The sequence below is a fragment of the Gallinula chloropus genome, assembly GCF_964237585.1.
Source record: "Gallinula chloropus genome assembly, chromosome: 1".
Lineage (NCBI taxonomy): Eukaryota > Metazoa > Chordata > Aves > Gruiformes > Rallidae > Gallinula > Gallinula chloropus.
Window position 1 is genome coordinate 118,300,723 of NC_140085.1, and position 63,074 is coordinate 118,363,796.

General features: G+C 45.9%; 1 protein-coding gene and 1 pseudogene across 2 annotated transcripts; both read right to left on the reverse strand.

Annotated features, from left to right (window-relative positions):
• Positions 1-6,221: 6,221 nt before the first annotated feature.
• Positions 6,222-29,249, reverse strand: RIPK4 (receptor interacting serine/threonine kinase 4). The gene is made up of 8 exons (XM_084264843.1): positions 29,053-29,249; positions 21,159-21,450; positions 13,125-13,273; positions 12,283-12,332; positions 11,022-11,180; positions 9,988-10,094; positions 9,233-9,485; positions 6,222-8,418 (listed from the first exon to the last, which is right to left on the reverse strand). The coding sequence occupies exons 1-8, from the start codon at positions 29,232-29,234 to the stop codon at positions 7,241-7,243; spliced, it is 2,370 nt and encodes a 789-aa protein (XP_084120969.1). The 5' UTR covers positions 29,235-29,249; the 3' UTR covers positions 6,222-7,240.
• A 3,908-nt stretch (positions 29,250-33,157) lies between these two features.
• On the reverse strand, positions 33,158-53,259 carry LOC311205050 (histone H4 transcription factor-like; annotated as a pseudogene). Its single transcript has 8 exons — positions 53,109-53,259; positions 43,521-43,673; positions 42,541-42,618; positions 39,731-39,839; positions 38,657-38,793; positions 37,752-37,909; positions 37,029-37,122; positions 33,158-33,331 (listed from the first exon to the last, which is right to left on the reverse strand). The product of its transcript is annotated as a histone H4 transcription factor-like (transcript).
• Positions 53,260-63,074: the final 9,815 nt, after the last annotated feature.

Consider the following 63,074-nt stretch of genomic DNA (forward strand, 5'->3'; position numbering starts at 1 on the left):
GCTAGCCGTGCCACTGTTGGGGACCTGCACCCTCTGCCCAAGCCAGATCTGCTTCACCCTTGCCTTTCAGCTGCCAGCATGCACCCCGGCAGGGGCGAAATGGGATGCCTTCCCTTCAGGCCCCCATCTCCACTGGCGGGGAGTGTGTTCTTTTAGTTTATTTTTCCTTATAATTTCTGTAGGAAGGAGTCAACTAATTGACAGTTGAGGGACACTCAGAGGGAGGAAGGAGAGGATTAGGGAGGCCTCCACTTCCCCGCTGGCATAGGCTGGTCCTGAGCTGTGATGACTACCCAGCCATTTTGCTTCACCTGGGTGTGCTGCCAGCACAGCTAATTACCACTGCCTTCACTGTCGGGCTTTACTCTGGCTTAAGGCTGGAGCAGCTGCTTTGGTTACTGATGGGGAGAAACAAATGGAGAAAGTCCAGCGGCGCCTGCAATGCCGCCTCCCTGCCAAAAAGCCAGCTAGAAAACCTCAGCCAGCCTCATCGGGGCAGGAGCCTCCTGCAATGGAAAGGCAGGCGGCGGTGAGCCGGAGCCACCTGTAGCATGGTGCGTGCCGGCACACGCTGCGCGGGTACGCTCGCCACCCAGGGCAAGAGGCTGCTGCAGAGCTGCCTGGGCCTGGCGGGCCTACAAGGAGGAAGGAGAAAGGGTGCTCTGCCGAAAGCGTGTCTGGGGCTGTGTCCTTGGCACTGCTGTGGCCGTGAGAAGGGGATGCCAGGAGCGGTTCTGCACCTCTTATTTTTTTGTTTTCTTTTCTTTTTTTTCCCTTAAAGCTGGTAGAGCCAAGGATGGGAAGTGAGCCCCTCAGCTTCCAACTCTGTAAAGCTTTTTATTTTGGAAATGCCCCAGAGCTGGTACCTTTCCAGCAGGGAAATGCTGCCCCAGTGAAAGGGAGGGTGATACATGCTGCAGGTTGTAGCTGTGTGGCAAAGGAACCCTGCTTGGATCTGTGCTGGTTTGCTGTACTAAAGTGAACTTCTTCCCTGGGAACTCGTGCAGTGAGAAACCTGTCAGGAGCCCACAGGAGCACAAGATGGTTCTGAGAGCTGTTTCACCTGGAGAACAGTGGAGCAGTGCTGCTCTTCCTTAATAATCCACCATCTGAATCCAGATTTGGGTTGTCCTGGCGGGTTGTCCCCATGGTCAGTGGCACTTTCCTACTCAGCTCCCCCCAGGCCAGTTACCTCTTCAGCGCCACCTCTGCAGTGCAGCTTCCTCCTCCTCTTCCTCCCTAGGCCTTCCTCAGGAGGAGCTCAGCTGGAGCTTGGCCATCCTTGTCTGGGAAAACAAGGAGCATCAACATGGGGAGAAAGCCTGGTGACTACTGCCAGTCCTTGAAGGCACTTTTGCAGTTGGTGGAAGAGAGCGATGATGAAGGACTGTGCTGGTGAGAGGGATGTGCTGCTGTGCTCAGGAATTGGGATCGAGCGGGAAGATACTAAGGGAATAGAAGCTTTTCTGCTTTGAGATGTTGGTGGTCAGGTTAAATTAATTTCAAAGCATCTAGCAGCATCTTCAAGCTGGAATGGATGAGTCTGTTGATGAGATTTTAAAGTATGTTCTTTTTTTTAAAGGAAGATGGAGATTTTTGTGAGCAACTGAAGGGGGACTTCCAGTTAAGCTGAAGTCAGCCTTTATATTCACAGCATACAAAATTCTAGACTTTGGTTTTACAAGCATCCAAAACCCGTAGCACGTGTGCTTTTGGATATAGCTGCTGTGATAAGTATTCCCCACGTCCGTTATAATTGTGGCCTGCTTAAGCTCCCAGCCAAGCATCTCTGCAAAGAGTAGGATGATGCTGGGGCAAAGCCAGCCTCACCAGGGGTTTTAAAACACGTGGCAGACATCAGTGACGGCAGCACAGGACAGGGCATGCTTTGCCTGTCAGTGGACTAAGAAAAGCAGTCCTATTCCAGTAGATAAAAAGGAAAGGTATTGGCCCTGGTCCCTGTTGAGACAGGGTTAGGGCATGAACTCAGGTGAAAACTGGCTCTGCTGGGATTTATTTCCTCTGATCCGATCAGGTGATAGAGACTGGGGGGGTAACGACTTGCCGGGCAAATTTTCTTGTGTGTGCTGTGAGTTTACAGCCCGTGGGCCCTTATCCCTGCTGTGGTCAAGGATTACTCTCTGCCTTTGGGGCAAAGCCTGCCCCAGGGAGCAGCACCTGCAAATGAGCATTTCTCTCCCTTCCAGGGAAGTGTGTAGAGTCTTTCCCCTTGCCATTGCCACCACCATTTGCTTCTGCCATGTTCCTCCTCAAGCCTCTAACAGACAGGTGTTTCTGTGCAGATCAAGTGTTGCTCTTTATTACCTCTTAAATGGTCTTTGCTCTATATAATTGCAGAGAAAATCCTGAAAGCCTCTCCCACGGCATTTCAAAAACACAAGGCAAATAAATAAGGTGGTGGCAGCAGTGGTGATTTTAAATCCTGCTTCTTCTCAAGTGCCTGTCGCACGGTTCCCTGCCAGCTCAGGCCTTCCCTGGTGCAGCAGTGAGGGCTTACCAGCTGGATCCGGGTGTCGTGCCTGCCTCCCCACCAGCACAGCCTCCCTGCGCCGCTCCCAGCCACAACGCGCTGCCCCCGGCCCTGCGTCTTGCTGCCGGCAGCCTGTGACGCTCAGCCAGTGAGCGACCGCAGCGGCCCAGCGTGTTGGGATCTGCCTTCTGCCTCTCCCCTGTTGAAAGGGCTTCCTGTGCTGTTACGCACTGTTTAATCAGCACTCGGTTCGGGTTGTGAATCTCTCCCCTGGCTCTGATCCTCGATAGGGGCATCTGTGTTCAGCACTTTGCCGCAGCCCTCAGGTTAAAAAGTGTTCCAAAAGCAGGGAGAGGGGAGGGAGCTGACCAGTGCCAGTGGCCATCCGTCCACAATACCCAACCGGTGTTGCAAAAGCAGTTGAATGCTTGGTGCAGAGGCCTGGGCACACGTACAGGTGGTTTTGGCCGAAGTACAGGACTAAGCTGCCCTGTGTGAGAGGGGAAGGGAAGGGGGAAGGCAGCAGGGGTAACCCGGGACAGGCTCCCCCTCCTCACAGTGCAGGGATGTCAGGATCTATCTGATCAGCCACTGGGTCCAGGGGCAGCTGGGGAGATAAGGCAGGTCTGCACCCCAGCAGCAGAGCACTGTGGCACCCCAAGTCTTTCCCTGGGTTTTCAGGGTGGCCTGTCAGCTGGCCTGCACCTTACACCACCCAGCCTGGGGTTAAAAGAGCATGGAGAAGAACAGCCTCCCTCCACTACCCTCCCTGCCCCCATCCCTCTGTGCTGAAGGAGACCTTGCAGGGCAGCTCCCCCATGCCTTGTTTTTCTTACAGTGCTGTTGTGCAGAGCCAAGGTGGTGCAAGAGAGGAGGCAGGAATGAAAGGGCTGAGGTTTGCCTCCAGGACTCTTTGCAATCACCCAGCAACTCTTCCCAGCCGCCAGCCACCCCCGAGCATGTTCAAACCACAGGCTTGTTGAGTCCTCTCAAGGCCTGTAGAAACACGGCGCTGCAGAGCCTTGTGCTAAGTAACAGGTAGATAAAGCTCCCCGGTGCTGGGAACAAACTGTTGTGAAGACAGGTAATGCAGCAGGGGCTGTGCTACCCCCCCCCGCCCCCCCCCCCCCCCGGAGGTGGAGTCTGGGATGGAGGAGTGAGGAATGGGGATGGTGTGAGGCACTTTCCCCACTGCTGAGGCTCCTGTGCTGGCACTGGTAGGTGCTGGCAGAAACCCAGGCTACCCTGCCGCAGGTATGCAGGCAGAGACCAGGTTGAAAAAAATCACATCTCAAGATGGAAAGGTGGAGTTTATGACCACTAACACCATCTCACTGTGTTGTTTTTTTCCTCCTTGAGCTGAAATAGGTGAGCACAGTGTGTGCAGACACCCTGCAAGCCACCTCCACCTGATTATGGAGGCGAGCAAGCGGAGCTTATTTTCTACCTCGCAGCCCTTTCTGCTGCCAGGGAGCAGTGAGGCAGGACCTGGAGCAAGGCTCGGCTCAACAGAGCCCTCTGTGCTTTCACACCACCTTCTCAAACCCACTTCCCAAGCATGCGGGGTTTTGTGCACGTTTTAGGGGTTCGCACGAGGGCTGGAGCCGGAGGGGTGAGTGGGCAGAGCCCACAGGTGGGGAGCTGGTTCACACTGATGCTGTGGCTTGCTTCAGGGCGTGAGCTGAAGTCAGGGGAGGTAAACTGATGGAAAGTGGTGTGGGGAGCAGGTTTCCTTCTCAGACTCGGGGCAGCTGAGTTCAACCTGCCAACTCAACTAGGGAAAAGACGTCCAGTGATACCAAGTGTGCACTGATGGTAGGGTATGGGGATTTCTTTTGTCCTTTGGTAGAGGTTTTTGGGGGGTGGGGGGGTGTCTTTTGTAGGTAGCAGCTAAACTTGATATTGCCATTGGGTCATTCGGTGTATTTTTTTTTTGCTTTATTTATTTATTTTTATTTAAAGAAAGTGGCTAATATTGGAATAAGGCAAAGAAATGCCTGTAAGCTTTAGAGTAGCATTCCCACTGGGACTTCAGCAAGTCAGAGCACAGCATACAGCCAAACAGGAAAGCCACCCGAGGGAGACCTTCACAAACCAGTAATTCTTAAGTGCTGCCTTAGCACTAAGTTAGCACCCCTGCTTACCTTTCCTGCCCCTGCTCACAAGGACAAATACCCACTCCAAGACTGGCAGCATGTCAGCATGTCCCTCAGTTGTTTGGGTTTTTTTTTTGGGGGTGGGGGTGGTATTTTTGGGTTCGCCCCCCCTCCTTCCAGCTGTGTTGCCTTCTATGTAATGCATAGCTACTGCCTGTTATTGTGAAAGACTGCGTGGAAAATAGAGACTCATGAGTGTGGCCTCATGTTTAATTAGAAGCTAATGTGCTATTATTATTAGGCACCGAAGGAATTTACTGGCGAAGCAGTGCTTAAGCTGTTTCTAAAGCATTTTATAAGTGTACTTTCCCCTTGCCTACTTGGTATGCAACACCTTTATCAGGAGGCACAAGACGGCTGGTACCTGGTCTTACAGCTCTCTTGCAGTTGGGGCAAGTACTGCTGGAATTGCAGTATCTCAAAGCTCACAGTTCGGAGGACTTTGAAATAAAAGGGTACAGTGTGTGCTTGGCTCACCCAAATGTTTAATCACAGTGGCACAGGACCTGAGAGGCTAAGTGGTCTGTGGTTGAATTTGCTATGAAGAGAGGCTGATTAAGCACAGCTTAATGAAACCTGACAACTTTATTGGTCTCAAAAGAAGTTGAAGGAAGCAGTAAGAAAATTACAGTTTTGTTTGTTTAACAAGAAGTTTCACTGTCAGCACCTTTAGGTGGCTTGCTGTGACTGCCCTGCTCCGGTAAGAGGTATATTGCCTTGTAACCCCTGTGAATTGGCACGAGCGTGGCTTCACCATCTGCTTTGCTAGGCAGGCAGTGAACTCTCCTTAAATTCAAGAAATTGAACTAGGGGAGTTGCACGCAGGTACCTAGAGGTACCTCCTTGGAGCTGGGAGCAGTATCAAAGTGTACCAGGACCTGGCACCCCTCCGCAAGCACCCATCCTCCTTTGGTTATTGCCCTCAGCTACTACTCTCTCCCCTGACAGGAGGAAAGTCTTGACTTTCATGGGTCTAGATTTGCACAGGAACACCTAAAGTCAGATACTGAGATAGCACTGGTGTTTGTATCACTGCTGTTCAGTGTATCATGCACCCACTACCACCAGGTGTGTGCAACAACAGTCTTGAGCAGAAGCACCTTTGCTGTCAGGGGAGGTGAGAGCAAAGCATGATGCTGCTTCTTGCTCTGCGGCATGTGCAGTGGGACCACAGCACCAAGGAGAGGGGAGGTCCCTGTCTGGCCAGGACCCCACCAGTCAATGGGGAAGATGCAAAAGCATTTGACTTGGCTTCAAGGTGGGGAAGAAAAGAAAACTAAACTCCCTGGACAGTCAGAGCATAAGAGGAAAGCATCCCTGTTGTACGCCAACACGATACAGACATCAAGGCTAGGTTATGTGGGGTTTTAGTGTGTAAATTTATTCTGTAAACACCACCTCCGATTCAGTCAAAGCTCCTTACCTTCCACATAAAAGCTAAGGGGAATTTAAAACTGCAGACATCCTTACATGTCAACAGTTTGGGCTTCAACATCATTAAACACAGCGCAGTTGTATGGTGCTCCTGGTCAAGGAGCTTCCAGTTGCTTTAACAACTACAAAATACAGGCAGATACAGAACACAATCTTTTATTAATAACAGATCACATTTGAACTTTGAAAAGAGTGAAAATAAAAGGCGTATTAAAACATACCCACTCTAAGCAATCTATTTTCTTCAGTAGAAAAAAAAAGCATACAACAGGTAGAAATACTATATACACAGTATATCAGTCTAGTAGTTATCAGCCCCTCCAAACATTGTTTCGCGAGTTGGTATAACGGTGTGTTAGAATATACCATCCAGTTACAGTCCAGTATGAATTTTAGCTTTTAACTTTTTCATTTAAGACAAACCATTAAGCACCAAGCTCAGCTTTCTGATCGTTGAACTGGTGGTACTGTATATGAAGGTACCAGTGTAAGTCTTTCACTTCTGCTTATGTATTTTTTGGGGGCCCTGCCTTGTTAATAAGCCTGCCTCATTGATTCTGAGTACATGGAAATCTGTAATCAATTTCTCCATTAAACAGAGCACCTTCTGACACTGAAACATGATTAACTGTATCTTAATCAGCCCTTTCACATTGATTTCAAGCCGATTGTGGTGTTTATTTTACGCTGGAGGCTTTCAGCCTAAAATACATTGCAATAAACCAGGAATCTATGTCTTTTTGCTTTTTTTATTTTAGGAAAATAAAAAAAAAAAAGGAGAATGTTAGTTCTTAAATTAGTTTGGCACATTTAAAAAAAAAAAAAAAAAGCAAGGGGACAACCCACAAGCTGCATCCCTCTCCCATAACATCTGTGGGAGGGGAACGTCAATATACAGGCAGGGCAGGCACACGCAGCGTGCCTGACGTGGACCGCAGCACGCCAGACTCCAGCTCTTCGCCTTCCGCCTGGCCTTAGTCCACGCGTGCTCTGACCCGCCAAACACAAGTAGCTTCTGCTGGTTGCACCTCGGTCCGTCAGTCAGCTGACGCCGCTGAGGAGCGGGGTCACTGCGTGGCTGCAGAAAGCCCCCGCTGAGTCAAGCCCCCGGCAGCCTTCTCACACCAGGTAGAAAAGTAGCCAGTTCTGCCCCTCCTGCTTAGGTCTCACTTAACACCATGGTAACCGAGGCGCTGCTGCTCTGCCGAGCCAGCTGCCGCAGGGTCTGACGCGCAGGTCTCTGCATGTCAGCGTGCGCCCCGTGCTTCAGAAGAACCTCAACTGTTTTTGTGTGCCCTCCTCGTGCAGCCAGGTGAAGAGCTGTCAACCCTTCACTGTCAGAAATGTTGATACTTTCTGAACTGACAAGTTCTTCTACTACTTCAGAGTGCCCATTTTCTGCAGCGAGATGTAACGCGGTCCTGTTTAAAGGGCCTCTGGCTAGAACACTGGCCCTTTCATCTATCAGCAACTTTGTTGTTGCTAGGTGGCCGCTGCGGGATGCCAAGTGCAGAGCGGTGTATCCTTCTGCCGTGGCTGCCTCAATGTCTGCACCGTGTTTAAGGAGCAGCCTGGACGTGCTTGTATGGCCGGTCTCAGCAGCTATGTGGAGAGCAGTCTGCAGGAGCGCGTTCTTTACGTTGACATCAGACTCCAGGTCTATGAGAAGGCGAGCGACGCGGTAGTGTCCTCGTTGAGCAGCCAAGTGTAGCGAGGTCCTTCCATCCACGGTCTGCACGTTCACGTTTGCACCCTGCTGTTTGGCCAGAAGCTTCACGATGGGCAGATGACCTTGCCAGGCAGCATAGTGCAGTGGCACCCAGTCATCCTTTCCTCTGATGTTCACATTAACGCCTCTTCTCAGCAGGATCCGCACAATATTCTCTTGGCCATACTGGCAGGCTATGTGGATGGGGGCTCTGCCTTCAAAATCTACCTCATTTAAGGACGCATTCTTATCAAGCAGCATTTTGGTGCTGAAATCATCCCCGTTTTGGGCAGCAAAGTGAAGAGCAGTCCACTGATCCTCATCTTTGGCATTAACGTTGATTTTCCTAGCCATAATCAGCTCCACAATGCTTTTAACTTTCTTCTCAATGGCTATGTGAAGAGGGGTGGATCCTTTCTTGTTGGTGAGGTTGGGGTTAGCGTTGTACAGGAGGAGCCATTTCACACATTCCTCTTGCCCAGATTCAACGGCCAAGTGCAAAAGACTGGAGTTCCCATCTAAAACAATGTCAACATCTTGAGGCTGGAGGATCTTCATCAGCTTGCTGGTATCTCCAGATAAAATGGCCTCTGTGAGCTTCCTCTTCTGTATGTCGGTAGTACCAATATCTAGATGGAAAAAAGACACCATCACAATTCTGATACCTGTTAAAAGTTATTTGTCCATAGCTACCATAGCAGGTGGTTTCAGCAGGGACTTGACTGCAAGGAAATCTCTCCCCACCCCCTTCCAGCAGTTTCAGAATAATTTAAGGTCAGACTTGGAGCCCCAGTTGCTCTTACTGCATGTCTTGTGAAATGAAGAACAAAGGATGCCGTGGTTGATCTCCCTGCACTAATCATTGTTTGCCTAACTGGAAAACAGATGTATGTTGAGGGGTTTTTTAAGCACTGGCTTGAAAATGGAGGGGGATGGACACAGCAGAGGTGGGGATCTTTACTACAGTGTTCATGGTAGTTGCTCAAAAAATGGCTTGAGTCTTAAAAATTGTTTTTTAAATTTAAAAAAATTTAAAAAAGAAAGGGTGCTCAGACTTGGGCTTCGTATAACTGAAAAGGCTATGGATGCAGCTGAGCTCACTGGACACTGGCTTTAGTCCTGCTTTGAGCAGGACACTGGACTAGGTGACCTCCCTTCCAACCAACCTTTATGTGACTGCATGACTGATTCAGTAGCTGTTTTGATGGGAATCCAGGTTGCTTCTTTTCAAAGGTAAATGAAATTTATTATTTCTTATTAGATTGTGTTTGGGAAATGCCTAATTTTTATTTTTATTTATATATATAATTTTATTGTTCCAAATAACTACATTCAGGAAACAAATTTGTAGTGCTACTCTGTGCTTGATTCCATTGACTCCCATACCCTAGGCCAAACAACTACCAAAAAAGCCCCAGTAACAAAGAAAAACTTGGCCATTACCTGAACTCTCCCTTTCAAAGGAAAGGGAAAGGGAGCCTCTGGATGAAAAAGCTGAATCTACGGATGAAACTCCTGAAAGCCGCTTGTCACTGGAGGCCAGTTTGGACTCAGAAGAGCTGCGGCTGAGATCCTCAGGGCCTTCCATAGTCTGTGAAATTCCCGAATCCAGCTGGGACAACAACTCTGAAAGACTGTAATCCTTAACCGATGGTAGAGCAGGCTCCTGTTTTGGCTGGGGTAATGCAGACATCCCCTTCAAGAGAAGCACACAAGTGGTTTAGAAAGATCAGTAAAGAAAACTGGGCATGAGGCCCTATGGGAAGAAGCTGAAGTGTGTTAGTTTGCAGGGAACCTTTAAGCACTGCTCTTGCTAAATGAAACCTACGACAAAGCTCACCGAAAATCTTCAGGTGCAGGAGAGCAGCTTTCATCAGTACTCACACAGCGACTCCCGCCACGCGGCTCTTCTGTCTACAGCGTTTTTTAAGATCAGTCACATCCACATAGTCCCAGCATTTATTTCCTAACTGTCCTGCTCTTCCTCGACACTTGGACTTGGTCCTGCTCTGAGGTTTTCCTGAGCTGGTACATGCAACTGCTGTCACTTTTGCATTCCAGTCCTTCACCAAGACCCACTTCTACCAGGCAAGAAGGTGATCAAAAGCAGGAGAAAAAGTGGGAAGTTACAGGTCAGAGAGGAACCCATTCCTTGGAAAACCTAGTGCACTTGAACAAGAGGTAGAAAGCAAAAATACCTCAGACTGCTGTTCTGGGGAACTCTTGGTGTCCAGGTCCTGAGTTATCATCTCTTTTGTTTCATCTTCTGGTTTTTCGCAAAGGGCTTCTGTTTCTGAGGTGATTTCTTTAAAGAAAGCAAGAGGGTGGTTTGTTTTGGGTTAAATTTTTTTATTAAAAAAAGGAGACTTTCCTGAGATGCCCCGCTGACTTTCTTCATCATTAGAGCTTAACAGCTTTGAGATGGTGTGGGAGAAAGACTCCCATTTCAGTTGCACCCCATCAGCAGGTGCAAGTGGGCAGCCAAGAAAAGAGAGCACAGGGTAGACTGAACAAATTTTCACATTCAGATCACACTGATCTCATGTGGTGGCTACACGGCGGGACTGTGAAATGAGAACCAGCCTACTGCTGGCAGAATTAGATATGTTTAAAAAAGGATGGGACCCTTCTCTTCCCTTCAGAACCCACGCCTTGTTTGGGCAGGAAGAGAGGAAAGAGGCAAACTTCCCCTGTTAATGCTTTAATGAAGCTACCTGGGGATAGCACTTGCTACATTAGAATTCATACCAGGTGCTTTGGATGAGTTCAAGCCTCTCACCAGAGTTGCCTTTTATTGGCAGAAAAATTGTGGTACAAATTGTCTTGTTATAAGAAAACAACTCAATTTCTCAGCATGCAACAGTAAATTTTAAGAGCCAGGGCCTTCAACGCTGTGGTATGGTGAAAACCCCTCCAACCACAGCTTGGCATGTGCCCAGATAACACACAATCAGAAATGGACACAATTTCTGGCTAAACAGATTCACTGGTGCAGTACAGGTCTTATTTCCGACGTGGTTACGTAACGCTGTCATGGTCAGACTTGTCCCCAGATAATCCCTTCCTCCCCAAATGAATAAGTGGCCTGTATCATTGTCTCCGCCATACAATGTGCTCCATTTATTCTGTCACAGAGGTTCACAGCACTTACCCCAGGGATTAGCAAGAGGCCTGAGCAATAACGTGACTCATAGAAGAATAAATGGGCAGCCAAGTTACGAGGAAATCTTACCTTGAAATGTTGGCCGTTCACCAGGATCATCTTGCCAACATTTTTGCATCAGTTTGATCAAGTTATTACATGAATGAGGTCTGGATTTGGAAACAGCAGGTAGCTCTGGGCGGTGGCCTTTAACTACTTTTACCATAATATGTAAAATGTTGTTTTCCTCTGTAAAGCAAAAGCACACAAGTTAAGATCTCCCAGCAAAAGGAAAGATTTCTCTTTAGTCTAAGAGCATTAACAGCATATTAACAGTGTCTTCATGCATTTTTCTTCTAGAGCACTTTCTTTTATCAACAAGGATCTTAGAATTGATCTTATTCTCCCACAATATATCTGTGCGGGGTCACCTACTTCCCATGTATCAGCAAAAGGCAACTGTCAGTGACTGTGCTCTTTTTCCACATGTAAAAGATACAGAACCACAGGGGAAAAAACCCCCAACAAACGCCAAGCCAACAACAAATCCTCGAACTGTTCGTTGCCACCTCTCTTCAGTTTCCCCCCTCTGCTCTAAGAAAGCCAAACCACAGCTCTTATTTAGCTGGGGTCCCTGAACTTTTCATAAAGGTGAGGGAAGAACACGAATCAAGCAGCACAGCAACTGACTCAGCCGTTGGGCAAAATGGGATCTCTCACTTGGAGAAAATTTAAGAGCAGACTGGAACCTGTTCAAACATGTTCACTATACATAGGCTAGTCATACACACAGGAAAAGTCATAAAGCATAAATAGCTGCCTGTTGATCGGTACATTTACTGTGGGGTGGAGCGAGGCTTATTCTCACAGACAGCTGCATTTTCCTTAAAGGAAAAAAAACAAAACAAAACAAAAAAAAAAAACAAAAGAACAAATCTGCACTGACAATCTACAAATAAACTGCAGAGCCTCTCTGTGCAGAGAAGCTGTTTCTGAAAGCAGCACAGCTGCGGCCCAGTTGGCTTTGCTCTGCGCCCTTCCTCATGGGCCGCAAGCGCGTCAGAAATCTGCGCAGGCCACACGCTGATCTGGATCCAGACAGCAAACCCCAGCAGATGCAAAAAGGTGCGGACAAGGGCCCCCTGCAGCAATACGGGTTCTGCTTCCACAATGTGGGACAAAGGAGGATTTACCATTCATGATCAGAGTTTGAAAGCTTAGAAGCATCTATCATGAAAGGCCATAAGAATTTGGAGGACATGTGTGTAATCTGGGCCTGGCAGCATGCTTGTCAATGGGAGAAAGGAAAAAAAAAACCCCTTCAACGCAACCCACAGTACATCAAACTTACCTGCAAAGGGTTTTTTCTGTGTAAGAACTCCCCAAACCACGATGGAAAAGCTACAAAGAAATTAAAAAAAAATTTAAATTCTAGAAAAGCTTAAAAAAAAAGGCAAAAAAACCCCTTGAAGAATAAATTATTTTCTTAAGTTCTCTTTCCTTGTCCTTCATATTTGCATCTAATTCAGCTGATGAACACAGACACACAGCAAGATACAGCCAAAACAATGGTGTGCAAGTTGAGTGTTTGCAGGGAGGACCCTGAGGCAGCCAGCGTAAAGACTTCCCGGAGGCAAGCATGTTCTTGCTAACATTCACCAGCTACCCCACACCAACACTGACAAAAATCAGAGAGCAGCAAAGCATTACTGTGGATTTTATTTAATTCTTCTACCCTGCAAGATGACTTAAAAGAGATAAAATCCATTTAGAGTATGATGTGTCTTTTAATCTACAGTTATGATTTCCTTTTCCTAATAATCTTACCATGAAGGAACAGCCTAGTGATGAAATCCACTGAAGATGGCTAAGAATTTTGTCACAGACCTGTAAAGTAGGTCAGGATGTACCTTTTGATGGGGAAATTAAAAGTGGGCAGAGTGCCTCCCATGCCAACTGTTAATGAATAATGTTACTTGTAATGATAACACTCGAGACCCAGGATCAGCTGTGAGTTTGTTAAAAGGCCTATAAAGACTTTGCAAAAAGCAAAGCATACGTGACTCCATGCAAGATGATGCTCAAAATAGATTTAGGGGTTTTGTGCTCAATAAGGTTTTATCACCAGGAAAAGGAGAGTCATTTTATAGTGTTACTTGAAACACTTTTAAAGTATTTTCATAGTTAACTGACCTGTACACGTCATGTTTGGTGTCAAAACACCTGTTTTTCTCTTTGATGCGCTCTGGAGGAAGGTATGCAATTGTGCCACACAAGCCATCCATGCTGATGTCATGGGAATGGGACAAGCCATTGCACTTTGCAAGTCCAAAATCAGAAATCTGCAAAAAAAAAAGGAGGAGGAAGAGGGAGAGAGAAGTGCATGCTACCATTAGACTTTGCGGGCATTGACAAAAGATTTTCTGTAAAGAATAATAGATGTAACAGGATGACCCAACAAAATACAGAAATACCAAGCTAAAAAAATCACCTCTGGAAGCATTATGCTGTGGTTGGCTTTTCTTTATGGTTAAGCAAAAAAAAACCCAGCCCAACCCCTCTAAAAAACACCAAAAACTAAGCAGCTTCTTTGCAAGCAGCAGCATGCCAGCCCATTACACAGCAAACACGAGTCAGACAATTTATTGTAATTTAGAACTGGTCAAATTTAGCTAGCGACACCTTAATGTAATTATTGGTCCTACGTAACCTCACATTGTATGTTATATTTAGGTGCTCTGAGCACCTGTTTCCAGACTGTGAGCTCTGCAGTGAGCGCCAAAGAATTGCTTCTTCACGTATCGCTGTTACGCTAGCCATGCCAACAAGGGCTGGACCCAACACCAGAGGCACACAGCATTTAAATAAATAAATAAATAAATAAATAAAAATACTACTACATAAAGAAAAAATTATTAATAGTAATTTTAAAAAAACCTTCAAAAAAACCCAAACCAGCACACACATCTAAATCCCACACAGGGAATTCTTTCTAGCAGCTAGGAGATACGGCAAGTAGGCACAGTGACGCAGTGAGCACAGCTGAAATGGACAAGTGACAGCAAGTTTATAGAAAGGAAAACACACCTCCACTTTAATTTGAAGTGTCAAGCAAATACGTGTTCATTTGCTCTCAAAGGCATACCAATCATCGAGCAAACAGATAGGCAAGGAATTTCCTTTGTTTTACTTATTTCCCACTGGTCAAAAATGTCTGTTACGCTGAGTAGAAATGTGAAGAGAAGTCAAGGCTTTTTGGACCACTCTGCTGACTGATTCTCATCTACATGTAGATAAGATTTCCTCCTCACACACAACCACCACCCCCTACAATAGACTTATACATTCTTTTTATCTAATAAATACTCGGGGTATTAAGTGACTCATTCCCCCAGCACCCTTTTGATCTTCACAGCTTCTCCTTTGAGAAAGTTCTTCCTCAAAACAACAAGCATAATTAAAAAAAAAGCTTTTCTTTTTTTTTTTTTAAAGTAGGCTCCAACTTTACACTTTCAGAAGCTTCTCCCTAAAGATACCACAAAGCTAGTAGTAACACGCATCCATTACTGGAAAGGGAGAAAACTGCTGCCAGCTTCAGCCTCCTGGGCTATGCAGCCATCACTCGTCAAATGCTAGGAATCTCCCTTTGCCATAAAACGTACAGAGCAACCCACAGAGCTTGAGGAGGAACTTCTCCCAGGGACAAGGAGATCAATAGAGGCATTCTTGGGACCTGTAGAAGCACTGTATCCTTGCACACAGATATATCTAACCTGGTGTCCATCTTAAATCTGTAATGTGGGAATCACAGAGTGGTTTGTGTTGGAAGGGATCTCAAAGCCCATCTAGTTCCAATCCCCTGCCATGGGCAGGGACACTCTTCACCAGACCAGCCTGCCCAGCCTTGAACAATGCCGGGGAGTTCAAGAATGTTTGAGTTCATTTGGAAATGACTTGAGAAGAAAAGAAGGGGGTAAAAGAAAAAAAAAAAGCAAAGTCATCTGGAGGAACAGTATCTCATGCCTGTAAGGCTACAGCTACACTTCAAGGGGGATTGCTAGCCTCCTCAGCAAGACAAGGGCTGGAGTCCAGGAAAGCAACAAGGAGTCAAGAAATCTGGGTTCACAAGCCATCTAGCCCAGGAAAGAGCTGAATCGACCGCCCCAGGAAGTGCTGCAGGAGTTTGGGGTGCTTAGTGTTCCACGGGAGAACAAAAGCACAACCCCAACATCACACAAGCCCGTGGTGTCACGTTAATAAACGAACCGACTGTTGCAAGCCTGAACAGATCCGACTTGGCGGAGCCCTGCTCTCCTTTGATTAACGTGATGCAGAGGCTTGTATACACCTCAAGAAACCCATACGGCATGCAGGCGTAATTAAAAGTCATACACCTTCCTCTTTGTCTAAACAATACCGGGTTTCCTACATTGTAAGTTAAGAAAAAAGATGAAATACAAAGAGCAGAGTGACACACCTGCACTAAGAGCCACCAGCGATGTTGCGTGAATCTCAGGCTAGGGGCTAGGAGGGGAGGCAAAGCACACTAGATAGGAAAGGTCCCAGTCCCAATCCGAGCCTACAAACAAAGAAGGAACCACAGTACGTGCTATAGCCCCGCTCCCCCTAGGCCAGCAAGGCCTCTGCCTTGTGAACCTGTCCTAACCTACTGTGAAGGACTAGGCTTTGTACCGACTAATAGGAACTTCATCCAGGGAGCAGAGCTTCAATCGTATCAAATTCCACAGAAAGCACTGGAAAGTGAAGGACTCTTATCTTCCAGGCCGGGACAAGAGAGTAAGACTCTGCAGACAGCTTTTGTGGCTTTTACTAGTTCCTTTAGGGTAAATTTTCCACACTGCGCGGGGTACTTAGTCATGCAGCGCCTTTTAACATCAGTGGGAACTGTGCAGTGGGTGGAAGACACAGCCATTTAACTTGCCTACTTTGCCTTTAAATTGCTTGCCAGGCACCTAGTGCTGCAACACAAGGCACCCTTGCTGGTGAAGGCAGCGAAAGTGGAGCACCCCTCCCACCCCACTTCTTCCTCCGCACCCCCGCTAGCCCTTGCAGCCCACCCGGGGATCTGCCCTGCCCCACAATCCGACAGAACCCGTAATCTCCCTCCTCGCATCAGTGATTTCAGGTGGATCCCATCACGCTTCAAAAGCACACCTAACATCAGCGGAGTTAAGAGGAGACACGGAGGCGACAGGCTGCTTTATGCAAAACGCGCGGTGAAGAGGTAGGAAGAAGAGGAAAAAAAAAACCCAAACAAAACCCCACATCGGGCCAAGCCCACGCAGACGGTGGGGTTGTTCATGTTCAGGCAGCTCTGCTCGGCCTCTGCTCTCTACAGCTCTGCGTGAGAAGGAACACGTGAGCAGCAAGCGGGGAAGGGAGCTGTGCGTGTTTCCCTGCCCACTTCCCAGCAACACTGGCTTTACTGGGAGAGTGGATGCGTTTTAGATTGAGCATGCTACGTGCACAGGCCCTTCTCCACCCCTGGCATCTGCGGGTGCTTCCATTCTAGTCTGTAAAAACAACAAACCACTCACAGAGTTTTAGCTGCTGGAGCAAAGTTATTTTTCTTGAGAGCTTTTGGTGGGGTTTTTTGGGATGTTTTTTTCTTTGGGGGGTGTGGTGGGCTTGCTTTTTGGGTTTTGTTTGCTTGAAAAACGGTAGATGAGCTCTCAGAACTCACTGGTTGCTAAGTCAGCTGTTCCCAAACACGCCAGGGATCTACCTCCCAGGAACAAAACCAGTGCTTGGGAAGGGCTTTCACTTGTGGCTCCTGAGCGGCCAACCTGAAGGGCGCACAGAGCTTCTGATGCTACAGGTCCTTTTTCTGCAAGTAAGACCCAAGAACCCACTGCAATGGACTCAGGGACAGAGTTCACCTAAAAGGTATTCTTCATGGAATGGGTAACAAAGTCATCAGATTAATTTTTAATCGCTGCTGGCATATCCAATATTTGTCTCTGTCCAAAGTCTCTGTGCTTGGATATTGAGTATGCCACCACATTTGTCTACAGTTTTTTCGGTGTTTGGGGTGGTTTTTCTGGGAGTAGGAGGGGCGGGGGAGAGGCTGGTTGTTTCAGTTTTGCTCTTTAAGAAATGCCAGAAGTTTTTAAGAGGCTTACATGGGTCACATATTTGGACTACTAAAAATTAGGAATAAAAATTAATTCCAAGCATAAACATAGCCAGCATCTGCACTTCAACCACATGTCTTTACTTCAATGTTTATGAAGACACTACAGTTAGCTGATAGGCAAAGTCTCTCTGAAACAGGCTGTATTTCCATCCTTTTCTAACCTGCCCTGAAATTTTACCTCCTCAAAACCTCTTGCAAGTGTGACATTTGTAACGCCCTTTTCAGAAGCCTCAGAAACCAAAGCCATGGTCAGACATTCATTTTAATCCATCACAAATCTGCATTACCATAACAGGGAGGGTCTTGTTCCCTCCCCTGTGCCACCACAATTAGATCAATTAGAGAATTGATCAAGGTGGAAACCAGCTTTGATGGTTGGGGATTAAAGAGCCAAGAAACAAGAGCCCTACATGGAAACCTTGATCATGAGGGGTGGGAAACAGGGAGAAAGGACACACAAACCAACAAAGCCTCTTTGCATTTCTAATAACAGAAGAGTATTTGCAGCTGATAAAACAAAAAAACACCCCAACAAACCTAAACCCACAAAACCAAAAAAACAACCACCAAAACTGGCTTCATTAACTAATCAGCCTGGCTAATGAAGAGAGAATTCCTTGCCAGCCTGGCCTCTGGGTATTACTTTGACCTACAGTTAACGACCATTAAGAAGGTACTGTTAACGACGTTAAGAAGCTTTCTGATAAATCTACTGCCCGACCAGGTTTCTCCCACGTCCGTGCTCAGAAATTTTGCAGCCCTTCCTTCAGCTGAAGCAAATAAAGGTGCAGACCACAGAAGCAACATGCATCTGCAGTTCGCAGGACCATCAGCCCAGCAGCAAGCTTCACTCTTCACACTGGTTTAAATTGGAGCACTTGGGAGGCGGAGAAGAAAAGCAGCTACAGCGAGTGTCAAGCAACGCACAGCTGAGACCAGCTCACCCTGCTTCAAGTTCTTTAAAAGCAAAATCTGGGTGATGACAACTAGCTGGTGGGATTTGTGTGCCCACACCCACGTATGTGTGTGGATAGACATACATGTGACAAGATGAGGAGCTGCAAAAAAACCCCAGGCTGAATAGTAAGAGAAACAAGAATTTACAAATAATCCTTCTGCCCAAAAGTATCAAGTTGCAAGTTGGCTTCATTTTAAATACCTGAACAAAAAGTAACACTCTTAACCATGAGATACTGAAGATAAAAAACCCTGGGAAGCAGGGAGTGGAGAGCACGCGGGCGCAGTAGCTGGCAAGGAGTTAGGGTATGAGATTACTGCACTGGGGGGAACAGGAGGGGGCAGACGGGACACGAGATGACTGTGTTGTCCTACCCAGGGCCCCAGAGATCATATCAGAGCAGGGAAGAAGGAAAGTAGCAGCCTGTGAGGGCAGCGCTGGAACGTGGCATTGCTTCCCCAGGGAGCTCAGAGGAGACATCCAGAATGTGTACAGAGGGCAGAAGAGCCTAAGAATGAGCTCCTAACAAGTGGTCCACTTAAGCAAAAACTTGGTGTTTGACAGCCTGTACATACATGGAAGACTGGAGCAGGGAGGGTCTTGCTGGTACAAATAGAAGTGGATGACATTTGGGAGGAGGGAAGGCAGGCTGATCCCTGCTCGCAAAGCCTGTCAGGGTATGGAATTATCTTTCCAAGGAAACCATAGTGCTTAAGGCAACCAAGATGGAACGGGACGTATTGGGGAAGGGAGCTCCCAGGCTGAGGCTCCTGTCAGGACCGATCTCCACTGCCACTCACAGGGGAGGAGGCAGGCACACATCCATCCATTCTCCAAAAAACAGCAAAGCCTCGCTTCACGTTGTACGTTTTATAGACCTGTATTTTAAATCACCAAGGAATCCCTTGGAAAAAGTTACTATCTGTCTGTCTGCATCCCTGCTCAGTGCTCAGGCTTGTCCCATCCTCCTAATTATCCTCCCGAGAGCAGAATTCAGCACACACTTATGTAACGCGCTGGAGACGGCTTTATGCTCTGGAAGCACCCACTTGATGATAAGTTCTGTACAGCAGCACTGTGTTAGTCATCATCCTCTCTTGGGGCTTTTACAGTAAGTGTTGTGCTCGTAAAAGGAGAAGGGTGTGTTTCCATTTAACTAGCAATACGGCACAGATGCATTTCTAACGTGCTCGGCTGGAAGACCGTCTGTTTCCTGGCTCAAGGGCAAGCAGTTTATAGAAGTCCTCCCTACCTCCAAACTCTTCTTTTGCAGTCTGCAACTTCTCTTCATTCACCCTACGAATCTTATTAGGGACAGGTCACCTACTAAATGAATGCCAACATTTAAAAAGGAAAGACACTTTGATCGTCAGCTCCATTAGCCTCCCAGCAAGAAAATGCACATTAAATCAAGCTGCAGGGTCTGAAATTTAATTATAAGTTTCACATCTCACAAAAAGAAGGTTTGGGGCCACATCTTTAGAGCGAAGGCGCCTCACAGAATACGCACATCTCTTGCTTTGCATATAGGTGCGTATGTCTACTTTGCTGCTTGGAAGGGTTTCCAAGATGCCTGCAGATGTAGGAGACTGCTGGCTGGAAAAAGGTTTGCAGTAGAGCATTCGTTTCTGAACGGAATGGAAAGGGTCTGAAACCCTTCCTGCGTTTCATACACTGAGCAAGTGGCAACAGCTCAGGGATGCCAACAATGACCTCATCAGAGGCTTTTTTCGCACTTTGCCCCCTTGTATTACATCACTGCCCAATATAGGCTACAGTAGGCAGAATATCAGACAGCATTTCAACCTCGGGAAACGGTGAGAAAAATACAGCCTTCGTACCTTGGCTCATGGGTGAGTCAAGAACTAGGAATTTAAGGAGTTATGCAAGCAAGCACAAACTTCAGGTAAATAAACACTTCGCAAAGGCCTCTCGGCACCAGCGCGTGAGAAAATGCTTTCAGCAGTTCAGATACTGACGTTCGGGTCATAACACCACGGACCACCTCTCCTTTCTTAGAAAGAAAGAAAGAAAGAAAAATGTCCCTCCAAGAAGCAGGCCACCAGGAGGCCTAGTAAAAAAAGCTGAGGCTCTCACAGGTGTGACTGTGAGGCTCACGCTTCTGATGGCTCCAACCCTTTTGTGACATCAGGAGGGATGCTTTCATTTCATGAAAATAGCGTTTTTAGAATAGCACAGGCCAAAGCCATTTGGCCACTTTGAGTGGCACAGGAAAACGGAGAGCAGGTAGATGACAGCCCTGATTAAAACCTATGCTTACTTGCACTCAGTTATATCAGCCAACCGGCATGATTAATCCTCCACTCCTAAGGTGAAGAGTTTGGCCACTGATTTGGGAACAGTCAGGAAAAAGGATATGTATTTCAGCCTCTTTATTCTCCGCAGCAAAGGGTCAGAGAGCAAGCACAACCTCCTTAGTCCAGCTGTCAAAACAGAACCTCCAACAGAGAAGGCCAACAAGTTTTGCTAGCTGACTCTGGAAACGGATAATGAAAAGAATTTCATGCTGATACAGCCACACAAATTTCCTTAAGTGATCTCTGGTATGCATAAGCAGTCAGGACAGAGATTCTTCTTCACTGTATGTGCTCTGAGCAAATGAAAGAAGAAAACGAGTTGCCTCCAGGAAGGCTTCTCTGGACTCCAGCTGTAAATGAGATTTGGGTAGTTGGTGGAGTGTGAAGAGCCAGAAGGACCTAGCCAGAACAAGGTTCCCTCTTGGGAGCCGTGGAATCGGCAATTTAGAGGTTCACACTGCTTTTCTCTCCCTGTTCTCATCTGCTACGTGACTTTACTGCAAAGAGATTTATAGCAGGACCCTTGAGGTCTCAAAACAAGTGTTCACTACACTAGCACCCTCCTAAAATCTTGGGTGAATTTGCATGAGCTCTCTAACTCTACTTCTAGTTATGTACCAAAATGATGCACAAATCAGGTAGCCAAGTCTGAGGACCAGAGTGGCTGGGTTGCTGAGCATTTTTTTTTAACTCAAAAGGAATGCTGCTGGTTTCTCTCAGGCCTTTGAGTTTGGCAGGAGCCATGCAGGAATATCCAACAGTGAGTCTCTGGCACAGTGTGCCCAGTTGCATACCTTGACATGGTAATGGGCATCCAGCAGGATGTTTGCAGGCTTGAGGTCCAGGTGGAGCAGCGGAGGGGACATGCAGTGCAGGAAGTTCATCCCCACAGCTGTCTCGTGAATGATGCGGAAGCGCAATTCCCAGGGCAGAGGTTCTGAAGCCAGGAGCTTTTCCAGAGACCCCGTTTCCATGTATTCCATGACCAAGCCAACAGGCTCTTTACAGATGCCGTAAACAGGAAGGATGTAGCGAAACTTTGCCATTTCCATCTTCCTGGCTTCTTCCAGTAACTCCATGCGCTCCCTGCGTAGAAGAGAGCAGATGGTGAAGGATGGAGTAGCCGTTTCTCCCCCTCTGCCCCCCAAAAACATGCACAAATCATTTCTTATGAAGCCGAACACCGCATTTCGCGATCATCGCTTGGCCGAGCGGCGCTGCATGGCATCAGTCGGCACCCCAGGCATACATCCACATTTACTAACTTTGCTTTATGCTTCCAATGGTAGGCAGCTCCCAGCTGCTGAACCGCGGGCGAGTCGTGCGCTTCCAGCAGCGCGAACATCCCGAGCGCAGAGCCCGGCTTTGATGTTTATGCTGCGCTGTTCAGAACGAGGACGACACATGTAGCGCCCAGATTTACTGCCGCTGTAACTCCTTGGGCTAAAGTCATTAACTTTTTTGTGAGTCATACGGCTGCATTAATCAGGAGAGAGCACGGACAGCATTGCCTCAGCAGCTCTGCCGGCACACAGACCCAGGTCTTGCGAAGGGGATCCCTGGAACCCACCATTTAGGGGAGAAAACAGGCTGCTGGAGGTAGGGGGATGCAGCAAGAGCCTCCTTGTCCTCAAACCCCGGATTTGGGAACTCCAGTGCTACTCTCACTCATCTCCAGCGGATGCTGAAAACTCCCGGCACACCATTTTCGGTGATGTAACAGGCCCAGTGCTGGCACATGTAATGAGCACCCCTGGGTTGTTTACGGGTCACTTTAGCCTGACCCCGCGGAGCACAAAGCGTTACTCAGTCCAAACTGCAGCCTCCCAGGTCAAGACCCTTAATTGCCATGCCCTCCTTCTGCACCTCACACACTGCCAGCCTGCCCGGAGTCAAGTTCAAAAGAGGAAACAAGGGTCTTCTCCCCAGGCTGACTGCATCTCCAAAAGAGGAGCCACAGCTGATGGGTGAAAAACAGACCTTTGGCCTGTCAAAAGCTACATTATTAGTGATGACAGGCAGCTCTGGGACACGAGTACTGATGCATCACCGCTGCTGCCAATCACTGGTTCCCGAAAGAGGACACTGGGAGGTCAGCTAGGTAATATTTCCTGAGAGGACCCTCTCCTATTACATGACAGCTTGTGTAATGTACCCAAGGCGTGCACAGTATTTGATGGAGAATAGTACCTGAAGCAATAGGACAAAGTTTTAACACACACCCCTGGCAAACAGAGCCCTACTGTAAAATAAAAATTAAAAAACCCCATTGTGTGGACACGGGCAGACATTGGGGTTTATACATAAAGTGCAGCGTGCACGTTCACGGCAGCCACAACAACTGATGGAAGACGGTGGTACCCTCTGCAAGGCTGAAAGTTCTGTCTCCCGGCTCCTCCACCAGTCCCCAACAGCTCTGGAAAACACCCCGGGACTGATCCTGACCCAGTCACAGTTTGTGCCCCATGTCATGCGCAAACACTGCCAGCTCCCATCACTATCAAGTCAAACAATTATTTATATTTTAGTATTTTAAAACCCAACACCAGCTAGAAGCAGCCTCCATCTCTAAGTGCTCCTACACGGGAACGAACTCAAGAGCCATCACCCAGCCCTTAGTCCCCACGTCTGGACGCTCCGGTGACCCCATCCCCTTCCCCTCTGCCTCCCCTACTGTGGGAAGCGCAGCGGTGATGCTCCCCAGATGCAGCTGGGAAGGAAGGCGGTCTGCTGCCTGCTCGGCACCAGCTGCGGCAGCCTGCGGTAACCCGACGCAGACGCAGTTAGCCTCTCACGCAAGGGGCAAGCCTGGCCTGGCAAGAAGCAGCAGGCTTATTTCAGAGGCAAGATGAGGCTGAAAAGCTGTCTGAGAGGGATGCACACACTGGGAGGGGAAAAAAAAAAAGAAAAGAAAAAAGATAAGGGGAATCTTTTCTCTCTATTAACCACGCTGGCTCCTGCTGCTCCCTACAGCAACTTTCTTGTGAAATAATTGCCTTTGTAGACAAGTACCCAGTTTGCTCTTTGGCACGCTGGAAGGGAGCGCCTATGAATAACACAACCAACTCCTTGCCCCCAAGCCACATGCATAGCCAGCATAATTCACCAGGCTTCGGCGGGCTGAGCGCTGGAGTCAGGGATGTAAAATACCTGTCTGAGCCCTCCAAGGCAAGGCAAGAACACAGCAACAGCCAAAGCCTAAGAAGAACCACTAGACTCCCGGGGATGAAGTTCCTGAGCTAACAGCCGTCTGAGAGAGCATCAGGAAAATCACAGGCATCAGCTTCTCGAAATGGGGCGTTTTCCCCAAGGAAGAGTTTCCAGTTTCCACAAAATGGAAAAAAGCTCCCTTGCTGCTTGGACCAGACCCGGTGAGTTGAGTGAAATAACTGACTAATTAACAGGCAAGGGCCCTTTATCTAATTTGTCTGTTGAAATAAAACCCCCATACAATAATTGCCACATTTAGCATCTTCCCGTACCCAGATTGGTTCAAAACCAAATCATCCGGTGATCTGGTACAGGCAGGGATAACATGCTAGCTTTCAAATACAGTCACCCATCACCTTCAGAGAACAGGAGAAGAAAAAAGACAAAAGAAAGAGAGAGCACCTAAAACACAACTCTGTCATTAGAGTGCACTTGCATTAATCCTATTAACACAAGCGGCTCATTAAAGCAAGATGCCCTCCCCGTCAGGCAAAGATGAAAGGTCTTTCCCTTTCCTTTTCCCTCAGCCAAGGCGCTGCTGGCACTCGGCACCATCGCCGCAACACACCACTGCTGCCACAAAGGATGGTCCCCTTCAAGTCCACATTTAACAGATGAAAGAATGGGGTGGAGGGGTGGGGGTTCTTGCTGCTCGGTTACTGGGAGCTCTTAGAAATTATTCCAAGAAACACTTCCCTCCAGAGCGGAGGAGAAAGAAAAGCTCCTCATGAGGTTCCTTAGTCAGGAGGCATGGGACCAGCCTCAGCTATAACAGAGTTTCTCACTGAACACCTACACCGTTGGAGAGTGGGAGTTCTCTTCCCTAAGCACCCCGTCTCCATTCTCCTCCCGCTCTGGTACTATATCCTAACACTCTGGTAGTAAAAATTTGAAGAAAGAAAAAGCTTGCACACAGGACAGCTGAAGCTACATAAATCCCGGGGCGCTACATGCTCCCCTGTGACAGCATTAGTGGCCAGGGGAACACCCATCAGGAGGTCTCGCACTGGGGTCAGGGCCAAGCCCCGTCTCTGTCAGAGAAGCAGTCCACGACGGATCAGCCATTTTCAAAGCAATCAGAAGTATCACATGAAGGGGGGGACCTCTGGCAGCCCCAGAACTCCTGTCTGCTTCTGCTCAGAGCCAGACCCCAACAGAGGGAGCTGCATTCCTGGGATTCGACACGGGATTTACTCCTGCCCACTCCCCAAGGCCCAACCCTTGTACCACAAACCCGGCCACAAGAACAGCCAGAATTACGACTCTGTCTGCATTTGCATGCGTGTCCAATCTTTATGCCCTAAAGATAACGCAGTGCTGTAAAAGCACAGCTTTAAACTCCCCAGACAGTCTGTCCTTGCAGTTTTATATTCCCTCACCACTACCAGCACATTTCCCAAATGAAGTTGGAGGCAGTGCAGTTAAAATTGCTCCCGAGGAGCTCAAAAAGCCCTGAAAACCTGTAATGGGGTCGTTTGTGAGAACCATCTCCAGACACAGGGCAGCCAGGCTTCTCCAGGCCCAGAGGAGACAGAGATCCAGCCCCTCACAGCCACGCTGGTCTGTGGTGGGCAGTACAGGTTACCTCTTGGCAAGCTGCTGGTGGTAAGTACGGGGCCCATGAGATCACACCCCCCCTGATTAATTTATTATTTTTTTTCCTCAGGTACTCTTTAATCTGCATCGTGGTAGATGTTTAAGAGAGTACAGTGACCTCTGCTCTGCAGATCTTTAATGATCTTCTCACTGCCAATCCTCAGAGAAGAATGTGAACTAGAGAAGAAAAATCACTGCATAGTCAGGGCAGAACATGTTTAGGGGAAAAAAAGAGGAAGAGGAAGAAAATAATCCCTTCTTCTGGGATAACACAGATTTTAGCCCTGCTAACAGATTTCTTTATAGCCCTGGCACTCAAGGATAAATGGTTCACCCAGACAGCTGGGCTAAGCCCTACTCTTTAAGGAGCACAAGGTGAGTATTAAGTTCTACCTACACATCTAGAGACCACCAGAACAGAAATTCATTCACCTTCATTGCCTGAACAGATGCAGCATCTGCTAGCAGCAAGCTATTTCTAAAACCTCCTAAATTTGTAAGCCCTACATGTAGGGCTTTGCTCATCATTTCCCCCTCCCCAGCTCCACCCCCAGTGAAGAAGGCAGACCTGTCCACCCTGTAGCCAACCGCACCGGCTAACACCTCCAGTGAGGAACCCTCTCTGGGAACCGTTACGCTGTTCATACTCATTACAGTCTGCATGTTTACGTTGGGCAGCTATAGGAAATCCATAAAGCTCTCTGAGCTCACCACCCCCTTCCTCCAGACTGTCCTTCCATTCCGGCCAACACAGGTAAAGAGAAGACAGTTGGTATGCTCTCCCCTGCAAGTCCTGGGGGAGAGGACCGTCCTCCAGCCTTTCTGGGTCTCACACACACACCCTCCTTTCTTCAGGCTTACGCTGGACCTCCCCATGCTGAGAGCATCTTGAGTCGCAGGCAGGAAACGCGATCTCAGGAGACAGCAAGCGGGAGCAAATCAGGTGTTAGGAATGGAATTTGGCTTGGTCACCTGTGAGGGCTTGGGCTTACAGGTAAAAACCACTTCTGGCTGTACATTCAGTTTTTTGCCTGCTTGAGGCCGCTCGGCTTCACGCTGTGATAATTGCCAAGGGAATTACTCCAGATCTCTCTCTGTCTGCAGAAGCACAGCAAGCGAGACTACAGAGCACCGCCGCCACCCAGCCCTTACAACCCGGGTTTTAATGTGGTACCAAACAAATAAATAAGAAAAAGCCTCTGTGCTTTTCCGTTAATATCTCCAACACCACCAGCAACTCTTCCAACTCTGCCGCTTCACAGGGTTCCAAGAAATGGCTAGTGAAGTTCATCTCCTGGATTAACAATCTAATTGCACAGGCTTGTATCAACCTGCGAACTAAAGAGGTAGTGGTTTATTTTGTCTGGGCCCCCCACCCCACGCTGCCATTTGAATGGGCACAGCTTGCTTAGAAAAGTTTCAGGGGAAAAGTCTTTTTGGGAGGGGGAAGGTGGCATTACCAGCTCCTGAAAGGGCTTCCGTAGAGCAGCCTAGGAACCAAAGGAGAAGCATACACAAATCGAGCTTAGTTTTGCTTTGCAGAAAGGAGCAGCTGATTCCAAGACCAGGGACACACCAATTCTTCATTAGTGCTCCCCTTAAGCGTCTGAAGCACAAACTCTGCTGTAGAACAAACACAGCAGCACTGCAGGGACTGGTTTGTTAAAATTAAGTAGAAGCTACAGGAGCCCCACACCCTTAAATTTCCCAAACTCTTGAGGCATTTCTGTTTACTGCACTGCACACCCAGAGGGTCTCTAGTCTCTGCACGCCTTGGAACCACAGCAGGACAGGTGGCTCTGCTGCACATGGACCATATTCACATAGAGGTTCAGTAGCAACTCTCAGATTTAATTGTGCCTGTTAAAATCAGCGACAGCATGTTTTGTCTCAGGCTGAAAATTAGCTTTTGAGTAAATTTCTAGATGCATTCAACAAACGAAACACTATAACAGATGCTCTAGTGTTGCTTTAAGTGATGTTTAATCATCAAATCTGAAATCTACTTGGAAGTTTTAAGGGTAGGAAGGTTTGCAGGTTAACCCAATGGAACACCCCTGCAACTCTGAGGTCTTTCCCGTTTCAGTCACAGGCAGCACAGTTACCCTACGCGCGAATTAAACTCTCCCCTAGTTAAAAAAAGGCCATGATATCTCCCGTACAGTACTCTAAAAGCCGTGCCTACAGCAATCCAGATAACAGGCGAGGTGCCCCACTACCCCAGTAATCTTGTAGAAGACGGGCTTAGAGATCTTTTCAATCTCGGGCCAGCTTTTCATCCCTCCTCCTGTAGGATCCACAATGAGGGAAGCCTTTATTGCCCAAACCAACCCACATCTCAAAAAATGAACTGTAAAATCAGCTCATGTGTTGGCAGAGATCCCAGAGACCAAGACGGAGCCAGAAAATCTCCATGAACAGAAGTGGGCCATATACTTGCATATTCTTGTCCGCTGCACAGATGTTGTGCTGCCAGGAAATCACTACCATTCCTCAAAACATATGGATGTTCCTAAAGATGCGTCTGGCAGCCTTCCCCTCCTAGGAGGGGAGAGGACAGCCCCACTCGATAGGTCCTCATCACACACAGACTGTGTGAGCAGGGGGTAGCTGACTGTCCTCCACCATGGGCCACAACCAGCCACAGAGGGCAAGTGAGCTGGAGGGGTTCTCACCGTGTGGTATCTTTACCCGCAATACAATACAGCTCCACGCCGGCGTACCCAGTGAGGACTGAACCTGAGCAAACACAGGGAGAGGCGCTGGCCCTGAACTGAAGCTGGAGAATGCATTTCCCAGCACGTCCCCTTTCAGCACCCACTCCTGCCAGACAGCACACCCGCAGGTCCAGCACGCACTCCCCAATTGCTGTCCACACCGAGCCCACCGCTCATCCCACCAGGAAGTCACAACTAACGCATCAGCACATGCACGCTAAGGGGCTGGCTTTTTGCAAGGTAGGGAGATGACCGGAGTGAGACACTGTCGGCCTGAGAAACCCCCAGACCCCACTCAGTATTCCCACTCCTGCATTTCCCATTTGGGGCTGCCTTCGGTGACCCTGGGAGCTGCAGCAGGCACTTTAGGCACAAGCCACTACATGCACGACCGGGGCAGGGCAAAATGCTTTCCGAATGGCTCCGAGGGAATACGCAAGACCGACACTGCAGCCGCGCGGCGGCTCTTTCCAAGCCCGCTGCGTGTGGCCGAGCGACACGGCTTGTCCTTTGAGGGAGGCCAGCCCCATTATGTACGGTAGAACTAAAGGTGTTGGTCCAGACTTTGCTTAAGTGTGACAAAGGCCACGCTTGCCTGGGGAATATTTAATTGCACGGGTGTCCTTGCTGCGGGTAGTCAGATCTTCGTACCCGTTGCTGTTGGTAAACAGGGCTGCAGCTGCGGCGTGGCCGCTGGGTTGGCGTGAGGCTGGCTTGGGTTGGTTTGCTTTTTATTAAATACGCTCCCAAGATGTGTTAGCTCCGGGCTCTGTCACTTGGTTTGCTTCTCAAAAGGAAGGCACAGCAGTGGCAGGGCAAGCAATATTATCATCATGTTAGTTCTCCAGAGCTTTTGAGTCGCTGCCAAGTGCGGTTACCTACACTCGTGTGCCTCTGTGCAGGGTGAGCCAAGAAGAAAGAAGGGACAAAACCCCACCAAACCCGACAAAACAATCCCTAAGCTCCCAGGAGCTGGGCAGGGTGGCGGAGTGGGAGCCCTGGGTGGCTCCATGCCTACCCGCCTGCGTGGATGCAGAACAGCCGCGGGGCCACCGCGGGCTCTGAGGCGCCCGGCGAGGGTCGGTGCTGGGGGAAGAGACTCTTCCCGCACCCCCCCGTCTCCCCCCCCCTTCCCCGCTCCCTCCCGTCCCCCCCGAGCCCTTACTTCTCATCCACATGCAGGCTGGGCGAACACTTGATGGCGAGCCAGGTCTTCCAGTGGAGGTGACGCACCTTATACACCTGCCCGAACCCCCCTGAGCCGATTTTTTCCCAGCTCCCGAACTCGTTCTCCTCGAAAGTCTTCAGCAGCCCCATGGACCACGGGGAGCCGCTCTCCCGCGCCATGCTCGCTTCTCGGACGCAGCCCGCCCGGCACCGCGGTGCCCAGCGCCGCCACCGCTGCCGTCACCGCCCGCCCAGGTGAGTCAGGTGTGCCGAGGTGGCGTCATTTCCTGGGCCGGGCCCGCTTCGCCTCCCCTCCTTCCCCGCCCAGACCGTGGCCCCGGGGAGCCGAGCGCTACGAGTGCTGGCGGGAGGAGGTTGTGCCCCGGCCCCGCCGCCGGTACCCGGGTGCCGCTTCCAGCTGGGGTCCGCAGCGCCTTCCTCGGCCCCTCCGAGGCGTCCGGGATGTCCCCGCAGCCGGGCCAGCGCTCGGGGCCAAGGCCCGGGCTTCCCCCGACGCCCGTGAAGGGCGGTGTCCGTCCCGCCCCGGGTGGGCTCCCTCCCGCAGCCCGGCCGCGGGGTGCAGCACTCGTGCCCAAAGCTCCCGGGCAAAAGCAAAGGGGCAGGACGGGAGCGCTGCGCTCGCTGTTGAGCAGTGACAGTTCAGCTAATAAGTAAAGGGGACGGAATCAGCAGGCACTACCCTGCTCTGGGAACCCGATGGGGGCTGCGTCCCTCAGGCAAAGCAGGGCAAAGCCTTTGTCTATATGCCCTGCTCGGGTCCGAGGGGCTCGGGACAGCCTCTCCGGGTGATGGAGACCAGAGTCTGCCCAAGCATGCTCTGAAACAACACTTATTTTAGGCTCTGGGAAACTGTACTGCCGAGGACTGATGCGTCTCTGGCTTTCTGTTGCACCTGGGAGTAGGAGCTTTGCTGATTCCAGCAGCCGATTTCCGTGCCTGAACCCTTTTTGTGGATCCAGTGTCAGGTACCAGAGGACTCGGATCAATGGATAATGAGTCTTGCTCTGTTACTGGAATGCTGTAGGTGGAAGGAAGGAGCCTTCAACCTTCGGTATGTAACGTGACAGTGAAGGGGCTATTCTGGTCTACATCCTGACCCTCACACCTATCACATGGCTAAAGGTTAATGAACCCCCTCTTTGTTACAATGACTATCAGACTCGAGTCGATTGTTTTAGGCAGTTAGTGCACGACCATTTAATCTGGCGGGTTAGGCAACAGATAGGACGGTGTGCTTTAAAGTTAGGGGTGGCAGGAGTCAGCCTTGTCTCCGCAAAGCTCCATTGAAAAGGAATCTGTAGAGGCATTTAATTACTTTCAAAAGGCACGGGACATCAAGTCTGGTCTCAGGGCTTTATTCCACATGGATTTGTTCATGCTTATTTAGATTAAACTGAAGAATTGCACACTCTGAATGAGAACATGTAGTAAAATCAGGAATAAGAAACAACTGTGTGTAGAGACAAGGCCGTGGGTCTCCGGGGTGACCCAGCAATGCTCCTTTATCTGATTCCTTTTCCTGGCTATTATCCTAACTTGTTCCTTGCTTGGATTTGGGACTTGAACTGTAACCCGAGAGGCTGCGGTGAAGCCATTTGGAGAACCAGGGCCCTAAACACTATCTCCTGGAGGCATGCAGGGCTTAGTTCCAAATAGCATACCAGCTCCTTTATTCCCCTAATGACCTATTGTCACTCAAACTACTGTTTCATTGGGAAGTCGGTGAAAGCTGTAAAACTGAATGAACGAGAGGAAACTCAACTTGGGGTTTGCTATCAGTTGAGTTTAACCAAGAACCTTCTGCCTGCACTGTGAGGCGAGAATTAATTCGACAGACGACAGAAACAAAGGAGCAAGAGCTCGTGATAGAAGATGAAAAGACCTGGTCCGAGAGAATTTCAATTACCTAAGTCTTTTGAAAGGGCTAGGCTAAATAGAATTCACATTTAAGTTGCTTAGAGAATTGAATGCCCGGCCTCTAAGCTTTCCTTTGGGGAAGGGTAGGACGGCTGGAAGTGGGCACCAGAAAAGCTTGTCCTCAAGACGCAGAAATAGAAGGTGACAAGGGAATTCCAGAGCAGGCAGGTCCCTGACTAAAAGTATGTAAGTAAATAAATTAAATTATGCTGATAGCTAGCCAGTCTGAAAACCAACAGCAAGTACTAGGTTTATTGAGCACAAATCACGTGAAACCAACCTAATGTGTCTTTGTGGCAAGGTAACCAGCCTCGTGTAACTCCTATCCCACAAATGTACATTCGCAGGGGCATCACAAAGAAAACTCACTTCTCACTGTTTTGCTGTCTTGCAGTATGTCTCAGTCCTTTCAGAGAATAGGATTTAATCCGGTGCTTTAGCCTTTTCAGTTTTGTTTGCCGCTTATGAAGTCAACCAACCTGAAGAGTTAACAGGTTGTAGGGCACCTTGCTCCTGTATGTTGGAGCTGAAATGTTTTACTTCTGTGAACAGATAGCAGATGGCATCCGAGTGACAGCTTTAAAGCTGACACAGAAAGGCACTGATTTGCAGCGTTTCAACAGATAAAACAAAACTCTGCCTATTTGCCCACTCCGCAAACATTTAAGCTGTGCTTAGGTTTTTATACACAACCAGCACAATAGGGCAGTTGGCTTAAGCTGATGTAAAGCTGCAGGGTCTCTGAGGGAGGCTGGGCTGCTCTTTTGTCAGTGCTAGCATTCCCATGGTTGCACTCGCATTCACGCGGCTGAACGGTAATTGAATCAGCTCAATGATCTCACCTAAAAAAAGCCGCCCTTGGTCCCTTTTCAGACAGACCAGAAAGTTGGCCTGACTTACCCGACGTTCCTTAATGTCAACATAAGGGGAGGCGAGTAGGCTGGAAGGAAACTACCTCCGGAGAAGGTGATGAAAGGGACATAGTTACACGTTGTAGCAGATGCTGGAGTCCCTTGCTGATCTCATTTAAAGCACACCCTCGCAAACAACAGTGAAGCACAGTGTGGAGGTGGAGATGGGTGGTAGGAAGAGGGTAGGAATTCTTAACCCAACTTTTCTACTGAAGGAAATTTTTAAAAAAAACCCAAAAATGACCATTGGTAATCCTTCTGAAATCAACTACTCAGCGCAGCTGGGCTGCTCCTAATGCCCAGAGTCAGGCATGCGTAGGAATTTTTGTTAGGTCAGATGTTAAGTTAATGGCAGCTCTGCCTGCTCAGCACCCCACAAGTCAGTTCCTTTATAAACTGGTCTGAACATACAAAAACCAGCCATGGATTAAAAGGCAGGTTGGGGACCATGCTCAGGCCTTCACCAGCATGTTGAAGTGCTCATGACTGTAAAATAAAACTGAGGAGCCGCACAAATAAAAATCTTGTGGCTTCCTTGTAAAGCTGATTGCTTTTCTTTGGAGGTAGAAAACAGAGGGACATGATAATTTGCTTGAGATCACATAAGCTCCTTGCTGTAGAGAGTAACAGAATGTAATCTGCATTTGATGTGATCTAGTAAGAAAATTACCGTTTCAGGGCTTTAGGTAGGCTTTGCACATCGCTTTTAATATGTTTTATACTTCATGGGATTACATGCTGAAAAACAGATCAGGGCAATCACTCCTCTCCCAGATGCTGAAATTTAAAGGCTGTGCAAAATAATAATGCTTCTTAATGATCCAGTTTAGAGAATTTTTTTTCCAAGAGACAATTCCTGTGCTTTTTCTGCTTTCTTAGAAACTACTGAGCTATTTTCGCTGACATTCTTCCTCTGTAAGGATAAGAAAAAGCCCTGCATTCACGAGCTTAGCTGAGAAGTATTAACCCCAATTTTACATATATCTCATTGTCAGCTCTGTTTATGATGGTAGAGAGCCTGTACAAAGTGAAAAATACAAATTAAAAGAAAAAAAAAGATTAGTCGCCTTTGTGTAAGCAGTGAATGACTAACACGGTTGTTTCTGTGGTATTAATGAAGAGAATGCCTGCTTTTAAATGTCTGCTCTCAAACCCCTGAGAACAAAAAAGGTGTTCTGCATGAGTTCCTCAAGCTCCGTCTTGCTCTGCTTCCTGGCAGGCACCATCATCTTCTAGGTACATTTTTGCCTGCTGTTAGCCGTGCTGCAGGGCACCATCTCCAAGGTCATTATCAAAGGGTTTCTTTGTCAGCCTGGCAAGCTCCTGCCTCCCCAAAGCCAAGGGCTTGTCCGGTCCCACCGAAATCCGCAAGGGTCCCGTGCCAGAGCCGCAGTCAGACGTTGCGCTGGTTTTGCAGACTCGGTGGACCTGCGCCAGTTGACCTTATCTGATGATCCGGCTCCATGAGAACGAGAACAAGTCCCTCATGACTCACGTCCACCTCATACTTGGTGTGCACGGGGAGAAGTTGTTTTTCAAGCTGGATCCCCACAAAACCCCAGCAAATACCGTCTTGTTTCTCCTAGAGCTTTTCTCTTCTAGGAGGCGCTGGAAAACGCCTGTATTCAAGGACGGTACCTGCTTGACGGTAGCCCCAGTGTCACACGGGCGGGTGGGAGAAGGTGGCAGGGCGAGTCAGAGGGTGCAGCCCGCAGGCACCCTCTGTAGGCACTGCTCTGGGAGAGCACACGGCTGAGGAGACAGAGGCTTCAGAGCCAGTTGGAAGTTAAACAGAAAAACAGATGTGTTTTTCAAAACTAAATAGATTTACATCCAGTACTTTAGTGTAAATAATGAGCATCAAAATGTACAACCTGGTAGCAAAATCTGGGGGAAAAAAAGTGCCTCTTTTTACTGCCATGCTTGCATTTGGATGGAGAGCTAGCTTATTTTGCTTTGTACATGCCAAGCAGCCTCTTGGAATACTACATAACACCAAAATCTTAACATAAAATTTGAAAAAAAATCTGAAAAAAACCAAGTTGGAAATGCACTGTTGCTAACTACTGTTGCCTAGTAAATGCACGAGTGTTAACAAAGCCTCTGGATACGGACTAATGTATGACTGTAAATTCTACACTAGATGACTGACAAGAAATCAGACATCACTTTTGAGCTTTGCAAGGCCCTTGTGTGAATGCAAACACCGTGAAGAGTAATAAAGTGGAAGAGGTACCTAAGCAATAGCAGAATAAAACTCCAGAGTGTCATTAAGCAGCATAAGTGAGGGAAACTATATTTTAAAATAAGACCTTAAAAAAAAGTTTTATATTAGTAAATTCTCATCTTGTTGCATTCTGTCCCCACAGGTGATTTTTGCCTTTCAAAATGTATTTACCAGGCTCACACAAAGTTGTGGCAGTTTGGCACTTGTGGGTCACAGCTGTGCCCTGCAAACATGATCCCACAGCCTGAGTACAAATCTGTAATGCCTTGTTTGAATCGGTCATGTGAAGCCCTTGCTGGGCTTTGTGCAAACCAGCCTCGGTACCTGCAACAGCCGCTTGCACTGAAGGCAGCAACCTCCCCGTCAGGCAGGCATGGGGATCTGCCCAAAGGAGTAAATTGTTGGATATTAGGTCTGGAAAAGACTCCTCTGTGTTCTGCTTGACTAATACTTTCCATCATAAAAGACTCTTTCTCTGGGAAGTACTAACACCTCTGTTCTTTGTTGCAGGGCTTTGATAATTAGCAGGGGAAATCCCAGAGGCTGTAGTGGTACCTGTTCATTGCCCAGAGAAACATGAGTCAGTTTTACCCCTATCATAAAGTATCAAAATTGCCATGTCTCCGATTCATGCACAAAGGCAGGTTAAAATCGGGCTGCTACCCCCATCTGTCCAGCCTGCCCCTGCCACACAGGTGGTGTGACTCCTCTTGAGACAGCGGCTGAATTGCCACAAGTCACAGCCCAGCGTATCGAACAAGGCGAAAACCTGAGCACAGCGCTCAGGAGATTTTTAATGCTGTCACTTTTCATCTGCTTGTCTTTGTGACAGGGGTCTTCAGTTCCTTTTCTCTCTCTGGCAGGGTTTGCTAAACATGGCAGACAGCCTGGCCTGGGCACAGGTGCAGGGGCAGAGAATTCAGGCAGGGCTCCCTCCAGCGAACCCCACTCCCATTCGTAACGCTACTGCAGCAAAATGGCACAGACCCTGCGGCTGGGCTGCCCTCCCAGGCCTCTTTGTGACAGCAAACATAGGAAGCTGAAAGAATGCTCATGTGAGCATGTAGTTGGCTCTTCTAGCTGTGGGGTGAGAGGGAAGGAGTCCTTCCTTCCCCCAACCCAGCACGCAGACGTAGCACGGTCTTGGAAGTCCTCACAGGCAGCAGCAGTGGGCAGTTCGATGGTGAGGGACCAGTTCAGGGGAGACTTTCTACAGAAGATGCCTCCCAAACAGGAGTGCCCCAGAATCCTTGGAGTTACCAGCTCACTGCCATTTCAGGTGGCCTAGTTTTTGTTCCCTATTCACAGTGTTTCCCATATTCCGTTCTGGCTGGCTGGGGACTCACCCCCGTGCAGGCCGATGGCTTGTCCTGGGCTGTCCGTATCAGTTTGTCTCCAGAAAGGAATGAATGGTCAGTCAGCAGTGGTGATGTAATAGGGCTCTGTGCATGTGCTGAGAGCTGCTTGCAAGAGGCACAGCGAGCCCTTCCCAGAGGTACCTCTGCGTCCTCAAGGGATGCGGCCTGTAGCAGCTAATACAGGGCAAGTTATTTTTTGAGCCAGGTGAACAGCACCTTCTCCCGTGAGAAGTGGCTCCAAAGAATGTGTATCAATAACAGTGACAGGCACATCATATATATAAATATAGATATGTATATATATATATAAAATCTTATATATCACAGCTGGAAGAAGCATTTAATTCTTGCTTTAAAAAAAGTTTCAAACATTGTAATTAAGTTTTACTGTGATGGAAGATCCCTGTCCTTCTGCCTGTACCCTTATACAAGAGTCAAATAAATCTCTTTGCCAAGCACGTTTTGTAACAGGTCAGAATAATTACGGCTACGTGGAATTAATTGTGAAAATAAACAGCCAGGTACATTTAGCTATGCTGCCAGTGCCACTCATGGCTTTCTTGTCATTGTACCTGCAGCACCCACCAAATAATGGTAAGGTTTCTGTTATACCAAAGGCATAGAAATCCTCAGGTCAGTTCCAGGAACATCTCTCACTTTTTTATGTAGACGTAACCTTTTTTATTTAAATGTATTCATTCAACAACACACTCTTGCTTAAAAGCCCATTATAATAATGAAGTCTCTAATAACTCTTGAAATAATTTTAAAGTTACTAAGTAGAGCTAAGCAACCCACCAAAACTGTAAGATTTTTATATACATCTCACAAGCTGTTTTCTGAATTCTAATGAATAACATTGTGGGCTAATGAAAAACAGGGTTTTACCTACAAATTCAAACTGTCTCATGCGTTGGCTCAACACTTTCTTCATGGGCTATATTTTTAAATAAATAAATAAATGCACACACAGAGACATGAATATGCTATATGAATATACAGTTTCTTCTCCAAACAGCGATAAATGGAAGTATTATATGCATATAATGGGGTCTGTATCTTGCATGTGTTCTCTAAGCACATTAGAATAATTTAACATGAAAGCTGAGAAAACACTGTATTATATGTAAGACTGAAAAGGATAAAAAAGTTCAAAACAGACTTTGTTTAAAAAAATAAACCTCTTCTGAAGAGCGTATTTTTAGCAGTAAAAATCCACAAAAGGGCTGTTTCTGTAGAAGGCTACCTGAATTCCCAAGCCTGGTTCCATTTCTACCAGTTTTTCCTTCACGTTCATTGCTGTTGCTTCATCAACTTCAGCGGAAGTACAACAGGTTTTAAAGGGCTGCACAGCCAGTTGGGGTTCAGAATACACGGTCTCTGGCAGAGAAGTCTCTGTTTCTACCAAAACATTTTGTCCAGGAGTTTGTGACCATGGCTGAAGCTGTGAGAAAAGTACCTCTACTGTTGAAGTGTCTCTTCTTCAAGGGTCCCCTCCTTTTCTTCCAAAACTATTGTGACTTGGTGAAGCCTTACTTACCATCATCTTGTTACTAGGAGCCTGACCGAAACCTGTGATAGCATTATATGCTGCCAAGTTCAAACTCCTATGACCCCCATCATCTTCTATATTTCTAAGGGAATAAAATTGAAAATTCTGAAAATACAAGTTACAAAACCAGCATTTACAGCAGGAAATGAGAATAACATCTACGTAGTTTGCCAAAACTGAGAACATCAGCAATTAAAAGATGACTCCGATTGCTATTTATTAGGTGGCCCTCAAACAAAAGACACTATGTGAATCAGTATCTGCAAGAGGGTTCAAAAAAGTAGTTTTTATCAAGCATGCATCACATTCAGAAAGAAAGAGATAGTATTCAGAATTATATTTGATTTGCCTGATATTCTTGCCCCAAAATGGAGAGTACAGCTTGTTTATACTATGGAAGCTGTTGATATATTTATGTACTCTCTTTGGTGGATACAACTTGCAGGTGCAAAAAATTTCTTCCAATGTCTAGGTTTCAAGTTTTTTCCCAGTGGTAAAAGCTATAAAAGCAAAAAGACCTTTTTATTTCCTTGGTTTAACCATCTTTACACTAGATTTTCTGTCATGATATGAAGCGCAGGTAGTAAATTGGTTTAAATGTTTAAAACAGAACCAAACTTCAGACAGCATTTAATTAAATATCTGGATCTTTTAAACACCACCTAAAAACACCCACTTTACAATCTGAACAAGAATCAACTGGTAACATACCTGAAGCGAGAGTGACTGCTGAGCTTATGGGCTTTTCGAAGATGCAGCGTCAGTGTGTAACTCCAATGTGTGCCACGTTTCTGACAGACGTGGCATTTGTATTTCAGAATGCCATTACTCCTGGAAAGAAAGGATGCTGGAGTCGCTGAAGGATTGCACTGACATGTGACAAAAATTAACCATTTGTTGAGAAGGTGGAAACCACATTAGCTAGCTGAAAACCTTTTTGAAGATAACTTCCTAATATATTTGAAATGTGGGGGTTTTAGAACTCGCCTGATTAAGGAACCACAGTGAACATGGGTTTTCTGCACTGGCCATTGGTACTGCAGATGTTTCCAACAGTGGTGTGACACATGGCTTTCCTTAAAGTATATTAGTTTTACAAAACAGCAGTAAGCCTAACTCAGAAAGTTGAAGAAACAGGCAACAAGCGTGAATAAACTAAATTGTATTTTAATATTGTGGTCTGAATCACATGATTAAAAGTGATGTACACTTTACACACTATAGTTTATCTTTTGGTAACATATTAGTTCTAAGGATGGAGTATGAGGAGAGAGGTAACACTGGATTTTTAATCCCTGAGATATTTTGCTATTGAGATTAGGACTGGCATGTTTGTTTGTGGGTTTTTTAAAGAAAAAAGGTGTGTGTGTGACCAGAGTTCAAGACTGTCAGTATGCAACTGCTTGCACCTAAGGTAAGCCCACAAAATCTGTAGGTAAGGATGAGTCAGGTATTTGCATAATACTTGCCAGAGTCCTAGAAATGTGTGCAAATAAATATTAGATTTGATGCAAAAATCAAACATTTCATTAATTCACCAGAAATTAAATGCATGTAAATTTGAACCTTGTCTCATTTATAGCAATATATTTTATTCTGCTATTTAATATACTCACCACATGCACTCTCTTGTAACGCTGTCTCAAAGTTTATAAAGTCCGTGAAGTAAAACCACATCCTTCAACATCACGGCTGTAGGCATCTGAATCATTGTGTTTCAACATGTTTATGCAGATCATACGCGTTCTTAAAACTGAAAACAAGGTAAAACAAATAACAGATATAATATAGTACAGAGGAGTAGTCTTGTGGTTAATGTTTAGGACTGGGAGGTAGTAATTCTTGGCTCCGACAACGACAAGTGAAAGCGGAATATGTGTAAATAGCTTCTCTACCTCAGTTTTTCCACCTGTGAAAAGGGGATAGTACAGACATTTCTTTGATGTGCTCTCAATTTCATTTTCCATTCCCTCTTTCTTCCCACACATCCACACCATGCCCAAATCCAGGTAATTTTTCCACAACCATTTTGCAAGGCATCTCCCTCTCCCTCCGTTCACGTAGAGAAAATTCTCCTTGGTATCGGTCAGTCACTTCATCCTCTCTAGTATAGAAATTCAGATTTTTTTCATCTCTCAGCCCGGTGTATGAAGACAGAAGTACTTAATATTTGTTCCATGCTTTCCCAGCATAGAAAGGCTGCACCTCTCACCTTCTCTGACAAAGTTAAACATAATTTGCCAGTGCTTACACACATGACTCAGTCTGTCACAGCACGGTGCCACAGGGTTTTTGTTTTTCCCCCCACTGCTGTGTGGCATCATATGGGAAAAGCAGAAGAGAAAGCACCACAGAAAAATGAGGTGCAGGGTAGCAGAGGGGATAGTAAGCCTGTGGCAGAAAAATTACTGAAAGACTGTGACATGGTGTAGCACACATGTTCTTCCCAAGAAAACTCACCTTTTAACACATCAGTCCTACTAGCACCAGAAGTTCATGAACTGCAGCATCTCAGCACCTGAAAGCAGATGAACAGCAGAGGAATCTCTTAGATTTCTTCCCTGAACAGTTGCTTATTTGAGGGGTGTGTGTGTTGGTTAAACCCTTTTATTTGTTTACTAACTCCTGTGTAAAACACAAACTTGGTTCTGCAGTCTGCTCAGGTAGCTATGACCCTCAGGTTTTCTTACCCACTGTCAGGGAGGTGACATCGGAAAGGACGTTGACCACAGCGTCTGAACCTGGTGTGGGCTTTCAGTGAGGAGACTGTGCACACTGTCTCACAAAGGCCACAGGTAACTAGACAGAAAGAAAGGTACTTTCAGTTCTGTGTAACAGCTTCACCAGGACATTGTTTGCTATGACATATAATAAAAAATGTATTAAAATATCAAACAGATTATAACACATTTGGGAATAAAATATAGAGAGGAAAAAGAAGAGAAAAATGGAATGCAGATACAATAAAGACAGTAGTGAAGTAGCCGCCAACCTTACAATGTTTCAAGTTACTTAAAGAAAAAAAAAAGATGGTAAGGGAAAAAAAGATGTAGAGAATCATATTTCACTCCCTGGGCCCTAATATAAAAAGATGATTATCGCCGTGCCCTTGGCACTTTGGGAGGATTTCTAAAGGCTGGATGCTGACTGGAGGCCTTCTGACAGACAGACAAGCATTGGCAAATCTACTTTTGTGTTTAAGGAATTACCACTCTTGAAAAGGTGGCAGAAAGAGCACGTGTTGGTTCTCCGCCTCCCCGTTTCACATTGGGATACGTTTGCTTAAGGCACAGTGATGTTAGGTGCTTCCTGAGCTGCCAGACTGCGAACTGCGATGGCTGAGGCACAGCTTTGGTCTGAGACAGCTGTGGGAAGAACCTCTGGCTCATCGGCAGGCAGGGCCCCAACATCTTAAGCTGATACATGCTTCGCTGTGTATGAGTCAGCAACCTGATGAATGCCATAGGAAGAATCTCAATAAAGCTCTGGATTTAGACAAAATCGATTCTATTCAGAGCTTTGGACCAGCACATTATCTTATAATCAGCCCAGTGCTTTGCAGGCAGGCAAAGGAAACCAGGGACTTGAAGTGCTTGTGTCTTCCCAGAAAAAGGAACCAAATACAATGTACTGTAACTAATCTGGAATCACCCCCTGCATAGGCACTTTGGCTTTTTTCATAGTTTGTCTCAAACTGAGAGAAATTATTTGGGTTGTTTTCCTCCCTAAAATAAATAGCTTCTGGAATAACTTTATCTGCAAAACTGCATCGGTGCAGATCAGCAGTCTCCTGGAATGGAAGTTTCCAGCAGTTTACTTAGTCGTCTGGCACGTAAACATGTTCATGTAGGGCATGATTTCAGAATACCTACAGCATTTCCATTCACATCACATCTGATTTCAGAATAATTTCTTTTACGTAGGCAAACTCTTTAAAAGAAAATTTCAATATTGATCTATCCCAGCAAGCTATTGTGAAACAGGCTGGGGTAAGAATCTGAGAATGTCACGTCTGCACTGGCAGCCTGCACTAACATGCAGCCCTGCATGCTGCCAGAATTCTTAAAGAGAGCTGAATCATGAACCAGGGAATTAACTGGCTCTAATATCTGCAGGGATTTAGGTTGTGCCTAAACCCTCCGACCCAGGAATGCCTCCCAGCTCCCTCAGCCAAGTTTACGTTGCGGCTGTTTGGCTGTGGCTTACTGGTACTCGACACAGGCTCACATCATCCTGGTTCCTAGGTCCAGCCACCTTGTGATTTTCCCTGACTATGCAAGCAGGACACAGTCTGGATTATCAGGAGACAAGGACAACTGGGCACACTGTACAGTTCACAAAGGTTTAAGTGCAGCCAGAGTGACCAGAGACAAACAGTTCAGTTAGCCATGTGCTTTATTTAATATATCAAATCTATCTTAACATGTGCTAGCTTTAATTAAAACAAAACAAAACGAAAACCCCCAAAACACAACAGCATATTAGACTGCTTCAATACCTAATGAAAACAAGCAAAAGAATCTTAACCTGTATTTGTTTCCAATTTCTATCCAAAATTACCTTGAAACAAAGAAATAAAACTAATCTAGTAAACAAAACAAAACACAACTAGTTCACTGTTTTCTAGTGGACAACATAAACATCCAGATACTTTATTCAGATGCACGTCTGACCCATTTAAATACAAACACGAGCAGGCCTGGTAGCTCACAGTAAGCACCAAATCAAACACGTTGTTGTGAAGCACCAACATGTTGAGTTACAGTCAGTGAAAAATCACATTTCCTTAAGAATGCAACTAGAAAGTAGAACCTACCCTGACTGAGCAAGTCCACACAAAGCTACTCATATGTTTATACAACCTAAATGATTGGTACCCAGGTCTGGCAACATGGTTCAAATATTCCTATTCCCAAAGCAAAGACCCACCCGCCTCTCGGCTTCTGCATTTCCTGTATGTCCAACAGCAATATCACATGTTTCCTGGTGCTTAGATGCTGTAGGATTCTTTCCCAGCAAGTCATAGCTGTTGTAGTATAACCTGTGGGAATAATTTGTGGACCTCAGGGAGATTGTGGTTAGGTCAACGAAGGACTACACCATTTGAGTGTGGCTGATGAGGCACAGCAAGGAGAGCAGAGTTGCAGCCCAAGCTAAAACACAGCTTCAGCTTTAACCATGCCCCTAGTCATGAGAGCAAGTAAACAGTGATGCAAGTGAAGAATAAGCATCTGCATAGAAGCTACTGCAAAGTAGAAAAGCCCCTTAAACTCTGTGATTGGGAGGCACGAAGAAGGGAATTTCCATGCTTCAGAGGCACTGGCACTGCAGCGCCTTCCTTCCAGCACTACAGTGGCTGTAACACAGTCACCCTGGCTCCGTACATTCATTTCCTTAGGTGATATGCCAGCGCTTACAGTAACTCCATGGTTTATCAGAACTGTTTGGTATGTGACGACCTTGAGAAAAACATGTTTTCCTTTTAAAAACTCTGCCTGACCGTGGCCACTCATGTGATCTCGCAGCAGCCTTTCATTGGCACAATGTTTCTGACAGTTCTGGCAAACAAATATTTGCTCTGAATTTAAATAGAAATTATTTAGTTGCAATACCAATCATTTATGAAAGATTCATTAATTAATAACCTATAGCCACCAGTTTCGTGAATAAACTCACACAGCATTGAGACAGTTTCAGTATTCTTTTTCATTAGCAATACTCTTCAGAAGACAAGTTAGTTTAGGCTTAATGAACAGAGGATTGTTCCTATATGAAATAATAATCTGTTCAAAACACTAACAGTTTGAAGTTGGAGCTCTCCTGTCTATTACCTAGAATGCCCCTGCTTTCCAGCACCCAAACAGCCACAATTCCTAAATATTATCTAAGGACCTAAAAAAAGGGGGAAAATCCCCACCAAAACAAAACAAAACAAAACAAACAAAAAATCCAACCACCTCCTTGGCATGCAGGAAAGCACACCAACTAATACAGGGTTGGTTGAAGTAGAGAGTGTTCTGGTGATAAAAATAGTTACTGGAAAAGCAAAGCTGAGGAGGAAAAATACCTTTAGACCCGGAAGTAATTAAACGATCATTTGGATTACTTGCATAGATTTTTATAATCCCAGCCTGGCTCTTGTGGAAGTTCTCTCTTCAGTAATCAAAAGCCTCTCCCACTCACAGGTAGTTTCCCAGTGTCAGTGGAACGTCACTGTGTGCCATAGGCACCAAGGGAAGAGAGGCAGTGCAACACCCCAGCTGCCAAGTGAGTAGCTTTTCTGCTGAAGAAAGAAGCAAAGTCCAGAGAACTTCTACGCTTTATCAACACAACTGCCTTCCTGGATTAAATCCTGCTTTCATGCAATTGACTTACAGGAAAAATAGAAATATTTACAAAATTAAATGTGCACATTATCACAAAACACCTTAAAGGAAAATCTCTTAGAAAACTAAGCAGAAATAAGAGCATAACTCTTACTATCTTCTGAAACTTACCTCTTTGCATGATCGAAAACCTTTTTGTTACTGGAGTACATTCCTCCACAAGTAGGACGTGCTACAGCTCTTTGATGCATGTGGGTTCTTAAATGATCCCACAGCTTATGCTTTCCTTTAAATACCCCTAAACAATCTAAAACAAACAGGAAAACGCTGCACATGAGTGCTGTGCTCCTTACACAGAAACAGAAAAGGCTATTACATACTTATGTCTTACTGTTCTATTTTTAGAATCACACAAAAAAATCCTTCTAAGAAAAAAATGTACTACTACAAACATCACATAACCTTTAACCCTGCAAATATCCATACCAAAGGCAAGTTATTTGTCAGTAGTCAAAATTCTTCAAGACATGTTGATGACGTGTCACTTTCAGAACCATTTCCCTTTTGAATCAGCAGAGAGCACGCTGCTATACTTTCCAGCCTCATGCCCACCCTTCCACCACAGAACTCCAGCAATCTTCATGGTCTATGCAGAACCAGGAGAACAAGATGGAGTAGTGAATACGTGTCAACTGTGCATCTCCAAGAACTCTGCTTACTGATCTCTCTATTATCTTCATATTTCTATCTTTACAGATGCATTCACATAGCAGTTAACTGCAAGCAATCTGCTACCCACCAACATTTGCATATAACTAGTTATGTCCTCAGACCTCTTGAGCTCAGGTATTGTGGCCACAGTGCAATTTTTAACAGCACAAGTAGAAAGCTCTGGCTGTTGACATAAAGGGAAAATCCCTAGGAGTTAGTGTATTGGCATAAATGGAGCTAAAGAACTGCTTTCAGGACAGAACTTCAGGTAGGTGTGAAGGAATAGTCTATCACATAAGAAGCAGCCACGAGTCAGTCTCATCTACCTAACAAAGGCAACAGCTTTTTAGAAAGGTGAAATTATAGCCCGGACCCAAAGACTCTAAAGAATCAAGAGAACTAAATGCAAGAGTGTCCTGGTTCTGGCCAGGCCAGAGCAAACCTCTTCAAGCAGCCAGTCCACGTGAGCTGAGTTAGTCCAGGTGAGCTGAGTTAGCCCGGGCTGCTTCCCACACCACCTGACATCCTCTCTTCCATCTTTCCCATAAAAAGTGTCTTATCAAAGAGAGGCAGTTTGGTGCAGCTCCAAAACAACAGCAGTCCTCTTTTTGATGCTCTGCTTTGGGTTTGAACTCATGACTCTAGCATTAAGAGTCCCATGCTCTACTGCTACCCTAGACCTTTGAGCCCCGAACAACTGAATATGTAAAATCCAGGCACGCTGTAGATGGTGTGGAAAAAGGGGTGGATAGGGAAAGATAACACAGTCCTTTGTGGATGACAAATGATAAGAGTAATCAAGCGAATCTTACCTTGACAAGAGGTTGGATGCCTTCAGGTCTCAGAAATACATAAAATTAATTTAACAAAAAGGATTTGTCTAGTTCATTTAACCAAGTAGGTGCATCGTGAGTTCCATTTCTACTATTCATCAGGACATTCTCACAAGTAGAACAAGAATGCCTTGATAACAACCCACATCCACCCCAGTGGGTAGAATATAGGAGACTTTCTGAAAAGAAGTTCTGAGCTCCAGATTAATGTACTTACCAAAGGTACAGAAGACTTATTAAAAGACAAAGGAAATCCCAAAACTTCACCTTGGGTACTTCTGATCAGGAAGGGCCGTAGAAAAAGTTCCTATGCCTAGATCAGAAGCAGGAGGCCTGGTTATTTTTCTGTCATGACATGAAGATTTGAGAGTCTGTTTAACCCCAGATTGCAAATGGAATATACAGGACAGCAGATTGAATTTCTTGGTTCCATCTTTGCTTTGTGAGCTCTGCCAGGGCCCCGAGTGTACCAGCAGCTTCTGGTTTCCCTGCCCGGCCTGTAGCCATCTTTCTCTGCAATCCTCCTCTGCAGCCAGTTCCACCCCACACCTCTAACTCTGCCAGAGGTCTGCTCTAACATGGTGATGCTGATCAAGCTTCAATCACACTTCTGTGGAAACAGCTAAATTGTGAGAAAGGGCAGCAAGACCCCTCACCTGGGGCCTCCACTTGCATGCCCTGTGCTCTCTAGCTGGGGAGCTGCAGTTGGCCACCCTGTAGGTAAGCAAGGCCTTGCACACCTTGCTGCATGCTGTGCAAGGCCTAGCACCTCATTGGCCCTGTCTCAGCCTCGCTGCCTGGACACCCTGGCTTGGCCTCAGACCTGTCTTATCACAGTGGACTTGACTGGTGATCACTGGTCTGTGGCTGACCCTGCCTAGCACTACCAGACCTGCTCTGTTCTTCTCCTTCAGGTTCTGTGAGATGTGCCCTGTGAGAGGTCCCTGCCTCCCTAACCGGCACCCTTAACTCCCAGGTCGCCTTCCCTCACAGAACAGCCCACTCTTTCTGTGCCCCCACAAATTCAAACCAACTTAGACCACCAGCTAGCATACCGAGGGTCCCTGGAAAACACTGATCACTTTTCTATCTGTTGCCCCAGTTCCGTGTCAACGGCTTCATCCCAGAGATGAGACCTTGCTAGCCTCTGCTTGTCTGTGAAGCTAGTGAGTGTGAATGAACAGCTGTCTTTCACTGCCTGCACATTGTGACTCCGCATGCTCACTTTCAGGTGTGCACCACCCCCCGAAAGACTAGATCACAGATTACAACAGACGTTGTAAAACAAATGCAGGACCTATTCCTCTGTTCCAAGGCAACATCAATTTTACCTTGGTCTCAAAAGAGGTCGTCTCAGCTCCCCAGTGATAAACTTCCTCCATAATTTCAACAGGCAACTGCTACAGTATTTGAAAATACCCTATCAAAATGGCTTTCCTAGCCTATAGCTTGCACCTCTCTCATTACAAAGGACGTTCCTTCTCATCCTTTCGAGGACAGACATGGAGAACAGATGATTTCACCATTCCTAACAGCAGGACATTTCTTAAACATATAGGAAGACATACTGTGTTCCTTATCTTTCACACTTCCCTTTACCCATTCTGTTATTTAGACCACACAGTCAGAGTCCTCTCACCTGCCCTAATGGGTTGTATTTTCTAAAGTTGTGATCAAATTGATGGGTGGGTTTTGTTCCCCTAAGGACTACAGGTGCCACACTATCAGTGTTCCCCAGCCCAAAAAATAGTGTATCTGCCAGCTAATCTCAAGAGGGAAAAGGAACAAAATGACTCCAGCTTGCATCCCTGGTGGGATTTTGTCATCATCACAGTGAATATCTGACCCAAAAAGTAACTTTAACCCATAAATTGAAAAGACACCTATCTGGGGAGTCCACTAAGAGGATTTAAATTAAACTGGGACGTTGTTGACATGTTTTACAAGACATAGCCAACTTGACAAGTATAAAGCAAGCACGGAATGATCTGTTCCAGGACCAGAATCCTGCAAATGGTCTCATTATTCTTCAGCAGAAGGTCTTTTCTTCTAGAGAGTTCTGCCTGTATGCTTTGTAGGACTGAAGCTGAATGGCATGCACATCAAATGACAGTCCATAGTTTAGCCCTTACTCAAACAATCAAGGCATCTGCTATGAAAGACTGTCAATGGAATGTGGCTTCTACAACACAGCCAAGGGCAGAGCATCAGCTTTGAAGAGATGGCAATAATTTTAACACAAGAGGAAGCCAGCAATATAGAGACTGCATTAAAAATGCAAAAGAACCTAGGATAGCAATAGGTGTGCTCCCCTGGATTGGAAGGGAACAGATGAGCAAAAGCAAAGAGTAAGCTCACCATGAAAGATTACTGAGGGAGACATCCCTGATCCTGGGTGGTAGAGTGTAAGTGAAGAGTCTCTTTGAATGGTCCATGAACTATGAATCACAGGCAGAATTCTGAGGAAGCCTAACCCTGCTCTGTACTGGCAGTTCTCAACTCAGACTAATTGGGAGTTGAGGCCATGCAATCCAATGGATGACAGGAATTATTCAACTTAAATCATGATGCATATAAAATAAAAATGCTTCTGCAACTATTTAAGATAGAAGAAAATGGTAAGTTCCCATGCAGTATGTATGACTAAGTGAATTTTATAAGAAACACGGTAGTGAAATACTTTTGACTTTGTTTTAAAAATATGAACTACCATTCCAGTGGCAGCAAACTGCTTTCTTCTGATCAGCAACAGTTTCTTCCTCAGCAGCATAGGCGTGAATAGCAAAATGTTGATAAAACCACACTGGGTTATTGAAGGTATCCTAAAAACATTGGAGAAGAGAAGATAGGTTTGGCAGGAAATCAACCAACAGAAACATAGAATTAAGTGATTTTAGAAACCAAAGAGACACCAGTAAATATTGCAGTAGCATTTAATTAACTCACCCCAACACAGAGACAATTAAATCCCGTACAAAAATGTAGAACATTCTGCAGTATCCACCACAGAAACCAGGTCCTGAATTTTGACCTACCATCTCAAAATTGAAAAGTCTGTCTAGACTAATTGAGTGAATGCTACCTGTTCTCTGGGGCAGGGATGTGTCTATTAGTGCTTTTCTATGGATTTATTTATTTTATTTCTTTAGTCTTACCTCACCCCCTCCCTTCACTCTTACCTACTCATGAGAAGGCTATGAGGGCAGTGCAGGTAACTCCAGCAGAAATGGGGAGGCTGCACAACGATTAAACTGAATTAGGTGTTATGGACACAGCACTCTGCAAGTCACTACTTATGTGACAAGGGGGAACTAGGCCTTAATTAGCCTCTGCCTCACTCCACAAAAATCCACACCTGCAGAGTGAAAGTACACTGCATGTTGCACCTCCTTCAAGTAACACGGGGAGTAGTTCAATTGCACGCCCATCATCGGTCACAATTCAAAGTGTTCCTCTCCATTCCAAATAATTTAACCCCTTAACCTCCCCAGTGTGCCAGCACAGCTCTGTAAGGCTGCACACTGAATTGTGACAAGGAATGATCTGGCTTTGAACTGAATTAAAACACCAGGGAGAGGGAAATGGGAAACAAATGGAACTCCTTGGGCAGATATTGCTACTGCAGATAATGTGCAGTTGATTCAAATTTAAACAGCTTTAAAACAAATATATATATAATTTTAAAAAATACCCCATTTATTTAGTATTATCTGGTTTTAATCATCCTAATCTTAGTAGAGTGGATTAAACTAAGCTGCGAGGCATTCTGTGTGCAGACCTGAGCATTCACATGAGGAGTTAATGCAGGCAAACTGCTGCATTTTAAATTCATACTCCAATGTATTTCACAATAAGTCCCTCGGGGAGACAAGCCCTTATTTCCTCTGAAGGTCTTGAAACAGGATCTGAGAAATCCAAGGTCTTGTGTATATGAAAACATACAGGCATATTAAGGTGAATCAACTAAAGGTATTGAGCTAGACAGTGATCGAAAACCTATTCACTTCCTAATCAGAGCAACCATAGGGGGGGTTAAATCCATTTTAATTTGTTGGCACCACCTCTTCAAGTGTTTTGCTGGAACATTCTTGAAATTTTCTTTATATGTAAATAGAAGTTTTTGGGGCTGTTGCCTGAGTCAGAAGCTTTACCTTTGAGGAAACTGAATCTGACACGGTAGGAGGCACCACAAGAGTCAGAGGAAGCTGTATGGGTGATTTTCAAAGAGAATTACATTCATAACTGTGGGAACATATTTGCAGGAGGGTGGGAAAGGTAAGCAGTTTTCCCTGCCCTCAAAGTTCTCCTCTTTCACAGTGTGCCCTACCCCACCTCCTGGGTCTAGTCTAGCCTGCCTACTAAGTTGGGAAACATTCTTTTAATTAATAAAATTCAGAACATAGTTTGAACTTGAAAAAGCATGTATAAAAAGATTCAGTGAAATACTATGGACTATGGGATTCCATCAGCCAAAACTGCCCACTGTAATAAATGAAAAATGGAACACGAAATCAATTAACGGGAAGGCTTCTCTTGGCTTTCAAGCCAGTTTCTCAGAAGACTCTGCTTGCTGACAGATGCAGCAAAATCAAACTCTGAGGGATTTAAAGTTTGTCTGGACCTCTTCATTTTAAAAATAAACAGATCAATCACAGCAGTATGCGAGTAAAGATTGATTGGAAAGTACTAAAAACATTAATAACAAAAAGAAAAGCCACTGCAAGAACTACGATTCCTCTGAGCTGTGACACACAGAGACAAGAAGATTTGTTTGTAGCAATAGTCTGCAAGCAAACTATGCAAACAATCCAAAAGTTATCATAAATAATATTCTATAGTATATGTTCAGGCTCATGGTTTTCAAAAGAAGAGAATGGGGTACTTCCAGGCTTAATCCACTAGTAAATAAAAGCCCTTATTTGCAGAGATGTTGTTTCTTGCAGATTGATTCTCTGTCTATAAACTTCGCTCTCAGATTTTTATGTCATTCCTTATTTCACGTGAAGAACAATTAATGAGAAGAGACATATCAAAGTATTATGTGAGTGTAGATGTTCTAAATCCAGAACCAAAAGAGGCAAGTGGATATTTCTAGACGGCCTATTCAGTAATAACACACAGATGAGGAGGCACTCACCTTTCAGATATGCTGCGGCTCAAATAATCTGTAAACTGAAATTTTAAGAGGAAACTAGAAATAACTTTCAATCTAGGAAGGAGAAGGCTAGAAAAGCCTGGGCTGGGACCAACCCCAGAAAACAAAAGTGATAATTCCACTCCATCACTGCAGTATGTTTACTCAAACATCCCACTGGTCCAAATTCAACAACACAATGCACGTGAGGGATACCGTACCTATGTAAAGCACCACAGCTCTCTGACATTCCCTTACATAGAAATAGTTTCATTTCTCATTAGTTGTTTGCTTATACCCTCAAAAAACATAATTTATGCCATAATTTTATCACAGCTTTGACATGAAAAAGTCATAGTTAACAGAGGACTAGGATTTAAGGATGAGAACCCATGAATCACTGAAAGGCCTAGAGAGACCTAAGGGAAAAAAGACCAATGGCCTTCAAAAATACATTAAAGTTTTTGGGTTTAATTGTAGGTCAACATTACTAAACCTACATGAGATTTGCACACATGAGGTGTGCAAAATTGTTTAGTTTTAAACTTTTTCTGATTTCCACAGTTGTTTCTTCTTTGCCAGTATCTTCTTTGCTTTCAGCTCTACTGGCAAAATCAAAGGAAGTAAGTTCATACAACATGAAAACAATAGACCAGATAGAGAAAACTGTGTAAGACAATGGGAAAACTGCCTTAAAATGATCTCGCTCAACAGTCACACAGGAGGAGATGGTAAGAAAATGTAATCTGCAAGACATCACGCTTGTGGATGTAAAGGTAATGCTCATTGGCCACAAGCAACAGCTGAGGGTGTGAGGTCAACAGTGACAGAGAAACTTCTTCCCCATAACGTCATAACAATATGAAGCCACTTTGCATTAGGGATGAACACCTCCAAGAAGCATAAAAAAATATATAGGCAGCACCATTTATGTTAATGCTGTTAAAAAAGACAGCAACTGGTAATCACCTCGGCTTACTTGATACAGAGAGAGTGAAAGAGCACAGTCGACACTGAATAGATAATGATTTTATTTAAAACAGGACACCAAAAAGTGGCCATTTTTAGTTTAAGCCAGTCTTGGCCACATTTCAACATTAGACTTACACTAACAGCCAGTGGCAAATGTCTGATTTCTGCCCCAGTGAAAAAAAGCCCTCAACCAAACACCCAGCCAACCATTTCCAACTGACCAAAGAAACATCCCATATTCTCTCACCTTTCTTTGGGCAAGCAATAAACCCCTTGGACCTCTCTACCAACTACCAAGTTAAATTAATTTATCATTAAACTGGGTATATTAAAACTTTGCATATATGCACTCGAAACATGAGAGTTGCCTCTTTGTCAAAAGGATGATTTTTAGTGCCCGTGAAGAGAAAGGAAATTTGAATTTGAGGTTGCGGATGGTACGTGAATATGTTGTTTATGTTTGTGTGAATGGCACCATAATAACGGTTGTGTAATCCTCACAAGGATAGTGGGAAAGACTGTGCAGAGGGAAGGTTGAGCAAAAAAAGCCCCAATAGTGAGTCAAAACCAAAGCATGATAAGGTAAAGTTAGGAAAGGGGGAAAAAAAAACCCAGCAACGTCGCAAGGTATTTCACTTACATCACAGTTCTCCCAGTGGCAGACAGACTCCTCCGAAGCCTCTGGTGACTGACGCCAGCGACGGCTGTTCCGCAAACAGGCTGGCAGATGGTGGTGCAATGCCCGTAACCCAGCGCCTGTGGATTTCGGTTTGGTGTGGTAACCGTGAAAACGGGCGGGTGTTGTCAGCTCTCTGGGATCTTTCGCCCCGAATTCACAACTTCTCCACCAACACCAGCGCTGCTCGGATCGCAGGAGAGAGGCAGCATTTCACACAGCACCACGTGCAGTCTGCGGCCCCGTGGCACCACAGCGAGAGCACCAGCAGTACTTACACTTGCAATAACTCCAGGATCTGTAAATAACCCTAGCAGAAGAGCTGGTAATTGCTATCTACTGATAATGCACTAGGTAAAGCTTGCGTATCTCAGTGGCAAACTGATTTTTTCCACTGTCTCACAGCTACAACAATGCCAGAGCGCATTGCACCTTAACACACAACTTGTGGCAGGGAGGCACTTCATAGATTCAGTAGGAAAATTTTGTAAAAATAAGCATTTTCTTAGGTATATACTATGACACTCTTCAGCTTAGGTCACAGAGACATTGTTAATGTTGGTCCAATTCTACTATTTTCACCTTTAATTAAAACTCATTCACCTTTAATTAAAATGTCTACACCTGTAATTATACTTGATTACAGTGTTAAGAATAAAGAGCAGAATACACAGGAGCCAAAATAGCTATATTAAAAAGTCGAGTATATTATTGCTATGACATCCACTGGGACTGCCTATAATCTTCTGCAGAATCGTATTTCTCTGCTTTCCTTTTAGGCACACTTAATACTATTTAAAAGACATAAACTGCAATGCCCACCATAAAATAGCACCACGGTGCATGTATCCAAGTAAGGCAAATACTGTGCAAACAATAAAAGTATCCATTTTTCTATAAAGACTCATACAAGTGCTACTTTAAACTTAGAAAGCCTAGGTAGCAGGCCGGATCTCTGAAAGCGAAGACCTCTGCCATTCAGAAACAGTTTGCTAAAATCTGGGTTAGGCAATTGCACCTTCTGAGGCCCTAACCTTAGGGAAACAAAAAATTAAAACTCCTCAGCAGAAGTTCTCATGCCCTCACATCTGCAGTCTCTTGGCGTTTTAGTAACAGGTACAGGTACAAATCACAGAACCACAGAATCACAGAATTGTAGGGGTTGGAAGGGACCTTGAGAGATCATCAGGTCCAACCCCCCTGCCAAAGCAGCTCCCTAGGACATATCACATACAAAAGTCCAGGCCAATCAGGTGTGCAGCAAAAAGCCCCTTCTCTAGGGGCACCCTGCTCCGGGCCTGGGAAGAGCTGTGAAGGGCTGCAGTGCAGGTAGGCTGAAGTTGGTGTCATTTTCTAGGCTAGGAACAATCTTCCAAACTGCAGTGCAAGGTGTGTGACAGATGAGACGTAAATGACCTGCTGTTTCCAGGGGGTGCTGTAGGTTCTCTTCCAAATGTTCCGCAATATGATTACAAAATTCCTCCATGCGTTTCCCAACAAAGCAGCATTCTTTCCATTCACATGGTAATATCACTTCAGTGTTCTGCAATTTGCTTCCAGGGGCCATTGCCTAAGTTTTTCAGAAGTACAGAGGAGTTTTAACTATCATATTACATTTCTGTAAATTTCTCTTGTAAAAATAGCAGTTAAGATTACAGACTCTTAGATGATGTTAATATTACTCTTTTTTTTTCTTGTTAATTATTACTGGATACATTATTTTAAGAATGTAAGGCCATATTTTGCAACCATTTACACCTTGCCAGAAGCCGTAAGTTGTAACATTTTCATTACAACCGTACAATAACAGTCCTATGAGCACCATCCCAAACATCTGCTGAGGATGCCTTTATTGTAATTCAACTCCATAGCAGAACTGTAAAACCTCTTTCCACATAGAAAGCCAAAGCAACCATTACCAACAGCACAATTCCACAATCACTGTAGCCTGACATCAGTGTGAGCTCACACTGAAGAGGGCTGGATCCATCCACCCCTTCTTGCTCTTCTGAAGGTCCAGCTCCTGAATTGGTGTGGCCAGATGCTAAACTGATGAGAAAACTGATCCAACTAAAACTAATTCTTGAGGGGAATGATACAGAGATAGCTAAATCTTTTTTCTGCTCAACTGGATGCATGTTTGTGTCTGTATAAAGGAAGGAGCAGGAATAGAGAAGACCAAGGAGAAACAGTTCCACTGTTTTTTTCCCCCAACTCTCAGCACATACAACAATAGCAAACTTTATTAAAAACTACTAGCGTGTTCCCAGTGGTTTTCCACTTCCCCTACTCTTCCCTCTGTTACTAACTAGCTTCAAAGATCTGCCAGTTCAGCTGCTCAGAGGACCACTCCCTTACTTGCATTATTCCCAGCAATCTGGATGAGTTTTAAGAGTTTAACTAGCCTCCAAGCAGATCAGCTGATGGATCTCAGTCAGCAGCAGATTTTGGAAGGAGGATGGCAACAAGCAGCTGGGCGGAGATTCTTCATTTGCTCATCAGCATGTACAGATTTGGAAGACAAGCCCTGTCCAATAGCCTAAAGCATCAGTATAAAAGTCTTACCGTGTCTTCCCTCATGCTCTTACCATTTCTATTGATTAAAAAAAAAAATCAGGTGCTGACATAACACTGGGTTTAAAAAAAAAAGACACAAACCACAAAACAGCGTGCAAGCAGAAAAGCGTGCAGGAGCCAGTGTGCCAACTCAGGGGTGTGAAGCAGGCGCTGTCAACATAACTGGCGGTGCCTTTGTACTTCCCGCTACTGAAAATACTGATCTGGAAGCATTTCCCTACCAGCTAGTTAATTATGAGAAAGCTGCTGAGAGAATTCATCTTCTTGTGGTAAGTGGGACCCTTCTCACGTTGTAACTTTCACCTGGGCTGCCAGAGCCAGCCCTTTTATTTCAGCAATTCCGGGCCCGCCGGACCTGAGGCAGGCTATGCTGGCATCCCTGGAGGCAGGCTGAGAGCTAAGACAACTACCGTTGGTAAGACGGCGCATCCATCGTCAAGTATATTAAAGTTATCCCAGACAGGGTATTAATACTACCAGAACGACGTATTTCAAGTTATAATTATTCAAATTGACCAATGCCAGTACCCACAATATCCTAACGAGCTGACTAGACAAGAGGCAAAAGCCACCAGAGGGAAAACTCTGGGAGCGACTGTAAAATCCTCCTGCCCATAACGACACGGACCCTTAGCGTCTCCCCCTTAACCCCCACTGCCACACCTCAGACACCCTTATCTGCTTACGGACGAGGGACGAGCAGGCGGGCAAGGCGGCCCTGCCCAGTCAGAGGGGCTCTCCACACGCCTGACCAAGAGCACGAACCAGCCCCAGGGGAGGGGGTTGTGAGGGACAAGGTGGAGGCCTCTGCGCAGCAACACGGGTTAAAATGGCGCAACTGCACCGGCTGCAGAGGCCAGACCCAAGGGTTGGGCTGTCTCCCCTCACAGCAGAGGGGAAAGAGTAGAGCTTGGGTCACTGCCCCCTGTCTCCCAGTGAAGGCAGAGCAGTGTCTGGGCCAGGCTTTCAGCGCCTCTTGGGACAGCTGCCAACCACCGCGTTTCCACACACATCCCCTTCCGCGGGTGGGGCTGTGGGTTGCCCCAGGCGATAAAGCCCTGTGGATTTACCCGAGGCCAGAGTCAGTGCGGGGGCAGCTCCTGAGGCTGACTTTACTTCCCTGTTTTCACACTCTTTCCCTGTTGTTCCCAAGGCAGTGCCCAGCCCGGGGCCATGCAGGGCCACACACCTTGCAGGTGTGGTGGGGGGGACACACCTTTCCTGGACTCCGTTCATTTTGCTCCCTTTGTGGTGCAGGCAAATGAGGCCCCGCAGCTCACAGAGCCCCCCTGGTCTCAAAGGCCTTTGGTGGTAAAAACTGGCATGTCTCGCAGGCCCCCTGTTTCTGGTGCTGGAGCTGAGGCTGAACTGCCAGCTCAGGAGCGGGACTGGGGGGTGGGAGGTGAATGTCCAGAGAAGGGAAGCAGGCAAAGGTTGGAAAGGTGGTTAAAACGAATCCTCCTCTGTGCTTGGAGCTGACACAGAAGAATCCAATTCATGGCTACGTATCTTCCAGTTCTTCCATTTATAGTGTTACTCTTCCATTTATACTGTTAGTTTAAACAACCCCCCACCATTTTCAATATCCTTCTCCCCAAACACAGGCACACTGTTACGGGTAAAGGTGTACTAGCTGGCAATGCTGCCACTGAGAGCTGGCAGCCTTTGTAACCAAGCGTGGGAGACGACCCACGTTCAGTTACTGCTTCCTGACTCCGGCAAGCGGGCTGTGTAACCAGAATTTGGGATTTCTTGAAAGCATTCATTGATTACAGCAAGTTCTTGTTCTACTTGAATTACTTCCTAAACCACTCTTCATTTTGATAAAACACTTACACTTAATTTCTAGACACCTTTTAAAGCAGGTAGCCTCGGAAATACTGAGCCTGCTGCCTTCTCACTGCGGTGGGAAGACAAAGTAAACAAAGAAGGAAATGTGTGTGCTGTGTAATTCGAATGACAGCTATCCCTCTACTCACTGGAAATGCTCTCAGGGGTGACTGGGTGACTTTAAAACAACATCAGTGAACACAATACTCATTTTCAAAACATTTCTGCCAGGAACACATCATATCTCTCTTCAACCCACTTCTTACTTAAATAACCACACAAGTATATCGTGCCTGGAGGAAAACTTCGTGCGTGTTGGGATTTGCATGTATTTCATGGGAGCTAGAAAAAAAAATAGTAGTGGAAAAGGGAGGAGAGTGAATGAGAAGTAGGTGCATTTGCCTTCAGGACAAAGTTTCTCATTTTTCTCTTTTGATTATGCAATCCATGTTCTTCTCTTTCACATTTGTAAAAATGCTGCTTTGTCACCGATTCCACTGTCTCTTCAGCAAAAATCTTCTGTTTGCTCCAGTATGGACCTCACGGGGAGGGCAATAAAGTAACTGTCCTTTACTTTTTATGACACACCCTCAAAAAGAACCCGTTCCTGCCCAAATACCCCCCGACCTCTGTACCCATATTTACTTTGAAAACCAACCCTGAATTCCATAGGATAACTAGAGCCCTTCGGAACAAGTGACATCTGTACGTGAGTCAGATGTAGATCTTTATTCTTTTGAAAGCTCACACTGGGGTCTTAGCACAGCCAAGGGGATGAAGGGAAGAGGAGCTCATGCAGGCAGTTTATGTTTTTTACCAACCCACAAGACAGCCAGAGTAACAGATGGAGAGACATTCTTTTTTATCGCCCTCTCCCTGGCGCACCAAGGAGCTGTGGTTAGACCTTTCCCCATCCTTTCCTTTAATGAGCTGATTTGAGTCTGTTCTTTTGGTTTTCGATTGTAAAACACACCTCTTGATGCTAGTGTCATCCCCAATGACACTCCTGGGCCTGACTTATGCAACAGACGTGCTGTCTGTTCTGTGCGTGAGAGGGGACAGTCGCTCTTGAGAAAAGGCTGCCCACAACTCTGCTTTCGCGCTTCCCAGAAGTGATGAAACGTGAACCTGCTTCATTCTCTTATCATTTGGGCATCTTACCCTTTGGGTTCTGCATGTAGCTACATATAACACTCTAGGTGTGTTTTACCTTTGCATTGAATCGATGGTGAACTGAACACACACTAACGCTTTCCTCTATACAATTAACAGGATATACGGGTACAGCTAGAAAAGAAGCACCTAAACACAACAGTCACTAGTATTTGGTTTTAACAGCACTGCATCCCCTGCAATGCACTGTACAGTACGGTTGGGCTTTGTTTGTTTAGCTGCACTTCCAGTGCATTTCACTGCCTCACAGGTCCCTTTCTCCCCAATTTTCACAGAATCACAGAACTGTAGGGGTTGGAAGGGGCCTCCAGAGATCAAGGCCAACACCCTTGCAGGTTTCTTAGGACAGGTCACACAGGTAGGTGTCTAGATGGGTCCTGGATATCTGCAGAGATGGAGACTACACAACCCCCCTGGGCAGCCGTTCTGGATCTGTTTCTTGAAGTTTGCTATGCAAAAGAGTTACGGGTGTCAGAGACACTCGTGTTCCTGTGAGCTCTGTGGAAATGGCCAGCTGTGTCGGGAAGAGATGCTGGAATGAGTGCATGGCTCAAGGGAAAGGCTGGCAGAATTTAGCTGGTATCTGCTCTTGGTGACAGCACACAGTGCATCAATCCCTACGTGAGTAGTTCTGGCAAACAAGATGGCAGAGTGTGTGCTGTCTCCTTCCTCAAGCTAGCATTCACGGCATGAACCACAAGCTCATGTGGGTAAGGAACAAGTGGAAATCTGTAGAAAATTGGCATCACTAGCTTCTCCTAATTTCATCTCCTCATTCTGCCATTACAACACTTCCTTTTTTTGTAGCCATTTCAAATTTTGCTACGTTTACCCAACACCTTAAAATCTTCAGAATCAAAATCACTAAGTAAACAGATAAGGGAAAGCACTCAGCTGACAGCAAAAACACATTAGAACTTAAAAGCTTTGCTTCAAATGAAACAAGTCTCCCAATTCAGTAATTTGAATTGCTTTTGACATCAGTTGCTCTAACAGCCATTGCAACTAATAACCAGCTTTTCAAAACTGCTGCCGGCTCCTGAGCAGGCACCATAACTGGCCAGGACAGCTCATGGGTAAGGCAGAAAGAGACTAAGTTACACGACAAGACAACTGATGAAATCTTGACTCCAGGGTGAGAACGAAGTCTCCTGGATAAGTCTCGCCTTCCCTGCCACGCTCACAGCATTCCCCCGCTGCCCCTTTCAGCTCAGCTGTTGGGAATTTGAGTTGAGCAGCAGCGAGCTTTGGTGCTGGGGAAAAGTGATCCAACACGTCTGCAGGGGCTCGTGAGGCCGAATTCCAGCCTGAGACAACCTGTGCGCTTCGTAGCTGGCAGCACTGAGAAGACAGCACAGCACAATGCAACACAGCACAACACTTCAGCACCCAGCAGGGAAAATAAATCCTTTCCCAAAGCATTGCAGGGCAAGAAGCATCTTTTCTGACTGCATGGTGAAGTCCCTGTGGCTTTTTATAGCGTTCCAACATTTTTAATCAAGAAAGCTGAACGGCTTCTCGCCATACGCAGCACAAGTACCAAAGAAGAGTTGATGACAAACATGACAGAAACACTTCTTTTTTCCTGCCTCCTGTTGCCAACATGGCACTTTGTGTTTGTTATAAGGAAAAAGCCCTTACATGAAAACAAACCTTGGTAACTAATCTCACAGATGGGAGTTGCTTGGCTGCACAGTCTGCCTCCAAAACTGCTCCAAGCAGAGCTTTGCTCTGCCTCGTGTGGATCGGCAGTATTCCTGCCCCCACTCCCCGTATGCTTCCTTCTCCCTTTACACCAGATGAGGCCAACACAGAGCCACCATGAAAAGACATGTCCAAGCCACAAAGGGTTAAAGATTGTTCTATCTCAATAAGAAGTGCAAGGCCAAAAGTAATTAGGAGGAGTGACTGTGTTACGACTTCAAACAGCACTGAGGAAACCTCATTACCGAACAAGAACTCACAAGGTGACACAATGAAGCCATTTGCCTTACCTATTTCCTTGTAGTAACTGTAGTTTTCCCATGATTGTTATTTGGATGTATGGGATTTTTCCCGTTCCCAGTTTTCAAGATGAGAAACGGAGGCGTCTTCATGTACGCAGAACACTAGTTAAATCACTCTGACAAACTGGCAGAAAATTCAGTTCTAGAAACGAATTCAACTGTTACCTAGCTGTTCACTTCAATTTCTGGAACAAACAAACTGGTACTGAGATGTAGGTGGTTAGACAGGAGACTGACTGGCAAGTTCCTGCCTTTTATACTGACACATCTGAAAAGGAAAGGTTAATTTCAGTACTTGACGCAGTAGGCTTCCCTGAGAGAACTCCACGCAGACCACAGCCAGGAAGGCTTCAGGCTCCTCTGCTCCGTTATCACCCAGGAACAAAGTGCTGAAGAAGTACTTTATAACGCTGTCCTGTGCTGCCATAGATTGAGGGCTGCACAAAGTGCTATGAGAGAACAGTTACACCTATTGCTTCTGAAGCAAGTCTAAGTGATTTGAAGGAAAGGGTGGGGGGGAGGAAAGTTGGGTGCATTAAGGACCAGCAAAGAATAACACTAGTAGAGAAAGGGTTCTGTACCTTGATGCTCCTTTACTTCAGAGCCCACGTGCCACAGACAGCATTCAATTAAATAAGTCTTAGCAATGCACAATGACAATACAGAACACTACACAACATCACTCCTTTGGCTCAAAGCAATTCCAGTTTGTTACTGAACAGTTGTTAATGCAACATCTCCAACACATGGCTGAAAACAATGACCTTCCCATCCTCTAGCTGAAAAGGCTAGTAACAAATTGGCAAAGGAAATTCAGATTGCACATCCCTTACGCAGCTGTAGCTCTTGTGCAGTTTGAAACAGCATCAGTATAACTTTGGTATTCATCTGAAAAAGGCTTAGTTGGGAGAGCAGCCGGCATTCGCCACTTGCCCAAGGTAAGCTCTGGCTGAAAAGGCATCAATCAGCTCCCAACGTCTCCAAACAAAAGAATTTGTTTTGAAATTTTTCATGTTGCAGCACACACAAGGTAAAGTTCTGTTCTCATCGGGATGTTAGTAACAGGAGTGGTAACTAACTCACACTGAGAGATGATGAGGTACCAGAGGAAGTCAAGATCATTTCTAATTAGGAGTGCTTGGGGAAGATGGGCTGTTAGAGAAGGTTCCGTTGCCTGGCCTAGTCACAGCCCTTCCAGTGGCTCTGTTTTTCCCTCCTGAAGCAGAATATTATTTAAGGTAATTTTTACAGTAAGAACGATCATCCACTGGAACAATCTCCCCAGGGACACGGTAGAGTCCCTGTCACTGGAGGTTGGAAAGCTGTGATTGCACAGGGTGCCAGATAATCTCATCTGGGCTCCTTTTCCCAACGAGGCTGCGCCAGACGATCTTTGGAGGTCACTTGCAACCTGGGCTGTTCTGTGATTTTGGGGATACTGGGAGAGTGAAGAGTGACCACCAACATGCAAGTATCTATTGTGTGATCATTCCTCTTGGAATCAGCCAGAACTGACCCTGATCAGAATGGCAAGACGCGAACTTGCCAGGATGGAGTTACGCAGGCCAGGTAGCACGGGAGGGATGCTCGGCAGCAGAAGGGTGCAGAACACCAGAGGATCACGTTAGGATAAATAGGTTACATGATGTCAGAAAGGTCTCTAGAATGACTGATTACCTCCACATGCAATTCTTGCCAAATAGGCAACTACTTGTTAAAACAACTCGGGTTGATTCAGTGCATCACAGATGCCACTACCAGTGGTATTAATGTAGAGCAGATGTACTCCTTCTGCAGCTAAGACAAAAAGTCTCTTCTTCCCTACTTAAAAAACCTAATCACCATTTACATATGTCTAAACAAACCCCCTATCTTCTAGAAATGCTATATGCAGCACTGTACCTCTGCATGTGTGTTTACATATACATGGATTTTGTAGATGTTAGCCATCTTTTATTTACTGTATCAACTTGACCTAGGACCTCTACATTTGCTTTCCTTCCCTCTTTTTTCTTTTTCCTTCAAGTACCCTGCTAAAAAGATAATGCTTCTACCCATCAAGCTTCAAACAGAAAACAAAAAAAGTCTCGAGTACTTTCAAGTACCTAAACAGCATATTTCATAAATAAAACCTAGGTTTCTCTTGACCAGTGGGTTTGGTGTGAAGGGGAAGCTATTCTGTGGACAGGATAGCTAAGGAGAAACTTAATTGGCTCAAACTGCTGGTGAAATAATCCAGGTGAGACAGACATAAACCTGCACTTCTCAGAAGAGTGGGAGGCCAATAAAATTACATAGTTCACTGTATTGTGTGAAAAGGATCCAAGGAAGAGAGAAGGACAATGAAAAATTCTCTTTCCCAGGCCAGTAAAAGACATTTTCTCTTTCTGAGATGCATTTTTGTCCCATCAAATATAGGTCCCTCCCAAGCTGACCTTTTTATGGGCTTGTTGGCATTTACAGAAAAGTAGTTCTGCTCCTGACACACAAAATCTGTCACCAGGAGCCCCTTTCCTATACACATCCTGTTACAGCTGAGCTTTACACAGAGCCTAGCATAGTGAGCCTCTGGGCACAGCTGTGGCACCAAGAACAACTGGAGGTTGATTTAAATATCTGGATGTTTATACTTTGGAAGAAGTTGTCGTAGAGATTCTAAGGCATCCTTTTAGGGGTCAAGTAGTTCATGTTCGTAGAGACTTTCAAAGCTGAAGTCATTCCAACTCATTTTTGCCAATACACAGAACATTTTCATAAACACGATAGGCACAGACAGGATTGTTACAACCATGAATCTATCTTCACTGTCAAACACAGCAGCTGCTTTATCCTCAGCAACAACCTTTAACGCAGTCCTGGGGCTGGGTCTGCTGCCCCACAGGGCCTTGTTCCTCAGATACAGCTGGAAGGACAGATTTGCCTTTCAGGATTCCAGGCAGCAACTTTTTTTTTTTAATTTTTTTTTAAAGTTTATTCCTTTTTTTTCTATCAGCTGCTTTTTTCTTGTGGGAAAGGTTCTATCTTCCTGACATGCAAAAGTCCAGACTGCACATCAACGTGTGGAGACGGGAAGGGAAGTGTGGTATCAGCGATGCTGTATTTAACCCAACCCACTAGTTAGATCCCCAGTAGTCACGCAAACCTCGCCCATTATACACTAGGGCAACACTGCCTCCAGGTGGCAGAAGATGCTTCGGACATTCTTTTCCTCTCGTTTCACACCAGCTTGTCTGGCTACGAATTTTGGAAATCGGTTTGGAAGCAGCAGGAATAGAATCCGTATGTTATTTCTGTGAGAAAGGGCAATGCAGGGATAAAAAACCCCAATGCATTGTACTGGTAACAGTGTTTTTCCACACGCATACTCACCCAGAACACACAGTAAAGTACAAAGGAGATACATATATATATATATATGTATGTGTATATATATATATATAAAGAATACTTTCTCAAATGTTTATTACACGATGATAGAAGACTAATTGAAAAAAAATTCACATCTTGAACTTGATCAAAGGGGACTGATTGCTCTTCAGGCCTATGAGCTAAAAGCAAGATTGAAAGAGCGGTTTTGAAAAATTACATTAAAATGTATCACATTCTTCTTTCAGTTCATAACTGGTTTGATTCAAACTTGACTAAAAGACCGTAAAAGTTGCTTTAGCATTAGACCAGCTATCTGATTCAAGCAGCACTAACACTGTGTTATGGGTACAGGGCTTCTTTCCTGACTAAAATGGAAACACTTCGTGAAATTGGTGTATTTTCTTCCACACCACACTCACCCCCACCC

What these genes read in the sequence shown, in the direction of transcription:
- RIPK4 (XM_084264843.1), bottom strand. Translation starts at nt 29,234, where the DNA reads ATGGCGCGGGAGAGCGGCTCCCCGTGGTCCATGGGGCTGCTGAAGACT. An exon ending in AGCCTGCATGTGGATGAGAA is followed by an intron (nt 21,451 to 29,052) that starts GTAAGGGCTCGG and finishes TCTTCTACGCAG; the next exon opens with GGAGCGCATGGAGTTACTGG. An exon ending in ATGCCCATTACCATGTCAAG is followed by an intron (nt 13,274 to 21,158) that starts GTATGCAACTGG and finishes TTTTTTTTGCAG; the next exon opens with ATTTCTGATTTTGGACTTGC.